General features: G+C 39.5%; 3 protein-coding genes across 8 annotated transcripts in view; 1 reads left to right on the forward strand and 2 right to left on the reverse strand.

Annotated features, from left to right (window-relative positions):
* Positions 1–17,285: 17,285 nt before the first annotated feature.
* Positions 17,286–39,281, forward strand: LOC131235706 (pantothenate kinase 2). 4 transcript variants are annotated; one of them, XR_009166251.1, is made up of 23 exons: positions 17,286–17,334; positions 17,589–17,861; positions 19,719–19,931; positions 20,877–20,935; positions 25,400–25,516; positions 25,692–25,811; positions 25,905–25,999; positions 26,093–26,186; positions 26,848–26,979; positions 27,686–27,798; positions 28,798–28,990; positions 29,696–29,907; positions 30,327–30,371; positions 30,492–30,540; positions 31,181–31,263; positions 33,091–33,207; positions 33,963–34,026; positions 34,629–34,775; positions 35,321–35,479; positions 37,164–37,247; positions 37,760–37,954; positions 38,072–38,172; positions 38,767–38,817. XR_009166251.1 is itself a non-coding variant. In XM_058233009.1 (23 exons), exons 1-23 carry the CDS (start codon positions 17,301–17,303, stop codon positions 39,008–39,010), a joined length of 2,760 nt encoding a protein of 919 aa, XP_058088992.1. In that variant the 5' UTR covers positions 17,286–17,300; the 3' UTR covers positions 39,011–39,281. The 4 variants fall into 4 exon arrangements, 3 of the variants coding, with proteins under 3 accessions (XP_058088992.1, XP_058088993.1, XP_058088994.1); XM_058233009.1 differs by lacking the exon at positions 38,072–38,172 and adding an exon at positions 38,921–39,281 and having other exon boundaries at positions 38,767–38,838; XM_058233010.1 differs by lacking the exon at positions 38,072–38,172 and adding an exon at positions 38,921–39,281 and having other exon boundaries at positions 17,604–17,861; positions 38,767–38,838.
* Positions 39,282–40,297: 1,016 nt separating this feature from the next.
* On the reverse strand, positions 40,298–46,453 carry LOC131234933 (uncharacterized). 3 transcript variants are annotated; one of them, XM_058231934.1, is made up of 6 exons: positions 46,309–46,452; positions 44,242–44,376; positions 43,638–43,802; positions 42,981–43,103; positions 42,150–42,293; positions 40,298–41,412 (listed from the first exon to the last, which is right to left on the reverse strand). In XM_058231934.1, exons 2-6 carry the CDS (start codon positions 44,368–44,370, stop codon positions 40,957–40,959), a joined length of 1,017 nt encoding a protein of 338 aa, XP_058087917.1. In that variant the 5' UTR covers positions 44,371–44,376; positions 46,309–46,452; the 3' UTR covers positions 40,298–40,956. The 3 variants fall into 3 exon arrangements, with proteins under 3 accessions (XP_058087917.1, XP_058087918.1, XP_058087919.1); XM_058231935.1 differs by having other exon boundaries at positions 46,299–46,317; XM_058231936.1 differs by lacking the exon at positions 42,981–43,103 and having other exon boundaries at positions 46,309–46,453.
* Positions 46,454–70,957: 24,504 nt separating this feature from the next.
* LOC131235634 (wall-associated receptor kinase 5-like) overlaps positions 70,958–72,089 on the reverse strand; it is a 13,741-nt gene continuing 12,609 nt past the window's right edge. The window contains exon 5 of the mRNA XM_058232896.1: positions 70,958–72,089. This exon is cut by the window's right edge and continues 42 nt beyond it. Within this exon, the coding sequence (XP_058088879.1) occupies positions 70,993–72,089 (1,097 nt within the window). The 3' untranslated portion in view covers positions 70,958–70,992.

Consider the following 72,089-nt stretch of genomic DNA (forward strand, 5'->3'; position numbering starts at 1 on the left):
AAGAATAGAAAAAACAGCTTGGAAATTGGAATTTGCAAATTATATGGTGAACAGAAGTGATAAGATATGGGCGTTCAGCAGAGAATTTGTTAACATATCTTCATGAAGGGAGTCAGGCCAATGTCCATCCATGAAAATTCAGGTTGAAGGCTATCGAAGTGAATTCGATATCTTGGCGGTCTATGTGAACTGATGGAAAGAAAGTGTCCAGTCATTTCACATCTTTTGCTTGCTGATGACACTAAATGGCAGGAAATCGTCTTTTTTTTTCATAAATGTCAAAAGATTTCATTGAAGTGGCAAAAATTACAATGAGGATGTTCGGGGGGAGACCAGGGACAAAAGGGCTAGTCCGCCTATCATATCCAGTACAATTGAGACCTTTTTAACTTCTTAATAGAGCCCAACCTGGCTTTGTCCAAAAGATATCTACCTCTAGTCAATCTGGGGAGGCGAGAAGTCTCAGAATAAGACTGGCTCTCTTGGGACAAACTGCTCTGCCTGGCCAAGCTCTCAGCCGGACCGGAAATCGTCATTACAACAAATGATGATTTTGTTGCAGGAATATCTCTAGTTGGCCTAGATGGTGATTCAAATTACAGGTTTTAAGCAAGCACAGATGCCGATCTCTTACTTGGATGTACCCTTACACACAGAATAAATTCTTTACAAGTCTAACTGTTAGTGCGGAGAAATGCTGGGAAGATTGGTGGATAGAAATTAAAGGCGAGAAAGCTTGTTCTAGTAAGAAATGTGTTAATGTGGATCCTAATACATCTCTTATCAGCCATTGATGTTCTGAATAGGGTTCATCACAGAATTGAAGTGTTATTTTTGAACTTTTTTAGGGGAAGAATTAGAAGCAAAAGCTAAAAGACAATTGCTCAACTGGAAACAAGTATGCTTACCTTTGAGAGAGTTTAGGACTTAGAGATTTAGCGGATGTAAAGAAAATTTTGTGAATGAAGATGGTATGAGGCCTCCTCTTGACTTGATCCTTATGGGCTGGCTGTATATAAAATTAATGCACCAAGTAAAGAAGACCTGAATCATCTGTTTTGTGATGGTATCCTTGAAGAGTACATCTGGGCGAGTTACAAGAGCTGCTAGTAGCTAGACCATCCACTCCTCTCATTCGAGCACCTTCTAAGAAAATATTTCATTGGAGCATGTTGGTGTTATATGTATGTATGAAAATAGGAAAGATACGTTCGTCTGTGGTGTAAAACGCGATATGGTTAAGGGAACTGAGCCCAAGTGGAGGTGATGGTATTGCAAGGACCAGGATAAGAAGGTTTTGTTTGGCTTTATGGTGTAGCAACTACTATGGTTGTTAATGTGTGACCATTGTTGGATGGTTTAGCCTAGTGAGACATTGGTTCTTTCGAATGTGGAAATTGAGAGTGATGCCAAGCTTGCGTTAGATGGCATCATGAAAAATAAAATCCCTCCTTGGATAAAAGGCAATTGAGTAGTATAAGCTCCAAAATGTCTCATATATGGAGTTGTCATCCACAAGGTGAGTGGGGCTTGCTTCTTTCATATTAGAGTATCTTCACATGGTTTATTCATTTGCTTCTTTCTTATTATGGTACACTTATGTGGACCATTCAATGTGGGACCACCATAACTATATCATCAATCAAATATGAGGCCCATGGGGTGTGTTGATTTTGTATGGAAAAACTAATTATTATTAAGATTGAGGTAAGTTAAAGCACAAATCCAACTTAATTAACACGTGTAATATTAATGCAAATCGTTTCATTGTGTGAAGCCTTAATGTCCATGTGTTTAAAGCCTAAATGTCAGGTCAATCCAAGCATTAGGCACACCACATATTAAAAAGTGAAGGAAGGAGATTCTTCAGAATAACTAACAAGCTTGAGGAGAAGTTATTTTTAAGTAGAAGTATAAGCTGTTTTCAAAAATTAGTAAACTAATGTTTGTCAATGGTTAATGTTCCATTCATAAATTAATAGGATAGGACTTCTTAACGTAGTATAAAATTATCAAGGGCTATTTTTTTTTAGTAAGAATAGGTGATATTTTTTCTTTCATTTGTGCACCAATTACAATATTTGGTATCAAAGAGAGGTCTTTTCTCAGGTTGACGACTTTTGACGGGAATAATTCTATGAACTTTGCTTTGTGGAATCAAACATTTACTACAGTGATTAAGGCCTTTTAATGGGAGAGGACCAGTGTTTTCTTTAATATGAGAGCCCAATCAGAATCATGATTTCAAATGATCCATGACTGTTGAAAAGGCTTGTAGTTAGTCAGCTTATGATGAAGCAATCATGCCAAAATATAAGCCACAGCTTAGAAAGCAAGATACTTTTTGGCTAATTGATAGACAAACAAAAAGAGTGGACCTACGCAAATATAGGAGTGTTTATTGAGGACTTTTGCATTGAGTGTCTCTTAAGGAATCCATTGTCAAATTGCTGGGTGGGTGGGTCAATTACTGCAAACATATATATATATATATATAGAGAGAGAGAGAGAGAGAGAGAGAGAGAGAGAGAGAGAGAGAGTCATGCTCCCCGGCGCACCTACGCACGTGTGCACCTTTGCACACGTGTCATGGGTGTCTAATTTGAACGGTCCATGTGATGCAGAATCCCATGCAACCTCCTGTGACAAATTTTCACCATGATCTAAAATTCTGGTGGGCCATAGCAAAGAGAAATGCAAATCAAGGGAGGAAACTGTTTTCATTTTTCATGGCCCATCAAAGTTTTAGATCAAAGTAAAACTTGGTCCTGGGGGGTTTCACGAGGTGATGCTTCACATGAACGGTTCAGATTTTGGATCCACATCACGTATGATGGGTTCTCAAAAAAGTTCGTATGTAGTACGTACAAACCAGTTCACAGGTGAGCGTTTATATATAAATACACACACACGTCCCATCACTGTTAGGAATTGTGGAGCCTAATCATCGGAGATGTATTAACTGCTCATCCAGCTAGAATTATTATAGGTTGATCTCCATACCGATCGAGCTTGATGGGGTTCGCAAGAGGTTAGTGCCTCCTTGCTTGGGGGTCAGGGGCTATACCCCTGACTTGGAGGATAATTTCGTAATTTCACACAAAGATTTATGTAAGCCCGGGTTCATTTGGACAGGCAATACATATCATGTCATGTGAGAGAGAGAGAGAGTTATTATATTGAGAGTTGCTTCTTTGGACCAAAAGAAACCACGTAAATGCCTGTGTTGTAGTTTACATTTTTATTTTTTTTGTCCTTTTAATCAACATTACTATGTATGGTTAAGAATGGATCCCTTCTCCCAACAATCACACGAAAAGAAAACCACCATTAGAATGCTTGATGGATCCATAGATGAATTGATGGTCAGTTTATAAAAGGTTTCAATTGAATAAAACATCAATTGGCAGATGAATCGATAGAAACAATTGATGGATCAACAAACATGAATGACTCAATGGCCGAGAAGACATACTTTTATGGTCACCTTATCAAACTTTACTGAGAAGGACATGTGTAGCTTTTCAATAATAAATGAAGTATATTAAAGTCCAATAGCAAGATGACAACAACATGGCCAATGGACAGTCAAGCAATCCACAACCACAAATCCAATATTAATACAAAAAAAGGTGGAGGTTGACACCCCAAACATTGAGGATTGTAAAAAAGCAAAAGGTAAAATGTATTTTTATAAAGTTTTATTATATGAATAAAATTCCAATCCAATCAATCATTGCTAGATTAAAAAAAGACACGCTGTATAGAGGTGGGCAATGACTCAAGGATAAGTTTAATTTACAAGTGAAGGAGTCTGATATAAGATAAAATCAAAAGCAATTCTTAAAAAGAAGAAGCTAATCACCTTTCCTTCCCTATGCACCTGCTACCCTTGCCTTTAAGCAATTCTCTTCTTCCAAAGTTGCAAGTCCATCCAATTGCTAGCCTTAAATCCATGGTTTGAACACTTGCCTGACTTGTCCAAGTTGACTTGGTTTTGGTCGTGGATGGGTTGGATCGGAGACCATGGGTCAGGTCCTAAAGATCTTGACCCATGTAGTTGGGTTCAAGTTCTCTCATGCTTGGGTGTCATTTTTAGAGGTCTTCCACCCAACTCAATTAGGCTTTTGAGTACCTATCAGGTCTTTGGACCTTTCTTTTGAGTCTAGTTTGGGTCAGGCCCACATCAAACATGGACATCCCCAAGCCACTTGAAAGGATGGATTAACACACGTGTGCCAGTTTGATAAATGCAAGGTGTTATGACTTGAGAAACCTTTTTTTTTTTTCTAAAATAATTAATAAATATATAGATTTAGAATAATTAATCGGGTCCAAGATAGTGGACTTAGATCTAGACCCGGGTACATCACTTTAACCGGGTCAAAAAGGCTGACCTGAACCTGAACCTGACACTTTTTTAAACCTATTTTCTTATCGGGTCTGAGAAATTGGACGCAAAGCTGTTGAAGTCGGGTCCAGTCCTTCAGGTACCTGCGGGTCTGGGTACCGGCTGTCTCATTTATTGGATCTGCTTCATTTTTTGAGTTATGCCCTAAAATGAGCTTTCAATACGGATGGACGGCGTGGATGTAGGCACGTACATCAATGTGGACCCCACAGTCAGGTCCCACCTACCTCGGTGGATCCGGGGTCTCACCTAATCCGCTCCCGTTCCTTTGCTATTTTTGGCAAGAATACCATGTGCATGGAGAACGAGAAACTCTCTAGGTGTGGCATCTAATCTAATGCCATGGCCTACTGAGCAAGAAAATTCTGACCGTCAAGGTCGTGGTCCGAAAGGTAAACGTCAAATGGACGGTCAAAATGGGATGGTTATGGTGACCCATCTGCATGGCTGTATTCACTCCACAATCGGATCCGTAATTTGACTGGTTCCTCGTGTGAGTGCTTGGGCTTCATGGCACACGTACGTGTCAGATATCTGAGCCATTCATCAATGTGGGGTGACTATGAGGATGGTATGGCACCAAAATCAGCCTGGTCCACCTATCAGGAGAGTGATGGCTGTACGAGAAAATTGATGTTATAAGAAAATTACAAATGGTTGTAGACCTGTTGCCTGTCTGAAGAGTGCCTTTCTTTTTCTTTTTCTTTTCTTTTTTTTTTTTCCTTTTTTTTGGAGACCGGCCACTTTTGATACTCTGGCACGGATGATGGTTGATATGCAAGCGCTAGAATTTATACTGGTGAATGTGATTAACTCAACCTAAACCGTCCAGTGGTAGCCGTACCACGAGTAAATTTTTACAGTGGGTATCGAGCAGATGTGGGAAGTCACATGAGAGGAACGCACTCCAATGGTTAAATCATCTTTGTTTTTATCTAAAATCTTGGTACATTGTTACTCTCATTTGAACAGTGTAACTCCCCATCTCGACCAACTTTCTTTAAATAAGAGGTTGGTGTAGAAGTTGATGATGGAATTAGTGATCCTAGCTTTGCCCTCAAATCTTTGACCATCCACCATAATAGAGGAAATTCTATTTGATTTGGCCTGCGCGCTAGCAATGCCCTCGAACGTTGGCACCACTTTAGCTCCTCCTTGATATGTCTTTTATAGACATAAAGAAGTTTCTCCTTTTCTTTAAACATTTTATAATCGAGCGATTGGACCGTCCAGGTTAAGTAGATGACTAATATTCAAATTTGCTACTTACACTAGGTGCTCTGAGAGCACCGGAGCATTTCTCAATAAATAATAAATGGATTCTAGTATTAGAATAGGAGGTGCGCTCCAGTGGTAGCCGTACCACGAGTAAATTTTTACAGTGGGTATCAGGCAGATGTGGGGTCCACGTGATGCGTACAGGAAATCAAACCCGTCGATCATATGGTTCAGCTCATGTCATATCCAGGTCTCAAAAATCAGCCTGATTCAACACTCAGGTGGGCCACAGAACAGTGAACAAGATGGGAAGGAATGCCTGAATTTCAATCATCAGGTCTCACCTGAGTTGCGAAACAGCCTGAATTTTGGCCTGACCCTTCATAGGGAGTGCATGAAGGGTCTGAATGGCCTAGATTGACATGTACACAACATGGTGGACCCTCCACACAAACCAAGGGAGAGCACGTCCTCTTTTTCATTACGGTGTGGCCTACCTTCCGCAGTGGCCTGATTTTTGATTAAAGGTCACCATCACACAATCAATCGCTAGATTTTACAGGCAAGGGCCGGGAAATTTTTACAGTGGGTATCGAGCAGATGTGGGAAGTCACATGAGAGGAACGCACTCCAATGGTTAAATCATCTTTGTTTTTATCTAAAATCTTGGTACATTGTTACTCTCATTTGAACAGTGTAACTCCCCACCATTGACTGATCAACCAAATCATCAAAGCTAATTTTCGTAAGGAATCTAACCATCCACCTAATTAAACTATCAAACTCTGTCATACACAATCTAAGTCGGTCCAACTTGTCCTGGCCAAATCAAAACCTACCCAAGACTTGATCATGGCCGTCCAAACCCAAATCGTTGGCCATCTACTAAAAATAGCTAAAGTAGAAATTCTATTTCAGCTCTTAATTACCAGATGACCTCAGAAGTCTTCTATGTCTTTTGCTGTTGACTTCTCGGGTGTGGACAATGGGAGCCGATTAGGTGTGTATTTTTATTTTTCTTTTACACACCCCCACACTCACGATTTTTTGTATATCCATGCCGTCCATCCATATCTCCAGTCAATTTTAGAATGTAGTTCCAAAAATTATGCAGATCCAAATCTCAGGTGGACCACACCACAGGAAACAGTGGTGATTAAGTGTCTCACTTTAAAAACTCCAGAGGACCCATCGTGATGTTTTGTAATGTTTATTTGAAATCTAATCTGTTGATAATGTCAATGAGAAGGTGAAATGCAAAAATCAGCTTCATCCAAAACGTTTGTTGTCCACGAAAAGTGTTTAACGGTCATTCATCACTATTTCTAGTGGTATGGTCCACCTGATATTTGGATCTTCTTTAAAGTTTGGGATAACTACCTTAAATGAGATGGAAAAATATATAGAAGTTGTAGATATACAACACATACATCAAGGTAGGCCCCACATAGTTAGGGTAACACCTACTAGGATGTTACCTTACCTAGGTAATACCTAATCCCTCTTATGGAATGGAAGTCAAAAATAAATTTAATATTTTTGTCACGATCTTACTGTGACATTATTTTTTCTTATTATTCATCTACCGGAGGATGTTTTATAGCTCGAGAAAACATTAATGGCTTGTTTGATTTTTCATACATATTACGTGTAAATACCTTATAAATAAGTAATAACTATTTACCTAATTAATTAAACGCAATTCCTAATATAGATGTTGATAGCATACCTTTAAAATGCTAAAATTGAGGATGACTACAAATGAATGTGGGCCCCACTATGATGTATGTAGTTTACTCACATGGTTCATTTGTTATGTTAGATGAATTTAGGGCATGAGCACAAAAAATGAGGTGGATCCAAAAGCTTAAGTGGACCACAATACAAGAAATTGTGATGAATTGATCACCTACTATTGAATACTTGGGACCCTTGTAAGTTTCGAATCAAGGTAATATTTGTGTTTTCTCTTTATTTATGTCTGCGTGACCTTATGAATAGGTTAAATGACAAATAAACATTAATGTGAACCTAGTGAATGAAGCAACTTTCAATAGTGGATGTTTTAAGGACACTGTTTGTTTTAGTGTGAGCCACTTAAGTATTGGATTTGCTACTTTTTTCATCTCATGCCTTAAGATGTTCTGATAAAATGGACGAATGACACGAATATGTCACATACATCACGTTGTAGCCCACGAATTTAAATATTTTTTGATCAGTTTTCAAAGAAAAAATATGTTAAAAAAGTAAGTGTTTCTTGTACACAATAGAGGGTAGAAGAAAATGATAACGAGACGATCAAATCTATCGAGTTCAGGTCTCGACTTCAATAGTCAATTTCTCATGACAGATTTGCTGTCCCTTTTCTGGAAGTTCCAGTAAGTGCAAATGAAGGAAATCTGTAAATTATCTTCAGGATACAATGAACTCTTAATTTGAATTTTAACACAAAAACTTGTACATTTAAGTGTTGAACAGATCTCTAGTTTTGACACCGATATGCCTTTAAGACATTCAAAAAAAAATTAGCAAGAGGTTAGATCGAGAGTAATTGCATAAAAGATGATAAAATCTTAAGAATTAAGAGTGTTGACTTCTGGATTATAATATCTAGGATTTATATCAATTGAAAGGTTAAGGATTTCTTCCTGAAGAGATGGTAATGTGCCTCTTCAAGAAATTCTTATCCATTCACAGCAAATAATAGCCTTTCATGAAAGGACATGACTCTTTGTTATATGATAGTTATTTCTGTACCCATTCAAAAAGAAGTAGTTATCCAACAGTAAAAGTTGTATCCACATAAGTGACACATGGCATAGGTGTCACATGTACAATCATGTCATAATTACTCTCAATCAACAAAAAGGTAATAAAACATTATGGTATACCTCGGTTCAATTTCAGTTATACCATGGTCCAAAAAGTTTGAACCGTGTGCTAAAAAGACTAACACTCTTTTTGTTCCTTGTGACGATGCACACGTGCGAAGTGCACCTAATATAAGCGCCCAAGCAACCTTACAGCCCACGCCGCGCGCACGCAGCCGTTGCTTAGCACCGTACGTTCTCGAGGAGATTTGAACCTTGGTTGTATAAGCAAAAACATCTTCTCTTACCGACTGGCTATACATACTATTTATGAAAAGTTTAAATAATTAATATATTTATTTACTTTCTAAAAATAACTTTTATTTTTGAAATTTATTTTTATTATAAAAAACATAACAAAACACACGAAGATTATCAAATGGGCTAAAATAGTAATAATTCTCTATTTGCTATATATTCACAGTTGACATGTAAAGCCAAATAACCTAAAAGTATCCTGTCTTAAAGGAATATTTAAGATATGAGAAGTTTGATTATCTTCTCTTGTTATAAGATCAACATTGGAGTTTAGCTTTTTTCAGTCGCATTTTTTAACCTTTGAATGATTACTCTTCTTTTTTTCCTTTTTTTCTTTTTTCCTTATATTACCATATTTCCTCTTTTAAATGCTCTTACTTGAGGTTTTACTTCATTTTCATCTTTATTTTATTATTTCAAGTAATAATTTAAAGCTCTTAATTACAAATCCTATAAAATGAAAAGCCTAAATTTGTGTGGGCAAAAATAGTGCCTAACATTAACATTGTCTTTTTTATAACCGAGTCCTTTATTAGGAATATGTGAAAGTAGAGCACGTGGAGTTCATTTCATTCAAAACCTTTTGTTTGAATTCTTCAGCCACCATTACTTTTATAGTGCTTATACCATAGGTTAAGAATTTTTTTTACCAATGGAGGGATGTGATGAGGTCGATCACCAACCTCCTCAAGGGATAACTATTCCCAATCCATGAGTTTTTTGGACTTACAAAGCTTCCTCGAATACACGAGAGATAAAAGTAGGAATAATTCTTAATAAATTCGAAATAAAATGATTGATGATAAAAAAAATGAAATTACAATCATTTAAATAATGAGATCAAACCTACGACGGAGTTTTGGACTTGGATCTAACTCAAACACCCTAAAAACATGACTTACTATTTATAGACAACTTTTATTTCTACTAAACTTAACGGTTAAAAAAAAAAAATAGTAAGTATCTAATTTGACCCAACCACGTTCTTCTTCTAACCTGCCTAAGCCATTTTCAAGTTGGGCACGATTTCTATAACACACAAAAATCAAAAGTTATACTCTAACTAAAACTTACTTTTTATAGTAAAAACAAAAATAAATGAGACTTTTGACCATTGATATGATGGAATCTCACAAATCCAACTTAGGCAACCCGACATAGTGGGGTCAGTTGACTTAAGTAGGGTGTTCACTCCCGAAGTATAGGGTTGTGATGTAGTAATAAACTCGGTGAGACCGAGGTCGAATCCACATGGACTGAAACCTGTACGTTATCTGAAAATAACTAGAACTAGAACTAAAATAAGATAAAATCTAAATCAGGTGAATTTAAGGAATAATGGTGAAATAGTAAACTAAAATATATAGAATTCAGAGGTAGGGAACTAGGGATTCAGAGGATCCACTTGTAGAGATCAGGGAGATCTACGGTCGATTCATGAACTCAACTGGACTTCGAGTCCCATCTTCATCCAGTTGGAAGATATATCACTATAGCACAATCTGATCTTCTTTTGATCTAGTTTTCAAAGAGATGAAAGGTATAAGAATTAGATATGAATCCATCACAAATCTATGCCCATGAGACAAGGTAAATAATAGAACTTAACCAATCCACAACCAATCAGAAGATATATGAATGTTAGGAAGGATTCTATCATCCAACCATGTCCAAGGGACAATGGTGAACAACAGGGCTTCCTAACTGCATAATCACAATAAGGGAATGGACATACTCAAAGCCATCGCAGATATATTGTAATTTAAGTCACAATACATCATTAAAAACTGAAAGCATTCCATGAAATCAACTAGCATCAAAATTAGTTTAACATGAATCAAAGCCATATGAGTACTCCCATCACGCCACAAGCTTCACCTCTTAGCCCTAGCTAAGAGGTTTAGCAACCCATGGACATGATTGCACTATACCTCATAAAAACAGAAAAACAACAAAGAAAACTCTACTCCCTATCTCTGCTCGCACGTTCACAACCAGCCGTGGATCTTCCATCCGTCCTCACCTCCCATTCTCTCTTTTTTATAGCTGTCCTGGCCCTGGAGAAGTCAGTTGTGTCCTCTTTAGAAACTGCCTGCGAAGGCTTTACGTAGTTAAGATGGCTCCCTGTTTTGCGCCGTGATTTCCGGAAGTTTCTTCCATCAAGATTGGAATCGACGCAGTTAATGACACAATCCTCCATCTCGACTTCTTAGTTGGATTCAGAATCGCTTAGGAGGTAGTTGGGACAGTCCTGATTGTGCCAATGAATGTGATGGTAATCACTAAACGGCTTATATTGATGGTTTCCTCAAGAAACGGTCTCCCTTGCGCCCGTTATTGCACATGCCACATCTTGCATGGACTTCTTCAAAGTGTGTCTTCTTTGCTTGAACGATGCCCTGAGCAAGATAGACGGCCCGGATCAACCACCGGAGATCCGAATGGTGGCCCACCAGACTCGTCCGCAAGCCCTGTTATGAACAGAGCTTCCCGTTTCCTCGCTATGATGGTTGGTGGGCCTCACATTGATGGTCACGAAGAAATCCATGCCATCCAATAGGTTCCCCATGAAAAACCGTTCGGGAAGACCAAGTTCGGTTTGATTTCAGTGTGACCCGCAAAACTTCGCGTTACACCGTTCATCCTGCGTTTTGGATGAGCACTCCACACATTTGCTTGCATGGTGGAGAAGGGACACCTAGGCATGGGTTATGGTTGCCCCACCGGATAAATGAACGGTCCAAATCATGGATTTGAATGAGTAGTGGGCCCCATTGAGAGAGATCGACGGACACTGGTGCGTCCGCTGTTGCTGCTGCGGAAAGAGTCGGGTAAGCCGACTTTGAGTAGGAGTCCTGGTCTGATGCGGCTTACGTGCAGACGTGCTGTGTACATGCACGTCGCACGTGGGGTCCACTGTAATGCGTGTGATCGATCCACTCCGCTTATTCCTTCCCTCTTGTAGATTAAGTGGTTGAGACCAAACTTGAAGAATATCCAGATATCAAGGTGGCCTGAAATTGGAGATTAATGGGATGATCTGTCCGTTGGCCCACTTATCGAGATATTCAATGGCTGAAATTTTACGTGTACGGTTCATTTATGGTCTTCAGGCCATGTATGAAGTTTGGAGCCGATCAGCTGTGATCTTGCATTCTGGACCAATTTTGGGCCACTTGAGCTTTAGTTTCTCAATTTTCTCGGATCTCTGGCGTGTATATTCATCGATCTTGGTTCCCTGGAGTCCGTCCCTTACCTTGGTGATTTATGAGCATTAAATCCACACTTTTAGTACCATTTTTTCAGTCAAAGCTCCTTATTACATCCTGCAACAAGAACACGATTAAATTATAATATTAGGCATTATCGTGTACGTAAAATCAGGCAGTAATCAAGGTCTGATATGCAATATTCGACCCTCAACAGGGTTCTAGTCCTAGAACTGTAGAACCGGACCAGAACCAACCAAACCGTCCGGTTTGGTCCGGTTCTAAAGTACACCAGTTCCGGTTCCAAAAATCAAAGAACCGGTGACAACGATTCGGTTCTCGGTTTGGGGGTATGTAGAACTGAACCGAACCGTGAACCGATCTGTAGAACCAAACCGTGGATCCGATCTGTAGAACCGAACCGTGGAACCGAACCATGGAACCAAACCGATGTATTTTAGCACACCTTATAATTATTTTCTTTAGAATAATTATTTTCGTAAATGTATTTTTGCACACCTTATATAATATCTAAACCATTCATCAAATGGACCACAACATGGATGGACATGGGCTTGCAATTGGGCTGGATTATAAAAAGCCCAGAACCGTGGAACCGATCCGAAACCGAACCGGTTTTAACGGTTCGGTTCGGGTCGATTCTAGGATGCCAACGGTCCTGACCATTGATATGATGGAATCTCACAAATCCAGCTTAGGCAACCCGACATAGTGGGGTCAGTTGACTTAAGTAGGTTCTCCTACCTTAAAATCATATAACATGTCGAAAAACTCATCTCAATTTGTGAGATACAACTGATTTAAGGTTTTGACGGTCCAAATCATTTCCTCTTCCAATCGAGCCTTTTTTGGTCCATATTTTCCATGAAAGTGTCTACGACCCGCTCGACATTGGTAACTCCCTCATATCTCCAATTTTATACACCATGGGTTTGCCCGTTTATTCCATGATGTTTATGTGAGCCCTTAGGCCCCGTTTGGGCGCGTGAAATACGGCGGCTTAACCGGTATTACGAGGGATGGGATTCGCTAATCCCTGATGTGATGGCTTTGAAGCTATTTGGATGGTGGACGTCTCTCCGCATCTTAAGAGGAGCTGGCGCGTGCAGTGGAGTTGGTGGGATTGTGAAATCCCACCGGGATACGCCCTGTCGCGAGATAGAATCCCTTGAGCAAGAAGAAGACGAAGGCCAGTGTTAGCCAAAACTTCACCTCTTTCGACAGAATCCCTCAATGCTCTCCTCTCATCCATACCTGTCGTGCTCGTGAAAGATGCGCGACCTTTAAGCGCTAGGATTTTCTCTCTCTCTCTCTCTCTCTCTCTCTCTCTCTCCTTAGGTGGGAAAATAGAAGGTGACAACACCATTTGAACTTCTTCTCTCATAAGAGCTCTTCCTATTTTAGGAAAAATGATTCTCGATTTGCAAAGCTAGAGTTTTTTTCTTCTTCCAAACTACTTTTCTCCAATGGCATTTTTGCAAAAAAAAAAACCATACAAGGGATGGAAGCGAGTTCCAGAGGCTTAGTTGCTCTTTTCAGCTTCAGAATCTGGAGATTCTATGCTTTTCCTCTCCCTCACCACGGACTAGACTTTCGGATATGTCGCCGAGATCGACCGGGCAGGTTGAATGGCTTCAATTGCTGCTGTTCCAAGATGGAGTTCCGGAAGCTTGTGTCGGCTAAGACAGGGAAGAATACCAAGAAGAAAGCTGAGGATTGGTCATTCGAGCCATGCGCAATGATCATCAAGTGGGCCACAATTATACACGGAATCACAATTTCTGTGAATAGACCATTCATCCCAATGCAAATACCATGCAATCAACAGCTCGGATCTTCACATTGGGTGAAGATGGAGGATGCGACGTCACCATGTGAAATTCACTTTAATCCAATGGGTAAACCAAACAAACCCATATGGGATAACTGAGAGGACGATTGCAGTCCCGTGAAACCCAAACAGGTCTTACGCTGTGCGTGGGATAAATATGTACACGAAATGCAGCCGACCATCCACTGCAAATCATAAATGCACAGGCGGTCATAATTCCATCCCTTCTACTCCACCGTATTGCACGCGCCCAAACAGGGCCTAAGCGTTTGGTGACGACTCCACGCAGTCCATTGGTTAGCATCAGTCATTAGCAGAAACGGGCCCGAAAAGCAGAAATTTGAATATAGCTGCCTAAAATAATTCAAAATTCTGGCCGACACCTACCCTAGGCCTGGCATGTTGACAGCCCTACCCTACAAAGCATTAACTACCAACCTGAGGTGGTTAAAATAAAAAATAAAAAATAAAATTACAAATGACTATCATACCGCAGGGAGTAGTCTACGTGGTACACAAGCAAACTCCACATGCATGCTGACACTGCATGAATCTCAACCTAACAATCCAAATCACAACTCCCATCATGTATTTGGTATAACCAGAAAAAAAATAAAATAAAAATCACTATTCCGCGGTCCAAACCATCTGATCAATTATCATTTTCTCAACAAATTCCCCCAGTGCAATACGTTTCCTTATAGCCATCCATTTAACAACCACCTCAAGATTCTTACAAGTTCTTGCATCTTGTGCTGGGCTACCCTCCGTCCACTTAGGGCCCACATTTTGGGTGGTTATGATTGAGGTATATGCGAGCCCCATTTAAAATGAGGAAAAACTTGCATGCTCTGGCTGAGTGTAATGGTTGATACTCAGGCGCTTAGAAATTGCGTGCTCGGAATGCAAGTAATTCAAAATACGCTGTCCAAATTACTGGCCATGCGACAGGATCCAAAAATCGCGCTTATCCAATGACAGTTATAAATGAAAAATATGCAGTGGTCCTGTTTTCAACAACCAATTATCCACCAACTCAAAAAAGATATTTGGAACTATTGACTTTATAGGGAGTGGATTAGGTGTAGCCCTGTTCATGGGGCCCACCTTGACGTAATGTATATGTATGCTCTCTGTACGTTTTTCCAGCTTATTTTAGTATATTAGTCTAAAAATGAAGTAGATCCAAATAAAGGTGGACCACACCATAAGGAAAGAGTGGTGATTGAACGTCTACCACTAAAAACTTCCAAAGGCCCACCGAAATGCCGATTGTAATGTTTATTTAAAATCATACCTGTTGATAAGGTCACATGGACATGAATGAAGGAAAAAAACCAAATATCAGCTTGATACAAATATTCTGTGGCCCATAATAATTTGTTAATAATCACCACTGTTTCCTGTGGTGTGGACCACCTGAGTTTTGGATCTATTTCATTTTGGTCTCATGGTATAAGATGAGCTGAAAAACGGATGGGCAGAGTGGAGGTGTGCCCACGCTCTGAGCCGCACCGTGTTCGGTGATGCCCAGCTGCACCTAATCCGCTCCCGACTTTATGGGAAGCGGTTGGCTGGTGTAGCACACACCAGCTATTTAGCTGACGTGGGTACGTGTCGTGCGTAGATGAGCGCGGGCGAGTTGCACGAACGGTTCAAAAGAGATCAAAGTTAAATGGGCCCCAAAAAAATGTATTTATTATATCTACACTGTTCATCCAACTTTCAAGATCATTTTAGAGCATATGACAAAAAATGAATCATTTACAAAGCTCAACTGGACCACACCACAAATAACATAGGATATAATGATTTTCACAGTTGAAACATTAGCAGGGCCCAGCATAACGTTTATTTTCCATCCAATCTGTTTATAAGGTCACAAAGTCCTGTATTAAGAGGAAAAACAAATATCATATTGACCCAAAACTTCTGTTACCCCTAAAAGGGTTTCAATGGTATAAGTTGAAGCCCCCGCTGCTTTTTTCAGTGTGGTCACCTTGATATTCAGATCTGTCTTATTTTTCGGATTAAGTCTCATTACGAGCTCTCCAAATAGATGGACGGTTTGGATATAAAAAATGCCTCGTGATGGAACTCACGGAACTTGCTGACGTCAATACATCAGCTAGATAGCTGGAGTGTGGTACACCAGCCATTCCGCATCCGATTTCATGCACCTCGGCTGCGAAGGCCGAAGAGGATTGCGTCCCAGCCCCGCCAGGATGGATTTGGTTCAGGCGGGGCATCTGGGCCATCATGATGTAAGGGTTTTATCTACGCTATTCATCCATTTTTGTCAGATTATTTGAGGGTACGAGTCCAAAAATGAGACAGATCTAAGGCTCAAGTGGACCACACAATGGGGATTGAACGATCACCATTAAAAACTTTTCGGCAGCAGTAGAAGTTTTGATCAAGCTGATATTTGTTCTTATGAAGGAGTTGGATGGCAAATAAATATCGAGGTGGGCCCCAGGAAGATTTCAACGGTGGACGTCATTATCACGGTCTGCCACAGTTCGGTCAGTTTAATTTTAGTTATATTTATGCCACGTACACAATTTTCAAGCGCCTGCATATCAAGCGTCATCCACAGCCGGAGTACCAAATAACTCCCAGAGTCCCATACGACATCGCTCTTCGCAGACAAACCGATTTTGGAAGCGGCTTTTGGGTGGAATTCGATTGCATTTTTTGAAAAAAAAGAAAGAAAAAGCAACCCAACTGGTGAGTTCCAATGCAAGCTACTACAGAAAAGTGTATTTGGGTTATTAAAGATTTGGTTTTTGTTGCAGATTATGTTAAAATAATTGGGTTTTAGTCTTTTAAAAAAACTGGATTTTTTTTTATTTAAAATTTTAATATTTCATTGGTTATTTTTCATTTGTTGTAGATTATGTTAAAATAATTGGGTTTTAGTCATTTCAGAACATTAAAAAATTGGATTTTTTTTTTAAAATTTAATATTTCATTGGTTATTTTTCTTTCATTTTTGTGTTATTTTTCTTGTTCTTAGTTTTTCGTTTTCTGCGGAGTTTGTGTTGTTTTCTATATTGGAATATCAGATCCTTGTTTAGGAATTGATATTTAGACCCTCTCCTTTTGATGCATGCACCCTTTTCCTACTTTTGGGATTATAATAGTAAAAAGTATGCTATTCTATAGATTAAGAGTAGTATGGTGGGGGTGGAAATGGTGATTCCCTTTTGGGTGTTCAAACTAGTAGTTGGACAGTTGGTGGTTGTGTCATGAATGTTCGGTATCCAACCGTTCCATAGGCTGGCTCCACCTTGAAGATCACCCATGGCAAAGACAAGGCTGATCCATTCATCAGGTGGGCTGAACTTGTAGTTTGGATCAGTGCAACATCTGTCCATTTTTTGTCTGATGTGGCCCACATGGTGGGGCAACTGGATTTGTGTGATTTTCTTCACTAGGCTATCTTTATGATGGGACCCAGCTGTTGGACAGGTTGGATGTCATACACAGATGGCATTTTGGAACTATCAGGTTTTGGAGTGTAATTCACTGGTCCAAATAGCTGTATTCTTACTCATTTGGGTTTGAATAGAACAGTGGATGGTTTCAAAGGAAACCTACTCATTTTAGATTTTTAATACTTGGGTCTTGTTTGGTTCTTATTGCCAATCTAATCTTTTTTTTTTTTTTTTTTTTATAAATAAATTATTTTTTTAAAATTTATTTATTTTAATATGACTTTTTAATACTGTGATATAGTACAATCTACTAAATACTGATTTCAGGACAGTGGGTGGTAGTTAGGAGCTGTGGAGGGAAATTTGGATTAATGGCTCATCTATCCAAAGCCCTGGAAAAAATCAATATAAAGGAGGAGCAGAGGGAGCAGGAGAGAGAAATGGTGCCTTCAGCCAGTAATTCGATGCATCGGTCGACCTCTCGGCCGCAGATCGATCTCAGCGGTGCTGCAATCCAGGGCAATTCTGAGGAGAGGGACCCGACAATCCTGTTGCCGAACCAGTCAGATGACATCTCTCATTTGGCTTTGGATATTGGAGGTAAGTTTGATAGAGAGGGAGATGCGTCGTTTGATTTTGTGGGTATTGCTTGTTTGGCAATTTTGAATGGAATTGGATTGGATATTGCCAACATTGTGGGTTATGCGGCTGTAATGCAATCCTTTTTTCTTCAAATTTGGCTGATTTTTATGGCAGCTTTGTGGGTTATATGGGTTTCTTGCCTCTGTTGCTATTGAAAAGTTCTCTTGATCTTGTTGCTAATATATCTGTCCATCGATATTTGTTTTTTCCATTAATATTAATGGGTCAGGATTTTTTATTTCGGTTTTAATTTTTCTGATTTTATAGTTTTGAACCTGAACCAAGTTCGCTAGATTATGTGGATCATATACCTATGTAACTATGTTATCACCTTTGGCTCGCCATTCTAGAGTTGAATTGTGGTTTCACTCTCTCATGAAACGTGCTTATTTTCTTTAGAGGTTTGCTTGCTCCAAATCTGCTGTTACACACTGCACACGCACCAACATATCAGGTGGGCAGGTCATCTGAGCTGTGTACTCATTGTCCGGGCCACATATACCTTGAATGTGGGCTTTCAACAATTTTTGGTAAACTGTCTATTCTTTTCATACGCGTGGTGGCTTGGACCAGCCTGGTTGTTGGTTATGGTCATTGTTGCAATGGGTCACCTTTTGTGTGTATAGATTTCCTACCCACACATTTGGCAGGTGGGCATGCGTTCTGCTTTTAAAGGCGCATTTGGAGAGTGTGTGTGGGATAAATGTCTGCTTTCATCTCAATATGAAGTGTTTCAACTTAATATATAGTTTGTCATGGTTGTTGTTTGGCGCCCTCTATTTCCTGATGGCTATGATTGTACTTTCTGTTTTATGAACATTGTTAACTGCCCATGCTTTCTTTCTAGCTAGTTACGTTTTGTTATTTGATTCTCAAAAATTGATTAGAAAGAGAAAATAGAAACACAAAGCGGAGAAAGGTAATTTTTGTTGTTGTTTTGTTTTGGAATTATACTTTTAGTAGAATTTCCAATAATCACAAAATAGTCATTTTGTGTTGTACTCAAAAGAAAGAGCTCTTCTGTTTCCACATGACACAATTATCATTTCTTGATTCTCGGAAATTCTAAGAAGAGTAGAAATCCAAAAATCATGGACTATTTTTCTTGTGGCCCAAATCAACGCAGACACAAAAATCCTACATGTGCCATTGTGTGGGTCATCAGGTCTCTATTTTCTGTGGCCCAAAAGTCAGGCCGGTTATCAGATAGGCGACATGTGTGCAGGAAAATGGATGGTTAAAAGGAATTTACTGACCGCCCACATTCAACGTACATGTGGCTACCTATGACTGGACTGGCCTGATTTTCGTGCCAAGGCACATATATGGTAGGGCCCATCTTATGAACAGCCCATCTTAAAAGGATCTTACTTGAATAGCCTTAGCAGGGCTCTTTCTAATTATAGTTCATTGCTGTATCACAAGAGGAATTCATGACGATGCTAGAGATTTTCTCTGTGAAGTTAGTTTTGGGATTGACTGATAATCTGACTTGTATTGAAATGAGGTTGCCTTTTTTATGTTGTCTATTCCTTTGGTGAAATGAAATGAATCCTGCCCATTCTTCTCAGTAGATCTCATCCAATATTTCCATTTTTTGTTCTAATTTCAACATTATGGACGGTCACCTGGTATGACACTTAAACGGCTTTATAAACAATCATGTACTTGCTTTTTGTTTCCATTTTCAGAGATGAATGCATATATGGTCTGTCATTTGAAAAAAAACATTATATATCTGTTTTTATTTCTAATTAGCTGTTCTTAATGTGGCTTTTGTCCTGATCTTGATATAGTTTTATCGTGTATTGCTAGGATCTCTTATTAAGTTGGTCTATTTCTCAAGATGTGAGAATCGCTCACCGGATGATAAGAGGAAGAGATCTATAAAGAAGAGGTTGGGGGTTTCCAATGGTAATAGGAGGAGCTATCCAATTCTTGGCGGGCGACTCCATTTTGTGAAGTTTGAGACTAGAAATATAAATGAGTGCTTGGATTTTATTTTCTCCAAGCAGCTTCATTCTGGTGGTATGTGTACCTTTTTATTCATTAGAAGCAGTCAGAATTCATTTCTCACTTTTTTATTCATTAGAAGCAGTCAGAATTCATTTCTCATTAAAAAAAAAAAAAGCTATTGGTGCCAGTAACTATTTTAGAGGAAAGATGTATTGTTAAGTTATGATTGAGGTTGTAATAATAGCATCCGAGGAATTCACGTATGTCAATAATGAGTTTTTAACAATGAATGGATAACTTTAGGGACTGTTTGGATGTAATCCAGAATGAGAATTGAATGCAGTGAGGTCTGACCCATGTTCATTTCGTGGAGATGGAGCCATTTGCACATCACACGAACTGCTGGTGGCGAGCTGCACTAAACACTGCAATCCACAATGCCCCAAATGAAAATTCAACTGTAATTGGTCCATGTTCTTATTCTGAGTGGTGGATGTACAAGTTCACCCACATTTTTTGGTACCACCCAAACTGGCTTTTATATCACAAATTCCAGATTGTGCCTAAAATATTACAATTTTTATATCATTCAAATTGCATTAAAATGCACAAAGATGCGATATTTTTGAACCATGAGCACTGAGGAAATTATCAGATACAGGCTTGGCTAGCACTTCGTTAGAACCATTGAGTTGCATTAAATTGAAAATCATATATTTCTCAATATTTACCATTTAAGCATGTGTGACTTCAGTAAATCATCAATGAATAACAATGTTGTATTAAATGTAACTTCGCTCTTTGTAGACAGTAATAGGTTCGAGTATTACTATTAGTTCATTATCTTACACTGAGAAGATTTGATTTTGTTGCATCTATGCAAAAAAAGAAACAGTATACAGCTTTAGTAGTGCTTTCTGATTGGTGTTTCTTTATCTTTCCCTATGATTTGCTGAATAAAACCATTCTGTTCTTTGTAATGTTTTGTGCTGATTCCTACTAATTTTGAGTTGGTAGGGGTTGATTCACCTTCGTGGCGCTCTGGAAGCCGAACCAATGATAGTGCAACAATTAAGGTAATCTTTATCTTATGAAAAATTATCAAACATTGCTGAAATCTGTTTATTTATTTATTTATTTTTTCTTGACAGTGAAAAAAAAATCTACTTTGATTTAAGTATGAATCAGTCTAATTTTAATATTTTCTTGAAATAAATTTATGTCTAAGTACAAATTGTTGAGATTGCTATATCTTATATATATATATATATATATATATATTGAGAGAACAACAATTTCATTAAAAAGAAGGAAAGAAACAAAGAGGAGATTAGCCCACTGAGAACTTTACCTTTCTCTACCAACCAGCCAAAGAACGCTATCTTTGGAGGAACTTTGTATTTTCGCACTTTATCTAACAATGACTTTCCTACATCATCTATTTTCTTATCAATGAAATTGTGTAAGGACTTCACCGAGAATGAACCTTTATTGTCCGGTCTCCAATACAGGCTATCCGCAGAGCTCTGAGCAGGATTACAGGTGCTGATACGATTAAATCACATGGGTCACCCACCCTGAGTGTGCCCCTGCATCCCACAGGCGACCCCACTCGAGCCCGGTGTGAAAATGCCCCTGCATTAATCACCCCCGGTGAGGAGTCTGGAACACAAGACCTCCTGCTCCAATACCAATTTGATGCAGGACACTTAACCACTTGCTCTAAAAGCTCGAACTATTAGAGTATGACGAATTAATCCCTTTATCTCATAGCCCAGGCCTCACATCTCATGGGTTTAAGACCTCGGCCAAACTCCCTTCGTGGGCCCCAAATCACATGGGTTGCCCACCCCGAGTGTGTCCCCGCATCCCACGGGCTACCCTACTCAAGCCCGGTGTGAAAATGCCTCTGCCTTACCTTGGTCCACCAACCACCTGCTGATTGACCATATTTACACTTGTCTAACGTGTTCCATAATGTCCCATCTTCAGTTCCAAGTATCCAGATCTACTTCCCTAACAATGCCCGGTTCATGATTTTAAGGTCTCTAATGCCAGCACCTCCATCTTGGATATGCTATATCTTTAATATTAAAGCCTTAAAGGGCCTATTTTATTTGAGATCTACTTCTAGAGAAGTGTGCAGAAAATAAAATGACAATTCGTGCCCTGTAATCTATGGAAGGGGTATGCATGACGAAAAATAGTACACAAAAGAACCCACCCATTAAAAAGAAAGCTTCTCAATGGTTTTTTTTTTTTTTTTTCCCTGTATGAGTTACAAATGGGAAGAGCACCATTTAAAATCTTGATATTGAACACCACACATGGATTAGAGGACCCATTAAATTTTTTGCATTTGAAATGTTGCCATTGAAAGATGGTTTTTAAGGCCATGCGATGCACAAGCGAATTGAATTGTGAACGTCTCTTTAACCAAGAAAATTAAAAGATTAAATATGCATTTCCTAGTATTCAAAAATGAGGAAACAGTGATTAGGATGCATATCTTACATTTTTTATTCTTGGTTTTACCCTAATAATAAAATAGAAAATATAATGTAATGAAGGGATCAAGCACTTCATGCATCTTTCTCAAAAATAACAAGTAACCCTCGAATTGATTTTACATGCCTTTCAAGTCTAAATTGAAGTCATGTAATTGCAATTTGGAGCCTAGACACTCCATATGAATGCTAAGGAAATTACAATTTGGTCATTTCCAATATAGAAACTGATAATTGCAGTTCAATTTGATAGGATATTACATTGACAATTGCAGTTCAAGTGATAGTGCATGCAAAGGCAACCTAATAGTGATTAGTGAATTATGATTGAGGTTCGCTCCTATTAGTATTGGTCTGAAATGAAATAATATTTTGACAAGTTTAATATTGTATGTGATGTAGGATGATGAAAACTATCCTAGGATGCAAGATGATAGATCAATTATGCATTAATTTCAGTAATCAATATGTAAAATCAAGCACATCTACATAATAGATTCGGAAATTCAGATTTATAACACGGAGATGCTGGGTTATCGCATACGCGGTGCACAAAAATATGAGATAATTCAAGAGTGGCCCACTTGGAAGTAGGGACTTCCAATCTAGCATGGGTAGTGCAACAATCACATGGATAGACAAAGATGTAAGCAAAATTCTGGTTTGGGGAAAGTTTCACAAAAAAAAAAAAAAAAAAGATTTTCATTTGGGTTTTGTATTCATGGATGGAGATTTAGGAATGGGGTTTTTAGGGATTCAAGGGATCTAGTGATTAGTGAGTTTTGGAGGAAAATCAAAGATGGAAAACCCCAAACGGGAGCCCACATGTGCCTGCCCGTATGGACACATGTGAGTGCATGTGCGAGTCTATACGTGTCTAGGTAAAGGAGAAGAAAGAGAGGGAGGATTAAGTGGGGTTTTGATGGGTTTAAAAGGTTTTAATGGAAGGGGAAAGAGGAAGACAAGAGAAGAAGAGAAGATCTTTTGAGGAAGAGAAAGAGGGATGATGTACCTTGGGGAATCTACAATCAAACAAGCTTCTACCCTTTTACAATTCAATTGGAAGGGAGGGTTTCTCACAAACCTTAAAACAAAAGGAAAAAAATTCCTTCACATGAGAGAGCTTCTTTCTTTTTTCTTTCTTCTCAATAACTTTACTAGGGTTGGACTTTCACCTCTCGTGCTTTTATAATTAAAATTCAGAATAATTACAAGTATGCTACTCACTTAAGTGAAATGGCTCCATCATCCAAAATAAGAAAACTAAAACACTTTTTATCAATCTCAACCATCAAATAAATCCTAAAAATAACAAAAAACATAAAGGAAGCAAGATCAGAGTTCAAGGGGTCCAAATTTGGAACATCTGGCTGCTTGATGGCCTGATCGATAAAATCTAATGGTCGAATTGACATGAAATAAAAATTCTATAACTTAAATAGTCAGCCCACATGCATCATCCCAAAGTGGGGTCTTCCTGATACACGTCCAATGCATGTGGGGTCTTCAAAATGGCATGGTAGACCCCATCTAGAACTCGTCTCCCATCTATAAAGAAAGCTGCGCTGATGTAGGAGGTTGTTTCTATCTCTGGTACACCTGAGTAGGTCATCTGATGACCCCATCAGTATGTCTTCTTCTTCTTCTTGTCTGTCTCATTAAATGCATTCTGCAGAAGCGCCCCCCCCCCCCCCTCTTGCAAACTTGGTAACTAGTTGTCCAGGACATCTAATCAATTTGGATCAAGCAAATATGGTCTCATAGGGATTAAGCACAATAGGATTAGCCTTTCACCAACACCTTAAACCCAACCTAATACTTGACTTGTCCTTAAACTCCTAGAAACCTAACCTCGAGGCATGGGCTAAACTTATCAAATATTGGGCTCACATCCCTTTCTTTTTCTAGACATAAAACCAGCCCAGCTGCCGCCCCCTGCCCCACTCCTTCATTCTCTCAAAAACCCAAAAATTTCCAGCAACCCCATTTTCCCAACTAAAACCCACCCTTATCCATAGCCAAATCCCTGCAAAAAAGGAAATAACAAGTCTAAATCAAGAGAGGAGAGAAAGGGAGAATGGTGCTATTATTTGAGAGTTATTGAACTCACCTTGTTCCTCACTTAAGGAGATTGGCTCAACCTCTTGGTGGTTTCGAGCAAAGGCTCCAGTAAACCATGAATAAGAGGGTTCATTGGTTCTCTCCTCCTTCCTAGGCTGCCTATTCTTGGTCCATTCAAGGAAAGAGGTCAAGAACCTCAGTCATAGAGATGACGGAGTTCCAAGACAACTGAACCGCCACACCTTATTTGCTTAATTTCTACTCTATTGACTCACTTTTCAACTTCTAAAATCAGAATAGTAGTAGAGAGAAGGGGTGAATGGTTCTAGGATTTGATCTCTCTTGAATTTCCCCTATCCTTGGCCAAGGAGACTGCCTCACCCACTTGAGGTTTGAGCAACGGCTCTGGTAACCATAAATGGGAGGGTTCACTAGTTCTCTCTTCCTTCCTAAGGTCCCTATTTCCAGTCCAATCAAGGGGAAGGGTTAAAACTTAGGTTGCAGAGTTCAAGGATGGAGCCACGTAGGATCCGACAGAGTTCGAAACGATCTGACTGCCACCTTCCATTTGTTTAATTTTCTGCTTCTTCATAATCCTTCCATTGCCTACTCTTCTACAACTTGAAATCCCTATTCTAGGAGTTTCGTTTTCTCTAGGTAAAGACCCTGTTCACTGTGGGTGGGGAATGGTGCTCATCGGCAAGGCCCTCATCCGCAGTTCTCAGGAAGCAAAACCGTGACACTTGGACTCCTTCAAATACAAATTGAACAAAAAATCATTCAATTTCATTGACTTCTAGCCTCCTGTGGAATTTTGAGAACTCTTGGCTGGTGGCGACTCCTGTGGAATTTCGCCCGTGGGCTTGCCAATCTGTTTCACACATACCAATATCCACTGTTTGCAATGGATGCTCCAGTTATTTTTTATTGTAATGCGTCTTGATCTACTAACTAGTTAGGCTTCATGAATAGGCCACAGGTGGTGGGGCCTACAAATTTGCAGATCTCTTCAGAGAGAGGCTTGGGGTTAGTCTCGATAAGGAAGATGAAATGGACTGTCTTGTCGCTGGAGCGAATTTTTTGCTTAAGGTGTGTTTCTAATACAAAATTGCTCTTTTGTTATTCCTTTGAAGACGAGTTTCTGGGTAACATTTGCACTTGAATGCTTGTTTTCACTATTCTTCCGAACATCAGAAATAGTTGTCATGGTAGCAAACAACTCTATTAAGAATTTCAAGAAAAATACTAACTGGTAGTTTGGTAGGCAATCCGCCATGAAGCTTTCACACACATGGAGGGTCAGAAGGAATTTGTGCAGATCGATCAAAATGATCTGTTTCCTTATCTTCTTGTTAATATCGGCTCTGGTGTTAGTATGATTAAGGTATGCACTCATCTCTCACCTTCTTTCCTAGCATCACACACTTGAAACTTTTGAAGCATTTCAAATTGAAGTGCAATGTCCTGATGAAAATAGGTGGATGGAGATGGGAGTTTTCAGAGGGTTAGTGGGACAAATGTTGGAGGTGGTACTTATTGGGGACTGGGCAAGCTTTTAACAAAGTGCAAGAGGTTATGATCTTTTACACTTTTTAGAACGGCTATTTGTTACATGTTTTGTATGTAGTCTTTTGTTTAAAATTCTCACATCCATCCATTATCCAGTTTCGATGAGTTGCTTGAGTTGAGTCAACGGGGAGATAATGGAGCCATAGACATGCTTGTTGGTGATATCTATGGTGGTATGGACTATTCCAAGGTATATATTTATCCCTTTAAAAAAAAAATTTGCATTTGAGACATTAAGGCTGTCTTTGGATTCACAAGTGAAAACATTCATTTTAATAAAGTGGAAATACCTGTAGTTGAGAACTTCTAGTATTCCCAATGAGGAAGTAACCCTCAACTTGCAATTACGTTCCTGTCAAGTCCAAGTTGGAAGTATCGTTATTGCAATTTGGATTACTTCCACTTTATTAGACTAATAATTTCACATTGAAGGGTGTGTCCAGATGCATCCTAAGTTAATTTATTTGTTGGGTTTTGTCCAAAAACTATAAGTCCTATAGTGATGATGTGAAAGTCAAGATGCTGAAATTTGTAGATTCCACTGAGAGCAACAAAAGTTGCTTGGTGTACTGGTGATGAATCATTGAGTTTACATGAACATGAAAATTCATGTTATTTGTATTCATGCGTCTCTCATGCTTGTGTGGATTCTCACTTTGTGGTGGCTGTTTCACTTTTGTCAGAGTGTGTGCAGTTCGGCATTATTATTTTATAGAACAGTTCATGTGAATTTAATTCAATCTTTCGATGCATTAGATGTTCAGTCATGGATAATTTTCACATGCATGTTATGGCAATTTTCTTTTCATATTATAGCAGCTAATGGTTCCCAATTTTTTAAATGGTTGCAGTTTGGTCTCTCGGCATCAACTATCGCTTCTAGCTTTGGAAAGGCAATTTCTGAAAACAAGGAGCTTTCTGACTACAGGCCTGAAGATATTTCCCTCTCTTTATTGCGAATGATTTCATATAACATTGGGCAGGTGAGTTTGTCAATATTAAGAATCTAATCATGCAATATTATCTTCTATGAGGCAAAATTTCAAAATAGAAAATGAAGATGCTTAAAGTAATTTGTTTACCCAGCGTACATGCCCACCTTTGTTGATACTGGCACCCTTACTTTCTCCTTTTTGGTAATACAATAGTACAAACTTGCACTTTTGTGTTAGTAAAGGCAGAAAGAAAATGCTGCCTCTGTCAATCATGTTTGGTGTAGATATCAATTCCCATTGTGTTTCTTAAAATGGGCAGCAACTGTTATCTGTATATTGGTACTCATTTTCTGGCAAAATCCGCTTATATAAATGAAAAAAAGACCATCTAGTTTGACCATTTATATTGGTCCTCATTTTCTGGCAAAATCTACTTATATAAATGAAAAAAAGACCATCTAGTTTGACCAACTTTCATTTGGAAGCAAGCCATAATCCATATCGGTTTCGAGATTTAATTTGAGTTTTGTGTTGGATCTTCTGTTATTGTTATTTTCAGTGCACTATCTCCTCATGAGATGGTCTATTCCATCTTAACTTTCTAAAATTTGCACTTACATGCAATGTTGCTCTTCTCTCTCTCTCATACTTCATGGTTATTTTTGCGCTATACTGGAAAGTAAGCTGAGATTGATATGGATAAGATGATTATGTTTTAATTGTTGTGTTTTCTGGTTGTTTTTCCACATTCTAGATCTCATACTTGAATGCACTTCGCTATGGCCTCAAGCGGATCTTTTTTGGAGGATTCTTTATACGTGGACATGCTTACACCATGGACACCATTTCCTTTGCAGTTCACTTTTGGTAACTACCATGCCGGCTTGTACAATTTCATCAAGCTTTAAAAAATAGGTGTTCTTGTGTTCCTTGTTTCAGTACCATTCATGGTGGCCATAAAGGCCATTACGGGGCTGTAAAGGCCGTTACGTAAAGGTAATGGTGGCAACCGTTAAACGTTACGGGGTTGTAATGCCCCTAACAGCCGTTATGCAAAAAAAAGACTTGTAACCGCCATTAACGGCCTGTTACACTCTTGTAAAGGCCATACAAGTCCTGTAATGGTCTGCTACAAGACATGGGTTTTTTGGATTTTTTTTCCCCAACATTATGAGGTAGATATAGGTTTTTTTTTTTGGGGGGGGTTTTTTCTTTTAATAAAAAAAGAGACCATATTGGCCGTTATGGGAGCTGTAATAGCTGTTACGACTCGTGTCGTAAAGGTAACAGTGGTGGCCATTACGGCCACCGTTACTGCTATGGAATACACTACTATTGGTACTTGGGGTAGACAAAACTTAAACAGGTTCTTTGAAGTTCTTTTATATCCATTTTGTTTTGATAGCGTTTGAGAATGCTACCTTGCTCAGTACCTCATAGAATTTTTGTAGTCCCACCCTACGTTCACATGGCAAAAGTGTATGGTGAACAGGACAGTTACTTGGTGGTCCAACATGTGCATGGGCCATGGGCTAATGAACATGGGGGATTGGACAATTCTGGCAATCCAATTTTGTGAGTTGCGCCCATTGAGTGCAGACCTTTTCCATTGCTTGAATTAAGTGTCCATTTATCAGGCATTGGTCGGGTGGCTACCGTCATCGAGTTGCCTTGCTCTTTGGGCAATAACCTGTACATTTGGTGACCCACCAAATCAATGGTTTTGATCACCATAGACAAGTGGTACATGCAAAGGAATGTTGATATTGTCTGAGTCCTTGGATAGGGTTCTTTGTTTCAGGTTCTTTTCATCACTAAAAATTTCTTTCTTGACAAACTTCAACTCAATGTTTCATTTATTTGTAGGTCGAAAGGTCAGGCCCAAGCAATGTTTTTGCGCCATGAGGGATTTCTAGGAGCTCTGGGTGCATTCATGAGCTATGAGAAACATGGTCTTGATGACTTGATGGCGCATCATTTAGTGGAACGATTTCCAATGGGTGCTCCTTATGTGGGAGGAAAGATTCATGGCCCACCACTAGGGGATTTGAATGAAAAGGCAAGTCAAAAATATACAATTGATGGCTTTGGATGCATAAGTGAGTGAGCCATATGCCTAGTAAATTGCATGCATTCTGTGCAGTGCTTTATGTTGGTTGACATTTACTGAGTAGATGATCCAAAACTCATTTTAGATTTCTGTTTGTGAACAGGACCCAGTGTTACCACTTGTATCTATGTTATATAATAAGTACCATATCTCCCTTACATATGGCTCACATTACATGATAGGGTTCTGAGCCTTTCATCTGTTCGATCCTATCAAGGTGTACTGAAAACTGACATTGATCAGCTGATCCTATCCATAGATGATGGGCAGTTGATGAAGGGGGGCTGGAGGGTTCAATCATTAGTCAGTATTCAACAGAGACATCTCCCAATATGTGGCCGGGATAATTTGGCCATTGTGATTTTTTATGCGCAGCAGATGAATGGTCAGTATCTCGTACATGTGTGCCACACATATGGAGATAAAGTTTAGAAGTGTTTGGCACCAAATCCTTTCCCATGGATTTCAAGCTTATTTTTCAATTGTTTATTCTTTACATGTTTATTATCTTTGCAACAAGTCGATTTTTTTTTTTTTCTCTGGTAAGCATGTCTGATGCTAGAGGAATATTCTTATAATAATATTGCAATTATCTTTTCTTGCAATTATTTTACCATGATGCACAGAAACACGAATCCATGGTGCCCAATGCAGATATCATGGATGGAGAAGTTTGTACAGAAGGGTACCGAGATTACTGCTCCTGTCCCAATGGCCCCACCCGGAACCACTGGTGTTGGAGGCTTTGAACGACCCTCTTCCAAGGGAGACACTTTGCGTTCCGATGCTAGTGCTACGTTGAACATTGGTGTACTTCATCTTGTACCCACATTGGAGGTGTTTCCGTTATTGGCAGACCCAAAGATGTATGTCATGATTTGTTTTGTGCACTTTCCATTTTATCTGAAATATGAGCTTTAATATAAGGCTTTATTGGGCTTAAGACATGTTCTCAAGTTAGTGCCTGGTGGTGGGCATGAAAATAACTTTTGTAGTTGGGTGTGTCATGGCATGTGTATGCTTCATCAACTCATCAGGTGGCCACACATGTACAGAAAATGGACAACTTAGAGTAATTCCAACATACATGTCTGGCCTGCCTGTTAAGTGATTGGTCTGATTATTGGACCAGGTCATCTCCACGGCAGATCCTGTTCCCGTATCTGCCAACAGTTGTTGACTATTTCTCTAGTCACATACCATGAACCATGAATATAGTGCAGTTGATATAAATAAACCATGCAAGGTGATGTGTCTTACATTGTAGTCTACTTAATGCCTACAGGTATGAACCCAATGCCATTGATCTCTCGGATCATAGCGAGCTTGAGTAAGTCATATCTGTGCTGCAATCTCAGAAAAATCTCTCTTTTATTATTTAATTGTTACCTATTTTGACACAAAATCCAAATGGGTATGACACTAACGTACAAACCATATCTCGCTGCAGGTATTGGTTTACTGTACTAACGGGGCATTTGCCTGACCTCGTTGATAAGGTGGACAACAACATCCTTTTGAATTTCCTTAAGATTGTTTTTCATATGCTTGTTCTTCCTATTTTCGGAATCAACATCACCATCATCACCATTAGGATTTTTGCTAGCTCCACTAACATCTACACAGACACATCATCATCGTCATTGGGAGATTTGCTAGCCCACACACTCCCCTCTGCACACAGACTTGTAGGAGATCTGAGCCCTTTATAAGGTGGGACCCACTGCTAAGATTATTGGGCCCAAAGTTCAGACTGTTCAACTATTAGGTAGGCCACAGCCACACATGAACGAAAACAATGGATGGGCTAAAAATACTAGCAAATTTTCTGGAACTTTTATTTGTTTGTGTGCATGTGTGACATGGTATTCAATCAGCCGGTCAACTGAACTGTCTACATGGGTCTCAATGGATACATGACTCAGATAGTATTATGTATGTGTATGTATGTATATACACAACTGATTCACAGTATTATGTATGTATTTACGTACACGGCTGATTGAGTGTTTATGTATTTATGTATGTCCAGACTGATATAGTTTGATGTCTATCTTCATGTTATTTATACAAGATTGACACTGATAAACTCGAATATTGCTTGTCTACTCATCTGACTTTCATATGCATATATTGTAGGCAGTAGCAAGTGAAGGTGGAACAGATGATGCTAAAAGAAGGGGTGATGCGTTTGCTTGTGCATTTTCTGCTCATTTGACAAGGTAGTCATGCTTTGAGTCATTTTTCAATGGCTCTACAAGTCAGCATTTGGCAGGACAGCATTTGGCTGTCCTGCCAAATTGCAGTTTTTGAGACATCCTGGGGGATTGGTGCCTTCAAGGTTTGGGTGGCACAGAAAATACAACTGCCATTAATCAGGCTTGTGCTTTTCAGTTTCTCTGCCCCAAAACATGTTTGGAATAAGAATGGGAAGGACCTGTTCTTATGTCAACCATGTGTTGATAGCTTACGCTTCTTGTTGACCTCAGGAACCGTGAATTCCCACTTTTACATAAGCCCGCGTGAAAGAAACAAATGATTTTTATTCGTACATGAACTCAATGCAGTGATGGAAATTTTGGAATAACAAAATGCTCATTAACTGCTACAAATCCATAGACGAGAACAAAATTAGAAACAACAGACAACACATCCTATATGACATGCCCCAAGACCATGTGTGTCACCTGCTGAAAATAAGGGTGACAATGGTCTGGACAGCCTGCCCGACTGGATGAGCCTGAGTCAGCTTTGGACCTGGCTTGGACCTTGTAGCTTGGCCCATGGGTGGGGCCCGCGCATGCCTGAACAATTTTCAGGCCTGGCTTAGGCTAAGTCATTTTAACCTGACCTGACTTCATATGTACATGTGTCATATCCTAAAAATATGCCATTCCAATCCTCGATTAGGTGACCCATGCATCATGAATGTAGACCATCGGTTCCATTCCTTTAAATGTTTATTTCTATTTTGTGTGGCCCACTTGATCAATTGATAGGTTAAGAACATTCAAGTGGCAAATAGGATTTTTTATTATTATCAATTTTCGGGCCAGAGGCTGGGACCAGTCACAGGCCCAACCATGTTCATCCAGGGCCTGGGCACTTGGCCCATGTTGGGCTTGCTGTGCTAGGCCAATGTCAGGCTTGGGCTTACTACGCTAGGCCCATTTCAGCTCTGGGCTGGGCTCAGGCCTTGCGTCTTAAGTATCAGGCTGGCTGAACCTACTTTGGCCTGGACCAAACTGTGCTCATTGTGACCCCTAGTCATCAGGGAAAACCTTAATATCTTTTTTCTTTCTAGCTTTTTTTAGTAGTAGTTATTTACCATCCATATAGCCTTTAATAGTCTTGTTTAGCGGACACCTTTTTTTTTTTTTTTTCTATATCTTATGCTTTTATAAACTGATGACACTTGAATGATAATAGTGTCTTTCAATAGTGTCATATTATTACTGAACAGACATGTCACTTGTCAGATTTCTTAGGGTTCTTCCTCTGGTGCCTGTTTGGTATCAACACATTACTGTGTCCCATTGACATGGCCATCAGGAAAAAAAACCTCATCCAGCTTTTCCCTACTTTACTTTTTTTGTGTAAGTTATGATTCGTTAGTCTTAGTGTACAGTCCGTACTAGAATATGTATAGACACACACACACTTATAGATGTGTACATACATACATACATGTATGTATGTCTACACACACACACACAAATACACATATGTATGTATGTCTACACACACACACAAATACACATACATCTCTCACTCTCTCTCTGTGTTCCATTTATGTAAAGCATTAACGAGTCTTTCAATATTATTTTATTTCTGTTGATTTGTGTCAACATGTTGGGTTTTCCAGGGATGTGTGTTTGGTACCTTGGTCTTTTTAATACATACATGCTGGATGTGACCATGTATTTAGCCTTTCCTTGGTCTAACAACAGATAATATGTATCCCCTATCTTGTTGTTGATACTCTTTGAGAGTGGACTTCTTTAGATTAATCATTCAGTAATTTTAATGTGTGAGATATGTTATTGTAGGTTGATGGAAGAGCCTGCTGCTTATGGAAAGTTTGGCCTGGCCAACCTTTTGGAGCTAAGGGAAGAGTGCTTGAGAGAATTCCAGTTTTTGGATGCTTACAGAACCATCAAACAGAGGTCAGTATGTCATGCACTAATTTATTTTATTTTCCTTTTTTTTTTTCTTCCATGCCTGCTGTTGAGAATTGAACAAGCGTTTTGTGAGAACCGCCAGGTCCACATGCACCTCTACACATGGCCCCTTGTGCCAACCTGGTATGTATTGAACATCCAAGCCATGTATGGGGTAGGTCCCACTGTGCAGGCATGGCCCAAATTCTGGGCTAGTAAACCCATCAGGTGGGCCAAATTATATGCCCAAAAAACTGTTCATGTGTGGTGCACTTTTTACAATCCAAATCATTCATTTGGAGCCATGGCAGATGGAACATAAAACAAAAGAATTTCCCCCATGGGATTATCCTAACCATCCAGTTTGCCACCCATTAATTGCAGACGGTTGTAGTACTCCATTATCATAGGATGGCTGTTACCATCTGATATGGGTCATAATCACACATGGCATGTCCCATGAGGGGGCCCACCAGATCAATTTCTTGGATTACTGAAAGGTGGGCCCTGACTGTACCATTGCCGGCTCAAACAGGCAATGCCATTTCTTTTGATCAAGCATCATATAATACTGCAAACTGCAAAGTGAACCTGATGTTAGATCATCAACTTCAGATTTCACTATCTTCGTCAAAGACTCCACATTAACCTTCTTGCAAGAATTCTATAAATGATGAGATGCAAATGTAGTTAATCCAATCCATAATTGATGCCGTTCATTGCTCACATAATCTTACATGAACCTTCTTTGAATGCAATAGGGAAAATGAGGTTTCTCTTGCTGTATTACCTGACCTTCTGATAGAGCTTGATAGCATGAGTGAGGTATGTGAAAATCGTGACATCTTTTTAATCCTCTTTACAGTGATCCCCAGTTTTGTTTGCAATCATGCTCTAGAGCATGATGGGCCTTTCTTGTGGTTAACTTCTGAAATGGGCCTTTCTTATATAGTGATGTTTGAATGTATGCATGCGTTTTTGTATGTGCACATGTGCATGCATTTGTATGTATGTATGTGCATGCATGTGTTATGTATCTATATGTGTAAGTGTGCATGCATGCATACATAGTTACATACATATAATGATAGGATCGTCATCATCATCATCATCATCCTAGCCTTTCTCCAGCTCACATATACATCCACTCACGTGCCAGCATGGCCCCACCCAATACCAATTTCATTAGATGGGAGAAAACAATACAAGATTAAAGGAGAGGGCAGTGATTCAAAGAGGAGATTCTTTTGACACTAACCTCCTTTGCTAGAGACTCAACATCTCTCAAAACATGGATATCTATAGCTATGTAATGTTTTGGGAAGATGTTTCCAAACTCCATATTCACACCATGTTTGTTTCCATAGAATGGATATATGTGTTTTTCTAGGTTCAACTAACTATTTTAGATTTTCTTTGATTTATAGGATACAAGACTGCTTGCCCTCATTGAAGGTGTTCTTGCAGCAAATATCTTCGATTGGGGATCTCGTGCTTGCGTGGATCTTTACCATAAAGGAACTATTATTGAAATATATCGTATGAGTCGCAAAAAGATGCAACGTCCTTGGCGGGTAAATTATCATCGCTTAAGAATATTTCGTGCAAAGAAAAATGGACTACTATGTGCGTATTCCACCATTTCTTAAATGGTGACTTAGACATTGTGATTGTACACGTGGGATGGATTATATTGCAATCCAAACTGCCTAAGTTGTGGATCGTAGCCAAATGTCACTCTGTTCAGACAATTTTAACCATCAGAAGTTGGCGATTGAATTTGCAAACCTGACCATTTTCATTTTAACCATTCATATGAAGGCCACCAATTGGATGATTAAGACTGTCCAATCAATGTAACTTTGGGAAATGGTCCATCCACAGTGTGGCCCACAATTTGGATGGTCTGCACTCACATACATTTGAACCACATGTATAGCGGGTTAGTCACCGCCATTTAGGAAATGGTGGAAAATGCATATAGTACTCTAGCCCAAGAGGAATTTCTGATTGGGTCTGGGAATTCATTCATTCATAGTTATGGTTGGGAAGATCATGCATGCCTTATGTTAATGAAACTGCTTACTCATTTCTTCAGTTGGCATAAACGTCTGTTCAGGTTGATGATTTTGATACTTTTAAGGAAAGAATGCTTGGTTCTAGAGACAAGAGACCTAAATCACATAGGAGAGCGTTGCTCTTTGTCGACAACTCAGGGGCTGACATTGTTCTTGGGATGCTTCCACTAGCACGTGAGCTACTTCGTCGTGGAACCGAGGTCAGTTGGTCCACACACAAGATTTGTGAACATTTTCACATCTCTTATTTCTCTAGAGTTCCTAAATTATAATGTGCGTAGTATGTGATTACTGATTATCATTTAAAGACTGATGTGGATATTTTGCTGCATTTGGTAAAATATATGTGCAATGCCTCTAGAGGTTTATGTGATTGTTGTGTACCACTCAAACTGAAAGGGGAATTTTATAGGATAGCTATAAGACCAGCCATTATTTTAGGAACGACATGTTCATAAGATATGTATCTGAAATGAGGATGTTGATATGGATGGCTGGCAAGACGAGGAGGAATAGAATTAGAAATGAATGCATTCTATGGAACTTAGGAGTAACACCAATAGTTAATAAGAAGAGGAAAAGTAGAATTCGATGGTTTGGTCATGTTCAACAGATACATAGAACCATGCTGGTTAGCAGTGAGTTGGGTACTAGTTGGATTCTCTAAAAGGGCAAGGGGAACGCTGGTTAGTAGTGAGTTGGTACTACAAGTTGAAAGCTCTAAAAGGGCAAGGGGAAGTCCCAAAAGGACGTGGTTGGAGGTAATAAGAAAAGACTTGATGACCTATGTTCTAATTGAAGGTATGACCCTTGATAGAGTGGAAAGGTGGAACAGGATTCATGTAGCCGACCCCAATTAATTGGGATAAGGCCTAGATGATGATGATGATGCTGATATGTTCAACAGATGCTCGAAGACAATTAATGCATGTTTGGATGCACCATTGCAATCATTTGTTTTTAAGTGGAAATAAACACATGGTAGTTTCCTCCTAGCTCAGGGACCTCCAATGCAATTTGATCGCTATTTCAACATTTTTATGCAAGGTAAACATCACTAATTTTGGTCATTTCTTATTTGATAAATGAAAATTTGCAATTTGATTCATGTGCGCATCCAGACACAGCTCGAGGTTCCAGCTAAAATTAATCCAGAACATTACAGGTACAAGTACAACCTGGAAAGTTCTGGATACTGATTTCATGTCAAAATGGCAGAAAAATGTTCTCCTGTGAAATGCTTATTTTCCATGCCTCCCCAAACACATGGGAACTGATAACCATCCATTTTGCCAAAATGTTTTCCACTTGCAATTTGGGCGAACATCCAAACATACCCTTAACAATTAAAAGAAAGAAAGAGAGGAAAAAAAAACTCAAAATCCTAAATCTAGTACTTCATTTCTTGTACCTGGTGTATGCAATGGCTGTACTTTTTCAAAAGGGATCTCTTCAAGATACGATGAGCTCTACTTGTTCAAAGAAAGGGATCCAAGGATGGAATATGTCTAGGTGTGCTAGTCAGGTGGGTTGGGTTGGATTGAGGGACAACCCAGGCCCAACCTGACCTCAAGAGGACCCAACCTGCAACCTAACCCAACCTGAATTTCAATCCAAGGTGCCCTACCCGAAGTGCTCTAAGCTTGACCCAACCCGATCCGACCCAAATTCCCAACCCCACCCAACTGGAAGTCAGGTTGGGTCAACCAGGTTCAGGTTGACTTGAACCCAAGTTGCAGCCCTAAATAGGGCCTTGGATTGAGGATCACATAATTCACCATTAACCCAATATAGAAATTTACTTTTACTACTAATTTGGGTATTTGGCTACATCATGAAACGACCAATAAAACTTTGAATAACTGATGAGCTTGTCATGTGCAGGTTGTTCTGGTCGCCAATTCCTTGCCTGCACTAAACGATGTGACTGCAATGGAAATTCCTGAAATCGTAGCTGAGGCTGCAAAGGTTTTGATCTGAACTTACACGAGACCACTATGAGCTTCCCTCTTTTGTGCTGGATTCAGTGCATTTTGGGCCACGATACAATGTTGTAGACGATTTGATCGGATGGGCCCACCTTGGATGGGGGATGGCCCCAAAAATCTCCTAGATTGGGAGATCCTACCCTTCGGTTCATAATGTACAAATAGATGGTGAAGGAAATAATACAGCAATGGTTCACATTCGCTTGAAAAAAAGAAGAAGAGCCAAAGATTAAAGGTCTAGGATTTCCAATAATATTGGAATTTTTTATTTTTTATTTTGGCAGAAACCCCCCATCCATGATGAGGCCCATCAGATCAATGGTTTAGATCACTGTATCACGGTTCCCACATGAATGGAATCCTCAGTAACCTATTGCCTCTACATGAATACACTGAATCTCATTCGATAGAGTTAACTTGGTGGTCCTTTTTATAGAAATTGGGTCCAATTTTCTGTGCATCTTGATCAATTCTCATGCTTCTCATCTTCAGCACTGTGATATCCTTCGACAAGCTGCCCAAGCAGGAGGCCTACTTTTGGATGCAATGGTAAATATCAATGACTGTTCTATAGAAAATTCAGCTTCAGTTCCTTTAATGGTTGTTGAGAATGGGTGCGGGAGTCCATGCATAGACTTCCGGCAGGTCAGCTCAGAGCTTGCTGCAGCCGCGAAAGATGCTGATCTGGTATGATGTCTGCATTTTCAAATTCCCATTAGAGATTATGTTTCCATTCCATCTTTGGATTGTTGTATTGACTCCACAGGTTATGTATATCTGAAATTATAATGGGGACATGTACAGCATTCAGCCCAGTGAAAATGGTTCGTTCTGTTTGGCCTGAAGCCAACAAGTCAGCCCCATGTTTCTGTGACCCACCATTCATTTGGTAGGACCCATCATGGGTTAGGAACTTCCCCCAAAAACTTTCCTATTAGTTATAACTTCATGCATAAGAGGGGTTGATTTTTTTTCCATTTAATGCAGACAACTGGCTAAACCATCCATTTGCGGGCCCACCTGCCAGTTAGGATTGTCAGATGGAAGAGTTCTATCTGGCTTAGCCAATCTGTAATGAGGGGCACCAGATGAATGATCTAGATCGTCAATTGATGGCGCTAACTGTATGGCTGCATGGCAGAACTCCTGCATAAATGACCTTTTCATTTTAAAGAAAAGCTGTGTATGATACCACCCTCAAACAAAAAACAAAAACTCGACCTGACTTAATATCCAGAAGGATCAGGTCGACTTGAAGACTTGCTCGAGTCTTCACTTGACTCGACTGGTACAAGCAAAGCAGGTGTGGTTTTGGAGTCTGGGTTGGTGCTTTTTATCAACAAAGAGGTTTTCATCAAACTAAGATAGCTTGGGTTCAAACCTCTGGCTAGAAATCTCACCTAGTCAAGTTAGTTGCTAGAACGGCACTTCGAGGCTCAATAGAAGCCCAAAAATGAAATAATTGGCCTTGCTTTATCTTAAATTTCCATACATTGCAGATAATCTTGGAAGGGATGGGTCGCTCTCTTCATACCAACTTCAACGCTCCTTTTGGATGTGACACCCTGAAGGTAAGATTTTATTGCTTTGGACATATTCCTAGAATAGTCTTTTCGACAGCTCTCTGTGTAACCTGAACAACCCATTTCTCAGCTTGCGATGGTGAAGAATCAGAGGTTGGCTGAAAAGCTGGTTAAAGGAAACATATATGACTGCGTCTGTCGATATGAACCGGCCAGTTGACTTTCTTCTCTAGTTGCTGATCTCTCAGATAGAATGACAACCAAGAGACAGTGGGGTGGGTCCAAATAGAATGAAAACACCAGCCTTGAGTACACAGCAGATTTTTATTATTTGTTTTGAATAACTTGCATTGCAAAAGGGGAAAATCAGTCATTGGATTGGAATGTCACAATGTTTGTAACATGCATTAATATTTCCAGTGCTAAGTTATGTTAGCTGAATTACATTCTCTGATGAATAAATAGAGCCAAAGCTTGCAGAATTTTACAAATTGATGAAACCAACTAATGACTTCATTGATGAATTACAGCTTGGTGGGGCTTTCAATTCTATACGTATGGAGCCATGGTTCAGTGATACAAATCATAGTGCCAAATTGCCTTCTCAGCACTTTTCCTTTTGCGGATTTCTCAGTTGATTTTCAATATTTGTTGGTTTCTTGGGAAAATCTTGCTGAAAATAAAGTGTTTAAAATTTATTTATTATTACTAAAGAAATAATTTTAAAAATTATATCTGTATCCACATAGTGAATAATTTGAAATTTTAAATAGGTTTTGGGTTAATCTCATGATATTTTGTGATTAAATTCTGGAAACCTAAAAACTGCCAATATTTTGAAAATACCGTAGTAAAACATGTTGGGTATGCAGTAATAAGTCTCAGATTGAGAAATCCTTCTTTGGTCCTTTTTTCATTAAGTACGTACTGGTGCAGAAAGTTTTATTTTTCTAAACTTTCTATTTATAGGCTGCCTGGCCAAGGGTTAATATTAACTAATTGGGAAGTGTTTTGATACTCTAGCAGTGGCACTCGATACACAGGCACTAAAAATGCATTCTGCACTACACACTATAACTAAAAGTAAACTGACTAAATTGCTGAACCCAGCGTCGCCAAGCCACAATTCCACAATAAGATCGGTTGAATATTCCTAACTTTGATTCATGGACACCTGTTTGCGGAAATAGGCCATCATCATGATCATCCAAGCCTTATCATTTTATCTTTGACCGTCCAATAAATGTCCACCAATCCAAAAGCAGGATGCTCAAACATTATTTTCTGGTTGATTATACATCCAAAAGGACATTCATAATTTGGACCATTTAATTTGAAGTACTTCAAAAATACACTCGGAATTTTGAAGCAATGTCTAAATGCCTGCTCAAACATTATTTTCTGGTTGATTATACATCCAAAAGGACATTCATAATTTGGACCATTTAATTTGAAGTACTTCAAAAATACACTCGGAATTTTAAAGTAATTTCTAAATGCCTGCCTATCATCCATCACATTCTGACAGAGTTGCAAAAAATTACTCAGAGAAAGGCCTTGCATCTTTGTTCATACTAGAAAAAGAAAAAGAAAAAGAAAAAGAAAAACATCAACAGGAATACATAAAGCTGTTTATTTGCTTTAGAGTGCGTTTGGCTGGTCTAAATATCATGGCAGCCAAATGCACCCTTAACATAATCTTAAATAGAATTACAAAATATTTCATATCACCTTTAAATATTAGTATTCAAAGCACATAGCTTCAGTTGACTGATACAGTAAAGATCACCAATGCTTCCTAGAAAGGAACCCCTACAAAACCAGCAAGATAGCATTTCTCAGTTACAGGATTTCACAGCTTTGATTATGGTTCGTTTGGATGCTCAGTTGAATTGAATCGCAATAATTCTACAAATTGGAATTGGGCGAATTGGCCCAATAGTTGAATTTACAATCATTCCATGTCTGACTTGGAACAATTGTAACTGCGACGGCTGAAATGGCATTGCACCATCTTTGACTGTTTTCTATGTCGGTTCGATCATTGCAATTCAATTCAATCGAGCATCCAAACACACACTTAAGCATTAGTTAAAGCCGCATGGATCCCTGCACATCAAGATGCACCAGAGAACAGGCCCCATCAAGCCTCATCAAGTAAACAGATCACTGTATTAGTGATCTTCTGTAACCGTTCTGCTTTCTCTTGTTTATCCTTCTACGGCGCCATCTCTCTTTAATATCATTGACGTTATGGGCTTCGTTTTTGTCTATCGCACCATTGTGTTGTCTGGGCTCTTGATTGAAATGGGCATCATTGACAGATCCCCTAATCCTAGCAGCCTCCGCTTGGAGATCGTTTATTAGCATTTCTGTAGTCCTTGTAGTGATGCCTCTTAGATACCATGAAATTGGTGGTGGTGGTACAAGAGCTGGCTGGATAAGTTGCTGTAAGCTGACGACTGATCCAACTCTTCCTTTTCCACCGGTACACGAATCGTAGTTGGCCCACTTTTCGGGCTTGAATGGATGGCACAGCTGATCGTCGACAAATAAAGGTTCAACTTTCCAGCAGCCTTCAAATCTCTTCATAAAGCCCACCTTGCCTTGCTTGAATTTCACCTACAGTGAGAAATGTGACAATCAAAGCATTATAATTTCAGCCAACAAATATGCAATGGTCATCTAAATTTGTCCATTCCTGGCCTCAGCAGATACATGAGGGGCCATGTTCCAATGATCCAGACCATTGATATGATGGGTCCCACAATAGATGGGAGTCATTCCCCAAAACTCTTGTCGATTGGAAGATCCTAACTGTTCAATCCTGTGACGTTTATTACGGCCATATGTTTGTTGAAAGGACACGTGGGCATCAGAGATGACAGTGAAAATTCGACCATGGATGCCAACAACAGATAAACGAACTGGTGACAAATCACGTTGATAGGGTGGTATGGTCACCCTATGGGGGTCTCAGCAGCAGGAAAATATGGGCCTTTGAACTGTGATCGTGGGTCATTTGAAGACCAACAGTGGAGATTGACTTGTCCCAGATGCTTGCTGCATCGCTTTTGCCCCATCGAATGTGGATTACTGCTGTATTTTCATTCTTAACCACCTATTCGTGGGCCATTGGTTAAACAGTTAGGAACTTCCAATCCAGATGATTTTTGAGGCATCCCCCATCTGCAGTGGGGCCCATCACATAGCAGTCTCGATCATTGTAAGGCCCTGCATCACCAAACTGCACATTCGCTAAGGTTTGGGGGTCTACTTCCTCTATGCTTCAACCAACAATTTGTAAAATAGGATATGATATCAATTTCATAACAAAACAGCAACCGGGTTCTACTCACTGAGTGATCTTCTCTGTTCTGGTCAACTAAAACATGTACTGAAATAGTTCCAGACCACCAAAGGAACTTCCATATAGCTGCTTGCTCCACCTCAACTACCTGCCTTAGGCCCTCATCAACCAAAACCTTCCTTGATATCACTTCCTGGCAAAGGAGAGAGATCTTGTTAAAACACAAAAGTGAAGTTTCCTTTAGATGTTGGAAGTTCTGTTGAACAAAAATGCGGGACAATGTAATAAGACAATTGGTGGACAATTGAATTGTAGTCAACAGACTAGATTTCACAACTGAAGACTGTCACCAGTATGCATATGCAAGTTGATTGTTGTGTGTAAAGGGCGCATATGGATGGACAGCGTGAAAAAAACACATGCGTCAACATGGGTCCCACAAATGTAGTGGATTTCAGAATCCACCAGAAATCCCGTCGTATCTGCTGCTGTGATGGGATGAGATGATACCTGGATTAATCCAATCCTTCCCATTGTTTCCAAATGCCGGATGGATTTACATTGGACCAAATACAATTCCATAACACCTAATCACACGTTCCATACAATTCCATTCCTACATTGGAAGTAGGAATATAGCCCTTCATTTCACATACATGGTTGTGTAGGTTATGCACATGGATGTATATAAACACATACATACATGCACACATGCATGTGTAAATATTTTGGGTTTCCCTTGACTGGTGTATCCAACCACTGATGCACATCTCCATATCCAAGTTACACCAAGAAAAAACAAATCAATGCATAACATCCTCATGAAATAATGGAACAGCAACTGGAGCACTAGAAAATATTTCCTAAATGATCTCCTCACCTTGATGTTCTTGAAGACTCTTTTATTTTCAGGGTCGATAACAATGTTATATACTGCATCTGGAGGCAACCCAACTTGGAATTTCACATTAAGGTTGCATAGAGAACCTTTCGGTACACTGACCTGCAGAGATTTCACATTACATATTCAGATTCCTAGCCAAGCCAATCCATTTGATGAGTCGGGACCATAGATCAATGATCTAGATTCTAGACCGTTGATCTAGTGTGCCCCAATGTGGATGGATGATTCCCAAAAAGTATCACAGACGAAACAATCCTAAGTTTCCAACCCTTCAATTGGCAGCCTGAAAATAGGCAGCTAAGAATAAAATACAGCAAAAGCTAATCTTCAGTAGAAAGGGCCAAAATACTGGATGGATCAATTTTCCAATCTGGGCAACTTTGTGGGATCCCCCATTGACATCGCAGCCCATCCGATCAATGGTCTGGATCACCGACTTGTGGGCTCCTCTTGTACAAAATCAAGACTCTAGGATTTCCATGTACGAGAAAACTGTCTCTTAACATACCACTAAATTCACATTTAAAATTAAGTTCAAAAGGAAAAGAGAAAAAGAAAATCATCACAGAACAAAACACAGTTTCAAGAGTTCTGTTATTGAAGTGTTGATTCTCCCTTATTCACATTTCATACCTTTACTTCAGAAGGTTGATCGATCCAAGTAGGATTCTCTTTCCAAACTTGCAGTTGCTTCACCAAGTTGACTTCCGAAGCAGCATATGACACCTTTTCCTTGGACAGAGAAGTCCTTGTGCGTTCTCTTTTCCTCTCATTTTTCATCAACTGCTTGAAATGAGTCTGGGAAAAGTACAAAAGAGCACCTTCTATTCAATACCAGTGAATTAAGAGTCCTAGCTGCCTAGGTACTCGCATGAGAAGGATTTTGAATCTTTCCCTCCCCCATGTGTGCAAGATCCAGGTTGTTCTTCAGGTGGGCCCCACAATGTATCTGCCGTGGCCTGAAAATCAAGCTGCTCCATCATCAGGTGGCATGGGTATGTCAAACATGGACCTTTCTCCATTTTTAATCCATTCACGTGCCACTGCGGTGTGATCAAGCTGGCTGGATTTTTGGGCCACAGTACATAAATGGTGGGTCTCAACTGACGAATGACCAGCATTACACATGTACCAACTTGCATGTACAGAGTAGGATACAAAATCCAACTATCATAAGTAGCCATCTCAGTTCTCGGGAACTAATAGATTGAAGGGATAAATCATAAAAAGCACGCACCTTTAAACCACTTTGAAGTCTTTGAGGGATCTGTGAAAAAAAATCCAATGCAGGATAAAATGCCTTTGGAAGGCCATCTCTTTTGTCATGATTAAGGTCCGGATGTATCCTCACTTTTTTGTCATCCATCAATGCCTGAATGGGACGGTAGAGTTGGTTAGATTTCTCAATTGTCTTTAGAACTGAAAATGAAATTTAAAAACAGCATTCTATCTATAGAGAAAATCATTTCTCTTTTCCCTTATGATTGGTACCTTCTAGTATTTAGGTGTTTAAATAAACGTATGCATGTATCTGTATAGAGTTTAGACCTCTTACTCAAGGGAATTGTAATTTTTAAATTTAATCCTAATGAAATGGTGTTGGTGTTATGATACTCAGATATGGCACAATGAAGTGCAGAGGCAGATACAATGTGGATATATGGCCTATTTTGGGGCTGTTTGGATGCACTTCCTCAAGAAGGGGTTTCCAGAAAAGGGGGTTTCAAGATTGCTTTTCCGTCAACTCCGAAAAAACCAATTCGATTGGTTTTTGCGCACTTATTCTGTTGGGCGGGAGATGAGACGGGGGTTTGCAAAGTGCATCCAAATAGACAACATCAACTGCAGTTTAGATCAAAATGGCATTTAGGCCTCAAACGCCCCTTTGGAGGGTGCGTCCAAACGGACCCTTGAAGTGTTTTGTTGGCAATCATATGATTTGAGCCTCTGTGAATTTTTTTTTCACTTTTCTCATTTCTTTTGGGAGTTTCTCATTCTTAGATTGTCACTAGTTACATTAAAATCTTTTAAGGTGAGACGAGTAAGATCAAACAATAATTCAAGATGAGGTAGAAGCTATTCAAGTGCACAAATGAATTGAATTTTGAACATTTGGTTTAATCAGGAGGAAACAACAAAAAACAATGATGTTTCTTTGAATTCATAATGAGGAAGGCCCCCTCAAATTAGAGGTTCATTGATCTCAAGTCCAACTTGTAATCATTGTAAAATTACGTAAATGAGACTGTGCGAATGTAAGTGAATCCACCACCAGTAGGCTTGAGCTCTCTCTCTCCTGAGACTGTGTTTCTTTGATTTATTGCTAAAATCTCCGTAACGAACATTACCCCCTCAGAAAATACACCAATTCAAGCCCAAAAATACAGTGATAAACATTACCCATCACCAAAAATACACCCAAAGTGAAGGTAAAATCACTGTAATAAGCACTACCCATCAGAAACACCAATCCACGCCGGAAATCACAGTAATAAACATTAACCATCAGGAAAGAAAATACACGAAATTGAAAGCTGAAATCACTGTCATCTACACTGCCCATCAAAACACATACAAATTCAAGCCAAAAATCATAGTAATAAAAACAGCCCATCAGAACACATACAAATTCAAGCCCAAAATCACAGTAACAAACATTACCCATCAGGAAAAATACACCAAAATGAAGCTTAAATCACTGTAATAAACACTGCCCATCAAAAATACACCAATACAAGCCCAAAATCACAGTAATAAACACTACCCATCAGACCAAAAAAAAAAAAAACACAAAAATGAAAATAAAACCACTGTAATAAACAGTGCCCATCAGAAAACACACAAATTCAAGCTCAAAATCACAGTAATACACATTACCCATTATAAAAATGCACCAAATCAAAGCTAAATTTGCAGTAATAAACATTACCCATTAGAGAATACACCAAATCAAAACCAAATTCAGAGTAACAAACATTATCCGTGAAAGAATACATCAAACTAGAGCAAAAATCAATGTAAGAAACAAGACCCATCTGGGAAAACACCAAATCAAGCCCAGAATCACTGTAATCAATATTATCCATGAAACAAAAACTCCAAATCAAACCAACCCAAATCACCAAACCAAGCCAAAATTACTAAAATAAAGTTACCCATCAAAAAGAAAAATTCAGCAAATTAGAATCATAAATATTACAGTATAAAGAAGCAGACAAGATACAGATATTTTCATCATCTTTTCAACTCTCAGAAGGGTTCAAAAAAAAAAAAAGCAAAGTAAATAAAGCACACCTTTTCTTACCAAGAAAAAAAGAAAAAGCTGAGATCTTCTACTTCAAGTTTTTTAAAAAAATAAATTTTTTTTGCACGAAAATTCAGAACGTGGTCTCACTCTCTCTCCCCCTCTGTCTCTGTAAAAGTAGCCGAATCGAACTCCGCGTCTTCCATGAAATCCATCACAACCTTTTCCTTCCGGGAGTTATTTGATACTCCGGCTGCTTATGACGCTTCATGCGCATGCACTTAGAAATGGTACACGTGGCATTGGAATCCACTATCTTTGAGTTCCAATCTAAAAAATCAGGTATTTGAAGAATCCGATTCTATCATTCGTGGATTCTTTATTTTTGTACCAACTCCATTGGATTTTTTAATTCTAACCGTTCAATAAATCCGGAACTCCGAAATTTGGATAACCGAATAAGAGTAAATTTTGGTTCATGATACATCAAAACTGGTTCCCATATCCCATAACTTGAACGGTTTATTTTAAATTATTTTCACATAACATAAGTAAGTTTTGAGTAATTTCTAACTGACTGAGTATCATCTGTCATACTCTGCCAGAGTATCAAAGTATTTCTCTTTTCTTGCTCGCCCTACAGCCATTGCACGTACCGAACAGTATGGACCGGTGTTTCGTGTTTGGTGAGAAAAGTCTACGGATTCCGAGTTGGTATGGCAATTGGGAGCGGATTAGGTGTTACCCGGGTAACACCTTAGTAAGTGTTATCCTTACCGTGTAGTTCCCACCTTGATGAATTTTCTCCATATCCACGCCGTCCATTCATTTTTTCAGATGATTTCAGACTTGATCTCAAAAATTAAGTTAGTGCAGATCTCATGTGGACCACCACTGGAAAAAAATAGGGATTGCACATTAAACAATTTTTGTGGGCCAAAATATTTTGGTATCAAGCTGATATTTATAATTTCCGTCCATCCCGGTATTTTTGATATTATCAACGGGTTGGATGGAAAATAAATATTACGGTGGGCTCTAGGTAGTTTTTAATGGTGGGCGTTCAATCACCACATTTTCCTGTGGTGAGGCCCACCTGAGATTTCGATCATCTTAATATTTGGAACCACATGCTCAAATGTGTTGGAAAAACGGATGGACAGCGTGGATATATGAGAAATCATCAAGGTGGGCTCCACGGGAAGGGTAAGACCCACTAAGGTATTTTCCTGGTAACACCTAATCTGCTTCCGTGGCAGTTAGGCATGGAATGGGCTGGGCGGGGTCTGGATTTGAACTGGTCGGGGGTGGGCCTTTAAGCTGGCCCGTTCAAAAATTAGATTTTACTGGGGCAAGGCCCAGCAGTGGGCAAAGGCAGAGCCAGGTCGGACTATATAGGGCCCAAACCCTGTGGCTGGTCCTTGCCAGGCCTGGGCCTAATCCATCTCTTGATTAAGTGGGCCACACATTCACAAAGAAAGTAGACATGTAGAAAAATGAAACTAATGGTCCACATACAAGAAGCATATGTTATCTAACCATATTTTTTTGACTTAGTGTCTCGAACTGACTCAGTTAAGTTGTCTGAGTAAATTCGGACCAGTCATATCCAACTCAATCGAATGTGCCAAAAATAACTATATGCATAACAGATGTGCCCCTAAAAAAGGTGAAAATTACTGTATGCATGAGTTAAAATAAGCAAAAATCATAGTAATTGGACATAACAATTCAATCAACATTAGAGGCTCTCTCATTGAATTTGGACATCCGAGATTTTCCTTTGTAACTGCGCATTTAGGGGGTCATCCTTTGAATGGTTAGCGGTCCTCTATCAGATGGGTTTTTCCAATTGATGTTCCACGTGGAGTGAAGTAACGGCTTGGATTGAATGTGTGGTACTACCAAGTGCAAGCATGAATGAGCGTGTATGCAAGCTGTAGCAGATTTTATTTTTATTTTATTTTTATTTATCACACGCACACACACCCAACACACTTACGCTAGTAGAGTTTCACCACCTATGGATACTTGAACCCTTGACCGGGTGTTGAAACTCCTGAGAGTCTACCACCCGAGCAAGAGTAAGGATCCACGGTAGCAGAATATTACATGCTTCTATTTACACTTGACCGGTCGCAGTCCACATCGTCTAAAATGATGGTGCCATATGTCACACTATCATATGAATGACGGGAGGCAAATTAATTGCACTTGTACTTTGAGACAAATCTGATCCATACTTTCAGGCATGCGTTGCAGCCAAAAACAGTATGAGTCAAAGTCATGTGCACATTTGTGATCGAGAAAAAAGAGATTGTGTAAACGATACTTGACCGTCACACATGAATGATACATGTAACTGAATGATACATGTAACTAAGCAATGTATGCAGTAAGCCACATAAGGACCTATCCATGTCCAATATCTTGCAGTCTATTATACATACAACAAGGCTGGCTCACACAATCATGTTGAAAAGAGGAATTTCTTAAAGACAATTGCCGCTTTTGCAAATATTAAGGAAGTCTAGGAGACATATTTTTTCATACTCAGAAGAAAATCAATTAATAATGACATAAAAAATTCAAATCTAAATAGAATATGGTCAAGTCATCTTTACCAGTTAGGAAACCTCTATCGGAGGTCCGGCCTTACAAAAGCACCTTAATTTAGATTGAAACAAACACGATAAAATTAATGAAAATATAAGAAAACATATAAATAACACATGATTTTTATACGAAAAGCCTTTGTGAAAAAAAAAAAAAAACAAACAACGGCACAAAACGATGACAAATCTAGCACTCAAAGAAATTTACAGGGATGGAGAGAATTTACAATCAAAATCCTAATTATCTCTCTCAGAGGCTTTAAAAAAATACAAAAATTCAGAACTCACTCGTAACCCAAAGATAATCATTTGAGTACAATACTGAAAGGGAAATATATATATATATATATATATATATATATATATATATATATATATATATATATATATATATATATATATATATATATATAAAATACCCTTTCAAGGGTTTATTAACACTTGGCCCTTGTTAGCATGTGAAATATCGATCCGTAACATAAGAGGTTTGGATAATCAGCCATGTAAATTTTCTTAAATTTTCAAATAAACAGAGTCTATTGCATACAACTAAATGTATAAAAGATTATGTATGCCTCTTGCTATTTCAAACATACACATTTAGAAAATGTTTATTGAAGTCTCATGTTAGAACTAAGTTAGCAATTGTTTCTGCAGAGATTGCTTTTGATATGACTCTATTAATTAATGCTTAGTAGGGTTGAAAGTTGGGCGGGTTCAACCTGACTGACCTGTGACCGACCTGACATTGGGTTGGGCTCGGGCAGGATGTATCGAGTCCGATCTTAGGCTTGGGCTATACAAACACCAACCCGATAAAACTTGGGTCGGGCTCGAGTTGAGGTCTTGGGTTGCCCAACCCAACCCAACCTAACCCGAACCCGATCAATATATAAGTTACTAATAAATTATAATAGTGTGGATTGTTTGTGTTGAAGAAGGCATAGGAAATTCCATTGTTGTTGGGTCTTATTGGTCCACATCATTTTTGATGACTTAACGCAAGTAAGATATGTCAGATTTTATTCTCCCAGATAGATTACGTGCTACACAACATGACTTTTAAAGAAATAGTTGTCTTATATTTTAACTTGTTTGTTTAGAAAAAAAATGAAGTCCTGTACTATAAATAACTACCTATATAATTAATAAAATTATAGATACAAAAAATAAGACATGTATTGAAATACAATAGATTAATATAATAATGAAAATATTATCATATAGCCACCCAATCAACCTGACCAACCTGACTGAGCCCGCTTGGGTTGGGCTTGGGTCGAGAATTCCCAACCCAAGGTTGAGCTGAATTAGGGTTGATGTACAAGAACCTTGGGTTGGACTAGGGTTGAGCACCAACTTAGCCCAACCCGCCCGACTTTCAACCCTAATGCTTACAGGTAGACTTACTTGGATAGGACTTTTGTTATATAGAGAGTACATCTTTAATAAAATTCTAACAAGTGCGTATCTTTAACATATCTTTTTAAAATTGATCTACACTATGTATAACAAGGGTGCCACATAACACCTTCTAAATCGGTTAATCTAGTTAGACCGCTTTGCTTCTCCGTACCTTCAACTTGTCCTTTAATTCTAGCCACGCCGTCGTGATTTTGATGGCCTTACTTCTTTTATAAGTGTTAAGATATTTCGTGGAAAGGGCTAGTGGGTAGCACTTTCTCTGCATGTGAAAAGATGATGCCCCCCTTCCATGAGCCTTTACTTGGTAGTATTTGGATTAGTACGCCACATGTATAGTGTCTTTCTGTCCTACATGCCATAATAACCATGGGTGACACCACACGTCTATTTTTCCAACATATTTTGAAGTATCAAACAAAAAATGAGGCAAATCCAATTCCAAGGTGTGACCACACCACATGAAAGGTTATTATAATATTTATTTGCCATCCAAACTGTTAATTAAGTCATACGAGCTGGATGAAGAGAAAACACAAATATCAGATTGATCAAAAACTTTTACGACCTCTAGAAGTTTTTAATGGTGGTCTTTCAATCATCACTGTTTCTGTGATGTGGTCCACCTGAAATTTAAATCTGCATCATTTTATCAATCATGTCCCAAAATCAACAGCAAAATAAATGGACGATGTTGATTTAAAAAAAAAAAAACATATATCGTGATAGGGTTCATAGAGCACCATCCAGTCTCGCTCTGCAGAGACGTTCACATGGACCCCACATATCCGCATACGTCCTCATGCAGGGAGACGTTAATGCATGAACCGGGTGAAATGGGGGCACGACGGGTGGGTAGCACCGTCATTTGATAAAAGTAAAATCATGCGAACTATCAAACAGTAATATAGGGGGTTGACCAGGGGTAAAGTTGACATTTTCTTATTTAATCGCTCATTCCGTGTCTTCACCTGATGGTTTCAATGGTGGGCATTTCCTCCCCATGTCTCCCAGTTTTTCATTGGATCTGGGCCATCTAAGTTGTGGATCAGGCTGGCTTTTGGGATCTACGTTTCAAACAATGGGTGAATGCATCTAATGGACGGTTGGATGGCACTCACACATCATGGGAAGCACCACACAGCATGAACATATGGTAATTACCTTGTGATGGAACACGTGTAATCATTCTCATTAATTTCAATGGTGTGGCCTGTCCGATGGGTGGGCCAGCCTAACTATTGCCCTAGATGATCTCGATGATCCATCTTTTGTGGAACATGGATTGTATGGTGAGCGGACTTAGCATACTCATTAGAAACCATATGGATATATTGTTTTATCCACACTGTCTATTCAATTTCTCAGCTCGTTTTAAGACACGATATAAAATATGAGGCAGATCCAGCACTCAAGTAAAATACACCGTAGAAAATGGTGGGGATTAAATGCCTAACGCTGAAAACTTATCCAGCCACGTAAGTTTTGGATCAAGCTGATATTGTTTTCCCTTCGTATATATCTTTACGGCAAATAAACATCAAGGTGGGCGGAAAAAAGTTTCAACGGGTATCCTTATTTCCATCGTTTCCTGCTTGGTGTAGCCTACTCAAGCTTTTCTTTTTAAGACCAATAGCAAAACAGGTAGATGGCATGGATAAAAACACATGCATCATGGGAATTGTGGTGAGTCCGACAGAGTCGGCTCGCGCGCCGATCCACGTCCTCTTTTATGGTACTCTGATGTCCTTAAGCTACACGTTGACAGGGAAGACTGGGCTGTACTTGAAAGGCGAGCATGCAGTGCTTGCATGTTGCTGAGACAGGTTGATGCTGCCCGCTGGACATTTTGAATTACTCGCTTGTTGAGACTCGCAATGGGGCCCACTGCATGTGGACTCTGTGATCCGTACAATATGGCAAGGGGCCTGGCGTATGTGAGATGGAGAGTGGATTAAGTGCGGCCGCCTCGCCCAAGACAGTGCTGCCCACCTTGATGAATGTATTCTATATCCACACCGTACATCTGTTTGTCCAGACTATTTTAGCCCATGCACAAAATTGAAACAGATACAAATATCAGGTGTACCGTACCATAGGAAAAAGTGGTAATCACCGAAAACTTTTTGTGGGCCACAAAAGTTTCGGATTAAGCTGTTTATTTTTTTTTCTTCCATTATGGCAAATAAACATTACAGAAACATTAACGTGAGCCATAGGAAAATTTTAACGGCGGAGCATTCATTCACCATAGTATGGTCCACCTAAGATTTGGATCTGCTTCATTTGTGGGCTTATGCTCTAAAATCATCCAGAAAAATGGATGGACCGTGTCGATTTAGAATACATACATCAAGGTGGGCCCATGGTAAGTGCCACACGGTCTTGGGGGAGGCGAAGGCCGCACCTAATCCGCTCCCCGTGAGATGGGACTCAAATGCGTACGATCCCACGATTCAGAACACGTGACAATGGCTTCTTTTTGATAGGAGAAATGCTAAGGCATCTCAACTACGCTGCTCTCCCACCGCACCATCTAATGATCCGAACCGTTCTTCTTGAAGATCTCATCGCGGATGGGCACATATCCGAGATCTCACTGGTCTTGATGGTCAGTGATGAAATATCTGAAAAGCCCACGCTTTCACGGTTAGTATTCAAGAGAAATGATCATCTACGAGCAACGGTACCCCAGCTTATGGTGGTGTCCCATGTTTCCCGCTAATACGATGCTCTATTAGGAAATCGATACCATGGAAACGATGGGGCCCCCATTAAAGACAGCTTTCGTCCAAAATCAGACTGATCTGCTCACTGGTTGGGCCACTCATGTATGTTGAGTCAGACCATCGGTTGGCCATTGATTCCAACTGTGTTCCTCGGTTGATGACCAGATCAAGCTGATTTTCTTACTAGGTGATATTTATGGCGGGACCTACCATTTTAATGGTACTGATGTCATCCTACTCGCATGAATAGCCAGTCTCCATTGTTTGTAACGGCACTCGGTAGGTGGAAAGTCTAAAACATGGATTTGAGCCGTCCATTGAGTCCAGCCACCGTACTGAGTTGTCATTGTGCCAAATCAGGGTCAATCAACCAATCATATTTCTAGGATCATCGGATTAAATTAATTTAGCAACTAAGGCTCGGTCAAGCGGTTGCACCATCTCGCTTAAAATTATAGCTAATCTAAACGGTCCATTTTGCAAGCAAATGATGTGGTGACTCGATGGTCCAATGGCCCAATGGCCTATGAAGAGTGGGTTGGATGAATTGTGAGGTTCAGTCATGTCAGGATTGGACCTCCCATGTGTTAATATACATCAATTGCACCAAAATACAATTCAAAGTTTCAAATTAGTGGACCAAGCAATCAACGGTTGTCTGGGCACAAAACGGATGGGCAGTGCGGCCTAGCAAAAATCCACCAATTAAATGATCAAATGAACTCTTTCATGTCCTAAGAACATGGATGATTAGAAAAAATAAAAATAAAAAATAATAGAGCCCACTAGGATGGAATGAACGCATGCGCAAGATTGAAGTTGCTCATCAACGTCACACATACTGAAAAAGTCACCAAATTAGATATTAGGATCTTTTAATATGTGAAATTCTTGGAGGCATGTTCCACCCAAAGGATGCATGAGATCAATGGTCTGGATCAGCGTTCCATAGGGCTGAAAGTTGGGAGGGTTCAACCCAACTGCCGGTGCCCAACCTGACATTGGGTTGGGATTGGGTAGGATGTATCTGGTTCGGTCTTGGGCTTAAGCCATGCAAACATTAACATGTTAAAATTTGGGTTGAGCTCAGGTTGAAGGTCCAAGTTGCCTGGCTTGGCCCAGACTCGATGGATATATAAGTTTCTTGTAAATTAGTTATAATTGAGTTTGGATAGTCTATTTTGAAGAGCTCCTTGTAAATTAAATATAACTGAGTTTACATTGTCCATGTTGAAAGTGCAAAAAATTCCAATGCTGTTAGGTTTTACCGTTCATGTCATTTTTAATGACTCAATCTAATAAGATATGCCTGATTTCTCTCTCCCCAATATATTGCTTGATATATGTTATGATTCTTAAAAGGAGCAATTGTCCTATATTTTAGCTTATTTGTGTTAGAAAAAATAAATTTTTTATGATAAATAACTACATATATAATTAATAAAATTACAAGTCTAAGAAATAAGACTTTTATTGAAAAAAAAAATAAACTAATATAATAATAAAAATATTAGAATATATTTATCTGACCAAAGCCGTTGGAATTAGACTTCGATCCAGGATTCCCAACCTAAGGTTACATTGGGTTGGGTTAGAGCTGGGGCACAGGAACATCGGGTTTGGCTAGGGTTGAACACCAACCCAGCCCGATCCGACCTGACCCGACCGCCCTACTTTCAGGCCTAGCTATCCATCAGTCCCATTTGTCATAATAAATGAAAACAGCCGTATAGTCTTTAAAAACAAAAGTCACGGGATCCTCAAAGCTTTACGATGAAAAACGATCAGATGCAACGGCTGTTCCTAATTAAGGAATTTCTTTCACAGCAGCGTGTCATTTTAATCGGATTCATGCAAAAAGCTGGGAGATGCATTGATAATTGCCTGCCACGAAAATCAGGATAAACAACTCATTGGGTGGGCCACAAGGTAATATCCAACCGATAGATTGGCATGATTTTCATCCCAGCTAACCATTATTGTGTGTCCCACCTTTTTCATGGATCGGATATTAGTGAACATGTTGTATCAGATACACCAGTTACATCAAAGTGGGCCCCACGGAGATATTTGTCGTTGTTTGGGCTATTTTAGACATTTTCTGAAATGGATGCATGTGAAAGTGCAACATTGTCCGCCAAACAGGGGCAGGAGCGGGCAGCTGACGGAACGAATCCGGGCAGGCCACGCCTGTCAACGTAGACGGGTCAGCGTAGCCGGCAGGAGAGACCCGATGATGACGTCATCAAAGTAAGATATTCTCCTCTTTTGTTGCGAGGAGCTGTCAACGTCAGGTTTTTCGGGCAGTGGGCAGTCGTTACGGTCAGCAGGTGACGTAACAGCTGACACACCGTAAATCAGAACGTACTGAATGCCTGCTCTATAGTCTACACAAGTTAAGTAAAGGATTCTCACCTCAACAGTAGCATCATGTCTGCTGAAAGAACCTGCAACCTTTCTTGGAGTGGGACGCTGATTCGGTGAATCCGGAAAACAACAGACGTCGGTAAATCCGTTACTGTGGGGCCCACCTTTATGCATGTGTTTTATATCCACTCCGTCCATAGCTTTTGTTGGATTATTTGAGTGTATGAGATGGAAAATGAATTAGATCCTAATCTCAAGTGGATCAAACCTCAGGCAAGAGTGTTGATTTAACGCTCACTGTTAAAAATTTAATGTTTATTTGATTTAACGTTGTTATACACGTGGCAGTCTAAGAGGACCGAAATGGATTGGCTACTCCCCCTGCCACTAGCCCAGTTCTCTATGGGCCCCGCCATGATGCGTGTGTTTCATCTACTCCTTTCATCCATTTTTACAGGTTATTTTAGTTTTTGATCCCAAAAATGAGAGGGATATAAATCTCAGGTAGACCACACCACAGGAAAACAGTAGTAATTGGATATCCATCATTAAAATCCTCCTGAAGCCCACTATACTATTTATTTGACATCCAATCTGTTGATTAGGCCTTACAGGCCTAAATGAAGGGAAAAATGAAAGACCAGCTTGATCTAAAACTTGAATGGCCCTCAATTTTTTTTTAATCTTCTACGTAAACACCGTTTCCTGTAATATGGTCCACTTGAGATTGAGATATACCTCATTTTTAGGCTTATACCATAAACTGATTTAGAAAAATAGATGGACGGAATAGATAAACACATACCATGATGGGCTCATACCATAAACTGATTTAGAAAAATAGATGGACGGAATAGATAAACACATACATCATGGTAGGGCCCACATAACACCACCGACCACTAGCCATTGGCTGGTGGCAGGGCAAGTAGCCAATCGGTTTCCCGGGAGCAGGTCTTGTTGGGACGCGGATTGCCTGCCAAAGCCTTTTTCAGCCACTTCTGACTAAGTGAACTTAGGTAGGGCCCACCTAAAAAACCTACCTTTCTGACATTTTGCCTGGTAATGTTCGGACCTAAGCTAAAACAATGAAGCAGATTTAAAATTCAGTTGGCCCCCACCGCAAGAAACAGTGAGGATTGAACATACGCCATTGAAACATTGGCAGGTTACTTAAGCTTTGGTTTAGAATAATATTTTTATATCACTATGGATGGCATTAAAAATGTTGATGGAGCAAGAGATACTTCAAAAATAGGCATTTCCCTACTGACTTTTCCAACCCAGCGGCTCACCTTAGTTTTGGATCTACTTAACTATTATGGATGTCCTACAACTTAGAATCCATGGTCATATGGAGATCCTAGCCGTTAAGTTTTCTCACTTCTCCCTGATCAGTGTCACTTTTAAATGCTGGTCCACCTCCGCTCTTGTATTACCCACTTGATGGACGGTTCTGTACCACCATACACGGGTGCAATGGAAAGCAGCCGGCTTATGATTATTATTATCTTTCGCCCTGTTCCCTGGTCAGACGAAAGTAGCCGCATTATGGATTCAGCAGATACGAATCTATCGTCCCAATGCCGACAATAAACCAGATACATTACGGCTGGGATTGCCTATGCCCCCGAGACAGAAACTCCTGTGCCACCCATGGTAAGAAGCTCTGTGGGGTCCACAAAGATGCCACAAATATTACCCTGATACAAAACTTCTGTGGCCCCCACAAGGTTTCCAACGGTGGGTGTTCAATCCGTGCTCATTCATGTGGTATGGATCTGACTGATTTTTATAAACCTGTCCTACTGTGGTTTTGAAAAACTGATGGACAGAGTGGATTTGTCCCGGGCATCTCTGTGGGCCCACACATATTCTGACAACAGGGAAACACGCAATCCGCTTGCGATACCTTACCTGCTACCATAATGCTAGCAGTCAAGCGTACAGCCATAGCATGGGTAGTTATTTGGGACGCGGATTGCGTCCAACCGCCCGCCCGGACGGATGGGCAGTGCGTAACGCTTGATACGAACGGAAGCCGATTGGGTGGTGTCTCCAACAGTCCCACCCGGATGTATGTCTTTTATCTCCACCGTCCATCCCTTTTGCCAGCTCATTTTAGGATATGAGCCGAAATATTAAAGCATATAAAAAATTCAAGCAGAACACAGCCACAGAAAACCACGGTGATTGAATGCGCGACATTAAAAATATTGTGGGAGGCCACGAAATTTTTGGATCAAATTGATATTTGTGTTTTCCCTTCTTCATACATGTCTCTATGACCTTGTCAATGGGTTCGATGGTAAATAAATATCACGGTGGGTCGTACGAAGGTTTCAACCGTGTGTGTCATTATCTCTACTATGTGGTCTCCTCGACCTTCAGATCTATTTCATTTTAGTCATATTTGGGCTCATGCCTAAAATAATATGGTAAAACAGATGGACAATGTGGAAATAAAACACATACGTCCTAGCTGGTCACCAACCAATCAATATCTGGCACGAACGCAAAGGGATATTTGAATACACAAACATATATTAAATCAAACTAAACTAAGCAAATTGTGGAACCTACTGTCCATGTTACCGTCCCAAGGATTGGTTGCAGAATCTTAACATCTAATGGGTGAAAATTAACTATTTGTTGAAATAGGATAATTGGATGTTTTCTTTTTAATTGTCTAATAAATATATCCAACAATGCTATAATCAGATAATCAAATAATCTCAATTTTTTGTTCATGGTATATCTAAACTTGGGCCCATAGTTTAAACAGTTATAATTTTACTAACTGGTATGCCCATTGAGCAGTAAGGTGGTACTGACGTCTCCCATTAGGAGATAGTTTTCCCTTATTTCTCTTTCTCTTGTGTCTCTTAAGTGTGTCGCTTTAGGAGACATCCCTCCCCTCTTTGAGTCCATTTGTCCTTATGGATATACATGTGATATGAAGCATAATTTGAGTGGGTTTTCTCACACACACACACACACACACACACACACAATCTCTCACGGAGTATACATGTATAAGGAGGGGGCATAAGTAGAGAGAAATATTCTGTTCTTTAATTTACATTCTTTTGGATATTCGACGATGAAAAGTTTTTGTATAAAGGAAAAGTGGGAGGGATAAATCTTGTATTATTTTATTTTCTCTTATTTTAATTATATGTTGTTGTCCCCATGTATGTAGGTATATCGTCGAAGCACATAAAGTTTTGTACTTTCTAGCTTTTATTTTTTATTTGTTTATTTTCTTTTTGTAGTTTGGGTTGTCATACATCAATTGTGTGTGGGTGTTTGCCTGCAACGGATAAAGTATCAAAGCTTTTCTCTCCATGTAGTGATGTGAAGTATGCTAAATGTGGCACATGTGTAGTCCAAGCAACACCATTTAAATAATCATGAAAGTGAACATATCAAGAAGGCTGTTGGTAATAAAACTAAAGCAGAGTGGGAGAAATGGAGATGCCCGACACCCTGGGAGTTTTATGTGATTATCATGTACCACTCAAATCGAAAGGAAAATTTTATACGATAATTATAAGACCAATCATGCTTTATGAGATAGAATGTAAGGCACTCAAGGATAACATGTTCATAAAATGAGTATAGCTAAAATGAGGATGTTGAGATAGATGAGTGACAAGACGTCCATAGAACTAAAAACAAATATGCTTTCAGGAACTTAGGAATACCATAAATAGGTAAGATGAGGAAAAATAGACTCAAATGATTTGGTCATATGCAACAGAGAATAAAAACTATTGTGGAATTAAAAGTGGGTTGGTAGAAGTTGAAGGGCCTTGGATTTGATAGTGACCCCTTACCGTATTGAGGTTGGTACTAGTCAATGTTGTAGTCCCCACAATGATATATGTGTTTTATCCATGTCGTATGTCCATCCATTTTGCTAGCTCATTTTAGGGCAATTTTCCAAAAATGAGGTAGATCCAAATCTTAGGTGGACCACACCATGAGAAAATGCCGTGATTAAATGCTCACCATTAAAAACTTCTTGGGTGTGACAAAACTTTTGGATCAAGTTGATATTTGTGTTTTCCCTTCATCTAAATCCAAACGACAGGTTGGATGAAAAAAAAAATATTATAGTAGGCCCTAAGAACTTTTTAATAGTGGGTGTTTAATCATCGTTGTTTCCTGTGGAATGGTCCACTTGAGATTTGGATCTGCTTCATTTTTGAGCTCATGCCCTAAAATAAACTCAAAAATGGATGGATGGTGCGGATAAAACACACCATGGTGAGGCCCACAAAGCTTTTTCATGCACCAACTAATACCAAGATGACAGTATTGGAGGGGTCACTATTGAATATGAATCCAAGTTGAAGGCTATAGAAGGGTAAAGGGAAGGCCCAAAAGGATCTGAGTAAAGGTAATAAAAAATGACCATATGACTTAGAGTCTTATGGAAGCCATGACCCTTGATAACGTGAAATGACAGAGGAGAATTCAAGTAGCCAACCCCAATTAATTGGTATAAAACTTAAATGGTGCTAATGATCTTAAGTTGCATTGATCATGATTCAATCAATGTCTATGATCAGTTGAACACTGGCCATTGCCCATTTCACTTTCAGGCCACCCAATCAAGGAAATAGAACATCAGGGTGGTACAATTTCTAGGTATAATTATAGTCCACCCATGATAGGGCATATGCTTCCTATGCATTGATCAACTAGCATGTACTACATGTAGCATAGATATCTCCCCGATTATTGAGCAAGAAGTTAGATACCCTGACCTGTGAGATGGAATGGAGTGCCGTTCTGAATTTCTATTTCTACAGGTAGGGCTCATGGTTTAGTGACCCACCTCATTGATATTGTAGGCGGGACGTGGGATGGCCATCTGACGAAAAAACTCCTTGATGAAAACCCTTCAATATGTTACCTCAAAAATATTAAGATGTGTTTGGATGCCGCCCATTTTATAGTTTTCATTAAATCTGCATGGACATGTATTTTTTCCATAAAACTGTCCTTAAATATTGATGTAGAGCGGGTCGCAAACAGTTTCATGGCCAAGATGGATCAGAAAAGGCCCGGTCGACAACAGAAGTGATCCGGACTGTCGGACCTTAGATTAGGCGTATCTCGCAATCCGGAATGAGTTATGTGACGTAAAATATATGATTTTGGGGTAGAACGAGCTACTTTAGCCAACCAACCCCACTACGCTAGGTTGCGCAACCCGGAATTGTAACAAATCCCTAGATCGACGGTCGTTTTCCTGTTTTAATTTCATTTTTACTATAAATAGTAAGTTTTGGTTTGATTATAACTCTTCATCCGTCGAGCTTTAGGAGTTGTGCCCAACGTGAAAAGAGCTTAGAATAATTAGGAGAACGGTTTGGTGAAGCTAATTAGGACACTTATTATTTTTGGCCGAAAACCTTGCGCACTAGTAGACATCACGACCGTCTATAAATAGTAAGTTTGCTATTTGTAGTAAGTTGCGGATTCTAGGAGTTTGAGTTGTAGTTTGATTCTGATTTCTTTCCCATTGCTTGGTACCCCTATTTAAAGGGTTGTGAACTCGTTTTTATTCATCAATTAATCAATTTCAAATTTATTAGAATTTAATTTTATTTTATACTTTCTTTCCTCGTGGATTCGAGAAGCCTCTGTGAGGAGTCTAGAGAAGCTCTGTAAATTCGGAGTAGTTATCCTCATCATGTTCATCCAAATATATTGCCTCACAAATATTAGAAGTGTCTTTGGATGCCATCCAATTTACATTTTTCATTAAATATGCAGTGTACATGCATTTGTCTGTCTTCTCCCATTTTCTAAAGATGTGCATGACCAGACATTGATTGATTGCCATTAACACATGAGCTCATATCTGCCACTTGTTTGAAAAAGCCCAACCCTTCATTAAAGTCTCCATCACAAGGTGGGCCATAACCTCGTAGGAATTTTTAAATTAATATGTTCTGGAGGGTTTATAAAAAATGATGTATTTTTTAAAATTCAGAAAGGAAACACTATATATATGAGTATAATATAGGATTAAGGTAGAAGAGAGAGCAAGGAGAGCTAAATCATTTTTAGAGTTTTAAAGGGAGAAAACTTGGGCGCATATGTAGGTTAATCTATCTCTTGTACTTTCATTCTCATAATAGATTGCTTGTCGCTTTATGATATAATTTTTTCCTGCAGAAGTTTTTCCACATAAAATTGTGTTTCTTTGATTTACTTTGTTTGTGTTCATCTTTTATTTGTGTGATCTAAATTCAAAATTTACTTCCGCGGCTAACAACAAAAATTATAGGAGGTGATACATGGGTATAGCACAAAGCCAGTTAAAGATTCCATACAGAAAGGGAAGCTGAATGCCAAAGCCACCTAAAGATTATGAGAGGTGATACAATGAGTTCGAAAATGTAAAAGCAGATGTTGGATAGCCTTACTAGCTCACTTTACCAGAAGGAAGAAAGAATGCTCATCAGCTACCAGGACTAGAGAAAGGAAATTAACAGTTTACAAGGCAACCTTTCTAATTCTGAATTCTCATTTCCATGAAAATTAAGATTGTGTCATGATTTGTTTGAATTAGACCCTGAAAATAAAATCACGAAGTTCATGTTGTGCAGACTTCTGATTGAAGATAGCCATGGAATTCTACATTTGTTTTAGATTTTAAGGTTGTACGAATGGGACTCATGGCCCACCAATCCAAAATGCTGATATGATGGGATTCACTCTAGATGGCCCATGCACTCGATCGAAATCCCAATATGGTATTTTGTTCGTTGAATGTGAGTCATGATTACTATATTTTCTTTCTTAACCATTTCTTTGTGGGCCACATTTTGAACGTTTTTTATTTTAAATATTTTGTTGCACGAACCATTCGCAGTGGGCCCATAACATCAAGGGTTTGGATCAAAGAACTTGGCCTCACTTGTACAAATTAAACAACGTTGGCTGTACCATACAATCTTATGCAATCTCTCCACCGGGGGATTGTTTAAGGTGGGCCGCAACGTGCAAAGTAAATTGACGGTTGCAGATGCTTTTCTAACCATTCATTTGTTTTGATTGCTATGGCCCACCTAAGGTGTTAAATGGCCGCTTATGCTCTGCCTCGGATGGTCCATGAACAGATATCCTATCCGTAGAATCTTGGGTCTTTTTCTTTAGTTGAATGTGGACCCTTGGTGTATTTTCAAGCACCGGTATGTTTTCGTTGTAGGAGCTATCCAATGTGGGGTCCAATTATGCCAACGTGTTGAATTTCTGAACTTCGGGGCCCCACTTAGATGGTCAACCATCTGCCGTCCATTTCAACGACCGACATAGGTTTTGGACCAAGGGTATTTAGGTAAATTCACATATCAATGCCTTCTCCACCTCTGTCATTCCCCCATAAAGATGGACTCTTCACCCTTCTCCCAAACTATCTTCCAACCCCCAAACCCCCCACCCCCCTTTGCTTTTCCCATGGCCCATGGTATCCACGACAAGATCTCTCCATCGGCCCATCTTCTGAATGGCCATGATCACATACATCCTCATTTCACTCTTCCATGGTCTCATCACCATACACCCCATATCTCTCCCTCAACCATCTTCTCCAATCCAGCCCATGACAAGGCTAACCATCTACATGCCATGTTTAGGTCCATAACATTCACAACAAGATCTTCCCATTGGCCCATCCTCTCAATGGCCATGATCACATCAACCCCGCATTCATGGCTGCATCTCCATACCTCCCATATCTCTCCCTCACCCATCTTCACCAAACAAGTCCACGACAAGGCCAACCAATTACAGGCCATGTTTAGGTCAATAAGATTCATAACAACATCTCCCCATTGGTCCATCCTCTCAATGGCCATGATCACATCAACCCCACATTCCCATGTCATGCATCCATGGCCCCATCACATCTCTCCCTCACCCATTCTCTCCAATCCAACCCATGGTAAGACTAACCATCCACATGCCATGTGTAGGCCCTATCCTACTTGAGCTTTTATTTTCAAACACCATGATACATGCACCTATAAAATAATCTGCATGTACACTCTACTCATGTATCATGGTCATGAAGGAACTACACCGGAGTTTTTACCTATGATTCTTGACCTTGTAAGACCTTTTTTGAGTCCCGTAGGACCCAATAGCCAGATCTACAAGGTGGTCACAAACTCAATGGCTGTTCCAAGTAGCCAAGGGAGCCATCAAGAATCTACCTGTAATGCTTTTCATCTCCGTTGTAGACTCAGCTATTAACCTCTCTCTATCCCTCCTGAGCAATGGATATGTATCTCTTGTTTGATTGCTTTGAGAAACTTCCATTTTTGTTTTTTGCTGTGAAGTATGCTTGTACGAGGTATGTTCCACTACAACCATTGTAGCATAAGCTTATTCTACAAATACGATTGTAGGGCCCACCATGATGCATGGTCCACGTTCACTCCGTCTTTAAGTGCGCTCTCAAAGTTCATCCCGTGAGGTGGTGGATCACACCGCAAGAACAGTTGGGATGGGGAGCCACCATTAGCACATTTCAGATTGTGTACAAGGCCCACCGTGACTACTGTAAGCCATCTAATCCATTCATAAGATGGGATTCGTAAAGAATAAAGGACCCTTCAAATATCAGGCCATTCCAAAACTCAGGTGAGGCACATTATCTGATTTTAGTAGTTTTGTACACTTGATTTTACATTATACAGCCCCTGAGCTTTGGATCGGCCTAATTTTTAGCATCCACAAAGAACATAAGGGGGCACACACAATGGACGGAGTAGATTTCATGAACATGTCATGGTTAGCCCCATGCATTTAGTTATAGAAGAAGCTTATTCTACAAGCATGAAGTTGTTAGTTTCTATTATTTTTTTACGCAACTGATGATATGGTAATTCATTATAAGTGGAGATTGCAGATGGATAAATGGTATACTATATTGTGCGTCGTCACAGCATGTCCACTGCCCACATTTGCCGATCTAAGCCGTTATTGGACGCGCCTCTGTGCATCCCCAACTGTGGGGCCCATCACTATGTATGTTCTTTACATCCAAGCCTTCATCCGTTGTGAAAGCTCATTTTAGGGTATGATCCAAAAAATGAATCAGATTCAAATCTCAGGTGGACCACACCACAGGAAACAGTGGTGATTGAATATCCACCATTAAAAACTTCTCGCGGGCCACCAGAATGTTTATTTTCCATCCAACCTGTTGATAAGGTCGCAAAGACCTCAGTGAAGGGACAACACACATATTAGCTTGATCCAAACTTTTGTGGCTCACAGGGAGTTTTTAATGGTCAATCGCAACTATCTCCAGTGGTATGGTCCATCTGAGATTTGGATCTTCTTCATTTTTTGGAATTATGCCCTTAAATGAGCCATCCAAATGGATAGACGGCATGGATGTAAGGCACATATATACACCGCGGTGTTCCCACAGTCAGGGATCCACTGAAGCCACGTCTGTCCAAAATCATACCTTTTGTGAATGGACCATACCCCAACGTCAGCATTCATAAGAACTTCCTGATTCTCCAATACGAAGCATCAAACCGACGGTTAGAAGGGAAATAGACAATAGTACGAAGTCATAAGGGGAATCAGATGGTCAGCAATGAATGATCAGTGTTTTTAGTCTCTGCTATATTGAAAAACGGCCCCACATTTCATAGAGGGTGGATAGGCCTGCATATCATGTCACGTGATCAAATGTACCGTTAATGAGTTGCATGAGAACAATGGAATTGATATCATAACGTGTTTAAATCCACTTTCCATTATTGGAACAAACTATAGTAGGCTTTTTGTCTGTCCGAAAGATATAAGAAGTGTAATATTTCAATTCTCGAAATAAAAAAACTTGGATACTCTAGAAGAGTTTGATACATGATACGCAGGCACTTAGAAATTAGTTAGACATTCCGTACGTTGCATATAACTAATCAAATTAAATATCTTAGATTATGAGACCAAGTGTAGATGTATCATGTAAAAAAAAAAGCTTATTTGGTTTTTCTGACAATATATAAGGTTCGTGGACACTTGTTGAATGGTTAAAAATGAGAAATCTACAATGGTCCTATTTCAAAAAGGAAGTGTCCGCATATCAGAGTTTAGGGTTGTGATTCAGTGCCTGCGTATCAACCATCATGCAAACCTGAGTATCGATATATAACTCCTAGCTATTTAATCTTGTCTTTCTTTCATTGAAAGCAGTTTGTTGGTGCAGTACTTATTAACCATGCATTTGCCTGCCAACAATGGACGGTTTAAGTGGACAACTGAGAGGATATCCATTTAGAACGCATGGCCATCAATGGCCTGGTTTTTTAACGGCTGAAACTTCCATCTCCTCTCACAACGGATGAAACGGCACCCTCTCTCTTGTAATGGTTTTCCAATAATTAATGAAAACTTCACGGAAGATGTGCATACTTTGAATGAGCGCATGGGCTGTAAGTGGCCACCGTGATGTATGTGTTTTGTCACACGACCAATCCATTTATCCGTGGCATGCATTTTATGGAGGAAGCGGATTGCGTACTGAGTAACTCAGTACGGTAAGCGTACTAGGTAAACTCTCTGGGGTCTACTGTGATTTACATATTTTATCGATTCCGTCCGTCCATTTTAACAGATAATTATATGACTTTATCCCAAAAATGAGATATATCAAAATCTCAAGTAGACCTCACCACGGGAAATAGTGTGAATTGAAATTTTACCATTGAAAATTTCTTGGGGCTCATAGAAGTTTTGGATCAAGCTAATATTTGTGTTTTCCCTTCATCTATATCTGTGTAATCTTATGAACAAGTTAGATGACAAATAAACATCACTGAGGGCCCTAGCAAGGTTTTAACAGTGGAAGTCATTATTCGCATTGTTTCCTTTAGTGTGGTCCAATTAAGCTTTGGGAATACTTATATTTTAGAATCAACCACTAAAATGATACGAAAAAAACGGATGGATAGCGTGGATAACTCACATACATTCATAGTAGGCCCAACTAAGTTTACTTAGTACGATAAAAGTATACCGAGTAACTTAGTACCCAATCCTATTCCTTTTATAGAATAGTACTAAAGCTTAGGTAGATCAAAGGCTTAAATGGACCGCACTACATAGAGCAGTAATGTTCAAGATGCTATCCTATTTATAAAGTTGCATGGACCTAGATGATAGGAAAATACAAGAATCCATATCCTCTACTTGCTATAAACAGTAAGATCTTGCATAGGCTACCTTTAATGCAATAGTTAAGTGATGATGTGCACGAATCACATTGCAAAAAAGTAAGATTTTCTGCTTAAGAGTAAATGAAGGATGCGGATTCAAAATACAAATATTAGCGTGATTTAAAATTGTTATGTCCTACAAAAAGCTTTTAATGGTTATCCACTACTATTTCCGTGGTGTGGTCCACTAGAGATTTGGAGCTGCTTAACTTGGGGATCACGTTCTTAAATGATCTTAGAAAACAGATGGATGGCGTGGATATTAAACAAATTCATTAAAGTGGGCCCTACACGGTAAGGGTAACATCCATTGAGCTGTTACCTGGGTACAGCTAATCCGCTCCCCTATTCGACGGCGTGGATATGACTGTTTGTTTGCCTTAATTTTATAACATGGGCCATAAAAAATAAGGCCCAACTGATGAATGGTCCAGATCATCTTAGGGTGCACCCATCTTGTTCATCTTACTTACCTTCGCATCCGTCGAGAAGATACGGGTTCCCTGGGAAACCTGGATCACAGGAGCAACGGTATCCGATCCCTGTATTGGAGTCAAAGCAACGGCTATTAAAGCTTCTGCGTGCGAAAGCAGTGGTGTTTTCTTGAGATTTCTCACACGTATGAATCTACTGGATGGACGGTCAAGATCCAAGGGATGGAAAATAATCTACCAACGGGAGTGAAGAACGGACCAGTGGGTTAACTCACTGAGTGAGATGTCAATCACTTGTCCCATCTATGAAGGGCCCATATGTCTGCATTTACGGATGATCCGGACCGTCCATATCGTGGGCCTGTAAAGTGGGAAAATCTTATCATCCGATGAGCGACATTTTTTGAATGCATGGTTAAAAATGAATATGGTCAGCGGCCACACTCAAGAGAGAATGCCCCCATATTTGTGATTTTTAGACAGCTGCGGATCAATGGTTAGGATCAGTAGATGCATGGTCCAGACCGTCCAATCATGCAGCGACAATGTGTCTCGTGCGTCTGACATCGATTGAAGGCGACTCCAATGCGAAAAGTCTCTTGTTAGTTGCTAAAGGGGAAACTTTGATACTCTGGCAGAGTATGATGATTGATACACAGGCACTAAGAAATTTTATACATTTCGAACCATTAACTAATATAAAACCACATAAACTGTGAAACACAATTAAGATGAGTCACAAACCGAAAATCAAAGTGATTTAATAACCAGAATAGCAGATAAGTTGACTTCTAATATACAGTTGAGATTAGAAATATCCAATGGTCAGAGATAAAAATTGTTAAACCAGTTTGATTTCTGGATGATGTCCTGCTCGCAGTGCGTCTTCTAGTTTGGGCGGTTTAATTTGAGTCAGTATTTGCTTCGTGCCCAATAACAGAGTACCTCTGTCATAGTATTAAATAACGTCCTTTGTAAAAAGTGGGGATGTGTGGCTGAGACTAGGGCTGAACATAAACCGAGCTCACTCGGTTAGCTCACTTGACTCGGCTTGGTTGAGGTCCCAGCTAAATTTTTTAGCTCGTAAAAAAAAACATAAAAATCGAGTCAAGCTTGAACCGTAGGAGCTCGACTCTTCTTTGTGTCAAACTCAATTCAGTTCGGCTCAGCTTGAGCTACGGGTAATTTATAAATTAATTATACACACACACGAAAGATAAAATTTATCTTTACAGAACTTGAGCATCATTGTAGCTTTCATTTCAACTTGTTTTATAAAATAGTTGTAGGCACTCAAACTTGACTTGAAAGATTGAGCTTGTACTTGACTCAAATTTGGCTTGAGTTGACACGAGCTGTTGACCAAATTAAGCTTCGCCATTACAGTCCAAGGACTGAGCTGAGCCAAACTCAAGCTAAGATAGCCTATTGGCCGAATCAAGCCAAGCCATGCTAGGCTCGACTCAGTTTGGCTTATGACTAGCGTCGCTCTTGAGGCCTGGGTCTTCACCCGAACTTGGGTTCGATTCGATTGAGATACTCATCCTATACCCACCAGGTCTTCGGATTCATGTCAAATAAGAGTGGTTTACTTGGTTGGACTTCCCGAAACCTCAATTTGCTACTAGAACGATTGATATATGATATAAAACCAACTAGTCCGGACCCAACTCAATTTTGACCAGGTCATATAAATACACCCCACTGAAACTCGCTAGATCCATGTTTTAAGGGGATCCAAAATGGCAAAGAGCCCAACCCAACCGATTTCTTGAAGGGCTAGAAAATTGGACCTAGGCCTGTTAAAATCAATAAGCTCTATTGGTACCAACAGGTCTGGATACCCATAGGCAGCTGTAAGACTTTGATAGAGATGGACAACTTTTGGATGGCCATCGACCGCTTGATTAACTGCTTGGATGAATATCGGCCTCTTGGACAACTCTTGAATGACTATTGACCGATTTATCAAGCTCATTGATGGCCATCGATCGCTTGGTTGACCTTTAGGATGACACTCGGCCTCTTGGACAACTGCTTAATTTGCTTTTGAATTCCTCCCAATTGTTCCCTATCTCGTCATCTTATTAGCTTTGATTCCGTAAAATGCACTCCAAGCATCCTTGGAGATCTTTATCCCACAATATTTTTCTATCGTTTTAACACATCTTTTTCAATTGGGTTTCCCAAAAACGATCAGGAATCCATTCCAACATTGACCCTCAGGTCGCTTCACCTTTGGTAAAATGTGAATGCGATATTAATTCGTTGTTTGGTGCAATAAGTGTGATTGCTCGGTCGTGTAAAAACATCAATTTTAGCCATCTTGATCAAACTTAACCATCTTTATCAAAAAACATCAAAGTTGGCTGACTTGGCTGACTTCGGCCATCTTAATTGAAAAATAGCAAAATCGGCCATTTGATTGAACTCAATCATCTTGATTAAGAGACAACAAATTTGGTCGTCTTGGTCGCACTCGGCCGTCTTAATCAGAAAATGATAAATTCGTTTGTCTTGTTCAAACTTGGCCATTTGGATTAAAAAACGGCAAACTCGGCCATCCTGATCAAACTTGGCCATCTTGATTGAGAGATAACAAATTTGACCATCATAATTGGAAAACATCAACATCAAATGACTTGGGCGAACTCGATCATCTTGATCAAAAAATATTAAAGTCGGTTGACTTGGCCGAACTTCGCATCTAGAATGAAAAATGGAAAAATTGACTGTGACAATGGAGATTGTTGGCCAATCCATTCTGAAGATGACTTATAGTTGATCGAGGTAGTAATACGGCTATAAACTTGGCTCGTTACTTACTGAACTATTTGAATAATTTGGTCACTGTTCAAACAACGTTATTCAGGCATTGGAGGTGGTTTAGGGCTTATTTGGTTTTGTTTTCTATGATATAGTAGATTCTCAAGGAATGACTTATCCCCAGGTATATCCTGGTTTCTTTCTTTAGGAATGAAATTCCTAACCTCCTAGTCTAGTTACCTGATTTCGGTGGATAGCGGAGCGTTCTGTATCTCCTAGATTTGAGATGGATTAATATTTTGTTGTGAAAGAAGAGGTAGCTGCGGTGCTGGCGGTACCGACACTAAATTTCCGATAGAACCAATATCAACAATTGGTTAAGGCACATTTTGTGGCGGTACGATAAGTATTCTTCCAGAAAACATCATATTCAGGCTTCCAGCTAGATTGACCATCCATCTTTTGATGGTTTCAACCTGAATTCACAACTACTCGGCCTAAGCTAGCTCGTAAGTGGCTAAGCCTCCAAGTAGTGATTCAAGTTAAAATTCATTTTCATCAAATAGTGGCAACTCTTCCACCGTGGACATGGCTCATTTAGTAGTATAGTCCCATGATTGACACTGATCCGGTGAATGTGGCAGAAAGTTACTGATCTGTAATTTAGAAACGTTGGAGGTGTTAACAGTACCTTCCAGATTTGGTATGGGCCACACATTCTTGTGCCACTGGTCCCGTCTCAGTCAACTCAGACCCATTAAGACTCAATCTAATTTGATACCATGAGTTAATTTAGTAATGAAGTTGTTGTTAATGACTAGCTGTTTCATTAGATAAATTGCAATAGATGTGGGAAATTAAAAAATTGATTTGCAGCACACATACATTTTTACTGTTTGAAGATTGATAGTGAAACATGTCACATTTTCACACGGCATGACTGCTCGTTGAAAGATATTCAGATATGGATAAATATAATTCTCATGTGAAAAAAATATTATGAAGCTAGTTTTACGATATACTTAATTCATAGTCTATCAATTATATATTCATAATTATTTGTCCAAAAGTGCATTAATTCTTATTAATGTATAAGAGGGGTCAGTTAACCACAGCTGCGACAGCTTGTGCAGCCATATATGAACTGTTTCTACGAACTACATTGCCCAATGGCATCTGTGTCATAACATTCCAATGATTCACTTAGCAAATGGTCAGTCTCCAAGTCTCGGCGTAGCCATGGATGATCTTGGAACCGTCTTAATCTCTCGAGCTCTGCCGCCACTTCCTTCATCGTAGGCCTTTCTTCCCCCTTCACCATTAAGCATCCCTTTGCAAGCTCAGCTACTTGTTGAAGTTGCTCTATCCAACCTTCATCCACAACTCGAGCCTCTATAATTTGGAGCAGACGGTTCTCATTCACATGCGAAAAGAAATGACTAACAAGATTTCTCTCTTCTTCGGATCTAGCAAAACTCACAGGCATCTCCCCAGTTAAGAGCTCTAAAAGAACTACTCCAAAACTATAAACATCGCTTTTCTCAGTTAATTGGCTTGTATGGAAGTATTCCGGATCCAAGTACCCGAAAGTCCCTTGAACTAATGTTGTTACATGTGTTTGATCGAACGGAACTGACCTTGAAGCACCGAAATCGGACACTTTGGCCGTGAAATTATCATCTAAAAGAATGTTGGTAGACTTCACATCTCTATGGATGATTGGTAGTGAAGCTGAGGAGTGTAGATAAGCAAGTGCCCCTGCGGTTTCTGCGGCGATCCTTAAACGGTTTTCCCATGAAATAGAGGACATGTGACCCTCCTTATGGATACAGTCGAAGAGAGTTCCATTTGAAATGAATTCATAAACCAACGAAGGAACTTCTGTCTCCAAACAACATCCAACGATTTTCACCACATTCCTATGGTTGATTTGGGAAAGAATGACAACTTCATTTATAAAAGGCTCAATTTGAGTCTCATCCATGATTTTGGACTTCTTAATGGCAACTACCGTACCGTCTGGTAGAATTCCTTTATAAACCGTGCCGTGACCTCCACGACCGATGATTCTGTTCACATTGTAGTTGTTTGTTGCTCTCGATAGTTCTTCTGCTGTAAAGATTTTGGTCGTCGAGGCTGCAGATTTATGTGAAGAGATCTTTTGTTTTAACAACAAACCGCCATTTTGCTCGAAGAATTTCTGTTTGAGTTTGATGAGCTTTCTTCTTTGGAGACCATAGCACAAAG

This window comes from Magnolia sinica, chromosome 19 (assembly GCF_029962835.1).
Source record: "Magnolia sinica isolate HGM2019 chromosome 19, MsV1, whole genome shotgun sequence".
NCBI lineage: Eukaryota > Viridiplantae > Streptophyta > Magnoliopsida > Magnoliales > Magnoliaceae > Magnolia > Magnolia sinica.

What these genes read in the sequence shown, in the direction of transcription:
- LOC131235706 (XM_058233009.1), top strand. Translation starts at nt 17,301, where the DNA reads ATGTCATACACAGATGGCATTTTGGAACTATCAG. An exon ending in GAGCGAATTTTTTGCTTAAG is followed by an intron (nt 25,517 to 25,691) that starts GTGTGTTTCTAA and finishes GTAGTTTGGTAG; the next exon opens with GCAATCCGCCATGAAGCTTT. An exon ending in TCGGATCATAGCGAGCTTGA is followed by an intron (nt 30,372 to 30,491) that starts GTAAGTCATATC and finishes ATCTCGCTGCAG; the next exon opens with GTATTGGTTTACTGTACTAA.
- LOC131234933 (XM_058231934.1), bottom strand. Translation starts at nt 44,370, where the DNA reads ATGGATGACAAAAAAGTGAGGATACATCCGGACCTTAATCATGACAAA. An exon ending in ATCAACCTTCTGAAGTAAAG is followed by an intron (nt 43,104 to 43,637) that starts GTATGAAATGTG and finishes AAATCTCTGCAG; the next exon opens with GTCAGTGTACCGAAAGGTTC. An exon ending in GAGTCTTCAAGAACATCAAG is followed by an intron (nt 42,294 to 42,980) that starts GTGAGGAGATCA and finishes CTCCTTTGCCAG; the next exon opens with GAAGTGATATCAAGGAAGGT.